This window comes from Amblyraja radiata, chromosome 27 (assembly GCF_010909765.2).
Source record: "Amblyraja radiata isolate CabotCenter1 chromosome 27, sAmbRad1.1.pri, whole genome shotgun sequence".
In the NCBI taxonomy this organism is placed as follows: Eukaryota; Metazoa; Chordata; class Chondrichthyes; order Rajiformes; family Rajidae; genus Amblyraja; species Amblyraja radiata.
Window position 1 is genome coordinate 23,347,211 of NC_045982.1, and position 72,089 is coordinate 23,419,299.

Here is a 72,089-nt window from a genome sequence, read left to right on the forward strand (position 1 = left end):
GTTCAAACGAAATTTGGTTTCTGCAGTCATACAATAAAAGAACCAAGACACACACCAACACAATTTACACAAACATCCATCACTGTGATGGAAGGCAAAGTATTGTCTCTCCCCTGCTCTCCATTCTTCTCCCGATGTCAAAGCCCCCGGCGGGCGATGGTAAGTCCCGCGGCGGTTTAAAGCCACGCCGGGCGATGTAAGGCCCCTCTCTTGGAGCCTCCGAAGCTCCGGAGTCGGGTCGCAGGTGCGCGCCACCAAAGTTCTCCACGCTCCGAAGCCGGCCAGCTCCATGGTGGTAAGTCCGCAGGTTGGAGGCCGCTCCACGGTGCTAGGCCTCAACGACAACGGAGACACGACAGAGAAAAGGTTGGTCCCCCGTACAGGGAGGAGATTCAAAAGCCCCCCCCTCCCCGCCCCACATATACACAGTTAAAAACAATATATAAGCCACTGTAAACTATACACTCAATGGGCCAAAAATTAAAAAAAGACAGACGGACTGCAGAGGCCGCTGCAAACGGCGGTCGCACCGCCTCACACAATTCCCATGTAAGCCCTCCCTACATCATTTCTGGCCTTTCCTTTCCCAGAGTTGGCTTGTTTTTTTCACATTAGCAGATACCAAAATTAATTTATGAATTAGCCTTATCATTTCTTCATTTCTGATAAGTTTTTCGGCTCCTCCAACATCTGGTCAGCTGAATTTTCTCTTACTGATGAACTTCAAAGACTTCAGGATAATTAAATACTTAATAATAAATGATCTGTTATATTCTTTAATTTGGATTGGAATAGAGGAACAAATTAATTATCCATCAGACATGAGGTTTCATCCAAGCTGGATAAAAGAGTAGTCATATTCACATAATGTTTATAAAGAGTCTGAATGGCATTTACGCATTTTCTTTCCAAATTATCAACCTGCTAATAATTTCATATTTGTTCTTGAGTCCTCCAAAGAGGTCGATCATACTGCATTTTGTAACTGGATACCCATCAAAGGAAAAAAAACAAAAAACAAGTCACAATATTATTAATGTCCTGGTCAGTCAAAGTAAAGATCTTCCTGATGATAACCAGACTGCAAACTTAGTCTCATCAATATCCCTCGATCGTCTAATAACGATGACGTTACTGCAGTGAATTTTACATCTCTTTCCAGATTCTCCAACTAGAGCTTACATTTGGAAAGAAAATCCTAATTCATTTTTTATTGATTTTGGTCCAAATGAAAAAAGAACTATTGGTTTTCATTCAAGTAAATAAAATATGACATTTTGGAGATTTCTTCACCTCACCTGCCATCACCATGATTGTCATGTCTTTGGAGAGTAAAGATTTGTTGTGTGCAATATAGAAGCAAGTCATACATCCCTACACATTACCATCACAGACATAGATTTAGTGTCAGTATGAATGGCTTTCGCTTTTTCTCTCACTGAACTTTATTTTAAAAGGGCATGAAGCAGAAGAAGCAGCAGAAGGAAATTAACTTTCTTTTCATTCGAACCTGGAATGAGGATGTTGTTGAAATTGCTGGCATTAACTGTCCTTCTATCCCTGCACTGAATCAGGGAATAATCACTGAAATCTCCTGGTATATATGTGACAATAGAGTAGATAGTCAGAACCTTTATTCCAAGGTGGAAATGTCAAAAGATGTGAGGGCACAGCTTTAAGGCGTGAGTGCCAATGTTTGTAGTCATATATAGTCCAAGTGACTTATTTTATTAAATGCATCATAGAACAGTTCAGCACAGGAATAGGCCCTTTGTCCCACATGTCGGTGGAATATATGATAATAAATTAAACTAATTTCCTCTGTCTGCATATCATTCATATCCCTCTATTCCCTGCATATCCACGTGCCTACCGAAAAGCCTCTAAATGTGGTTGCCATGTGTGTAAAAACAATGCCTCACATATCTCCTTTAAAATTTGTACCTCTCACCTTAAACCTAGGCCGTCTCGTCTTTGACATTTCCACCATGAGAAAGAGCCTCTGACTATCCTATCCATGCCTCTCATAATTTTATAATTAAAGCATGTCATCTTTTAGGACATTTTGGTATTCTGTGCTTACTGTATTACTATGAACATATGCTGTTTATTCTTACTTCATTATTTGAATTTAAGTTTTTCAGCTGCTAATGATGGGATTTGGACTCATATCTCTGGTACAAGGCCTGGGATTCTCCCCCATGTTCCGGGAACGTAACCACTCCACTATCACACCATCTCTGACAATGAATAACAAATTATGTTCTGCAGCACAGAGCAAAGTGATCGAATTTTAATTAGAAATGTTGGCAAAAGACATTTTAAGAATTACATTCTAGTTTGGGGACTGAGAGTGTTCCTTGGTAATTGATTGCAAACATTCTGCCCAGAATTAATTTGTCATATTGGCTGCTTCATGCAACAAATCTGATAAAATCAATACTCAAAACATGTGTTCAATGGTGTAGAGGTGATATGCCTGAACTCAAGTTCCATGTACCTATTCACCTAAAGATGCTGATTTATGATCATGCCTGAACTCAAGTTCCATGTACCTATTCACCTAAAGATGCTGATTTATGATCATTCCATAGGAGATTGAAATTCAACCTCAGTTTCTAAACATATCTGGAATTAAAAGCTATGAAATTCTCACGGAAAACTAGCTGATTCCCAAGCTTGAGGAGAACAAATTTGTTTTCATCACTTGATCTGGTTTATAAATTATTCTACTTCTACACCAGTATGGTTAACCGTGAACTGTTTCGGTCCATATTATAAACATATTTTCCCAATTTGCATCTTTTAAAATTGTGAGTGAAAGATGAAAGATCTACACAATGATGATTCAAGTCACTAAACATTTTATTATTTAACAGTTTGGTAAAATGTCTTTTACTACAAATACAAATTCTCTTTTGAAGCTTTCATGTAAACTTTTATGCAATGCTATAATGTTTGCAAAATCTAATCTATACCTTTTATGCTCAAACTTTCTTTTGATAAACTGACAAGCATTCTGAAACTATTATAAAATAATAACACACATAACCTACCCGTGAAATGAATAAAAGTAATTTAGCAGAACATTTTTATTTCACCATTCTCACCCATCTCTAGTATGTCATTAATACGTCTTTCTTAAAATAATCTATTCTGAATTCTGACTAAAGGTGGAAATTACAGTTACTTTGCATTTTTAATATACACATCTGACTGATAATTCCTCATTATAGTTTCACCATGGTATCAGAGTCATAGAGTCATAGAGTTGCACAGTATAGAAATTGTCCCTTTGGCCCATCTTATATATGTAAACCATTTTGCTGATCAACACTCAATCCAGTCCCTGACTTTCCAAACAAACATAAATCCTACCTCTTTAAATATTCTCCAGTGGTTTCCCTATGTTACGCTCATGAGCCAGTAGTTAACTTGTCTTCTCGCCTTTGCCTTTCATAAATAAAGGAACAACATAAGCTATTTTACAGCAGGTACCTCACCTGTGGGAAAACAAATATATTAACATCTCTATTCGTGCCCCAGCAATCTCCCTCCTTGTTCCTCATACCATTCTGATATAGATCTCATCCAGCCTTGCGGATTTATCCAATCTTATGCATTTCAAGATATTGAATACATTCACCTTTTAGCACTGACATCCTCCAGAATATAAATGAATCCCTTTCTGAACACACTATCTTTCACGTTCTTCTCCTTGATGAATACGGATCTGTCTCCACACATACTGTGGATTATGCCATTGGTCTTAGTGTCATGGAGTCACAGAGTGACACAGTGTGGAAACAGGCCCTTCAGCCCAACTTGCCCACACCAGCCAACATGTCCCAGCTACACTAGTCACACCTGCCTGCTCTTCATCCTTATCCCTCCAAACCTGTCCTATCCATGTACCTGCCAAACTGTTTCTTAAACGTTGCGATAGTCCCAGCCTCAACTACCTCATTTGGCAGTTTGTTCCATACACCCACCAACCTTTGTGTGAAAAAATTACCCCTCAGATTCCTATTAAATCTTTTCCTCTTCACCTTGAGCCTTTGTCCTCTGCTGCTCGATTCCTCTACAATGGGCAAGAGACTGTGCATCTACCCGATCTATTCCTCTCATGATTTTATACACCTCTACAAGATCTCCCCTCACCCGCCTGTGCTCCAAGGAATAGAGACCCAGCCTACTCAACCTCTCCCTATAGCTCACACACTCTGGTCCTGGCAACATCCTCGTAAATCTTTTCTGAACCCTTTCAAGTTTGACAATATCTTTCCTACAACATGGTGCCCAAAACTGAACACAATATTCTAAATGCGGTCTCCCCAAAGTCTTATACAACTGCAACATGACCTCCCAACTTCTATACTCAATACTGTGACTGATGAAGTCCAATGTGCCAAAAGCCTTTTTGACCACGTTATCTACCTGTGACTCGTCCATCAAGGAACCATGCACCTGCACTACTCGATCCCTCTGCTCTACAACACCCCCCCCCCCCCCCCAGAGGCCTACCATTCACTGTATTGGTCCTGCCCTTGTTAACCGTCCCAAAATGCAACATCTCACACTTCTCTGTATTAAATTCCATCAACCATTCCTCAGCCCACTGGCCAATCAATCCAGATCCTGCTGTAATCTTTCACAACTATCTTCACTATCAGCAACACCACCCACATTTGTATCATCGTCATGTATGTGTCTCTAAGGAGACCCACACTTTCATCAGCTTCCCTCTCACATCTGATGTACATATAGAATGCTGTGGGATTATCCGTAATCTAACCTGATTAGGATATTTTGTGGCCTCTTTTGCCCTCCACATACTCTCCTGCTTCCTCTATATTCCTCATAAAACATACTGTAGAACAGTACAGCACAAGAACAGGCCCTTTAATCCACAATATCTGTGCCACACATGTTGCCAAGATCATCTCCTATCTACCTCATATCCCTCCATTCCCTATACTGGGACTCTTCTTTGTGACATTTATAAATGACCTAGACATAAATGCAGATGGGTTGGTGAGTAAGTTTGTTGAGTACACCAAAATTGGACGTGTTGCAGGCAGTGAGCAATGCTGTCAGAAGATACAACAGGATTTGACTAGGTGCAGAAATGGGCAGATAAATGGTAGATGGAGTTTAACCAAAGCAAGGTTGAGGTGTTGCACTTTTGCAGGTGGAATGTAAGGAGAGAACATACAGTTAATGGCAAGTCCCTTCACAGCATTGATGTGCAGAGGGATCTTAGAGTCCAAGCTCATAGCTCACTGAAGGTGGCATAGCAAGTAATTACGGTAGTTAAGGAGGTGTATGGTATGCTTGCTTTCATTGCTAGGGGCTATATAAGTCGGGAAGTCACAATGTAGGACTTTGGTTAGGCTGCATTTGGAGTATTACGTGCAATTCTGGTCGCCCCATTGCAGGAAAAATGTGCAGGCTTTGGAATGGGTGCAAGGCGGTTTACCAGACTGCTGGATTAGAGGGTTTCATCTATAAGGAAAGGTTGAAGAGACTTGGATTGTTTTCTCTGGAACTTCGGAGGTTGAGGGGAGAGTTGATAGCAGTATGTAAAATTATAAAAAGCATACATACGGTAGACAGTCAGAACCTTTTTTCCAGATTGGAAATGTGCAACACTGGAGGGCATAGCTACAAGGTGAGGGGGCAAGGTTGAATGGAGATGTGCAGGGCAAGTTTAGTTTAGTTTTTAGTTCAGAGAGACCGTGTGGAAACAAGACCTTTAGCCCACTGTGTCCGTGCGTGCCGACCATCGTTCACCCATACACTAGTTCTAAGTTATCCCAGTTTTGCATCCGACACTCTAGGGGCAATTTACAGAAGTCAATTAACCTACAAACCATCATATTCTTTGGGATGTGGGAGGTAATCAGAGCACCACAAACAGAGCTACAGAGATCATACAAACTCCTTGCATATTTCACCCGTAATCCGGATCGAACTCAGGTCACTGGCGCAGTAAGGCAGCAACTCTATCGTTGTGTCACTGTGCCGCCCCAAGTGTTTGCACAGAGAGTGCTGGGGTTCTCAAAGTCACTGCCATCAGTGTTGGTGGAGGCATATACGATCATAGCGTTTAAGAGGTTTTAGGATTGGCATATGGAACTGCAGGGAATAGAGGGATATGAATCATGTACTGGCAGATAAGATAAGTTTAACTTGGCATCAAGTTCGACACATATTGTGGTCCTGATCCTGTGCAGTACTGTTATATGTATATCCATATGCCTATCCAAAAGTCTATTGTATCTGCCTCTGGCAATGTGTTCCAGGCACTCAATCCACCCCATGTTTAAAAAGGTTACTCCACATATCCCCTCAAAACTTTGTCCCTCTCACCTTAAACCTATGCCCTCCAGGATATTTTTCCAACCTGTGAAAAAGGTTCTGACTGTCTACCCGATCTAAGCTTCGCAGAATTTTATATAGTTCTATGTTTCCCCGCAACGTCCGGCATTCTAGAGCAAACAATCCCAGTCTGACCAATCCTCTAGCTAATCCCCCTAACCCAGGCATAATTCTGGCAAACCTCCTCTGCATCCTTTCCAAAGCTTCTGAGTGCTTCCAGTAATGGGACTGACCAGAACTGTAAGCAATACTCCAAATGTCACCAAACGAAAGTCCTATAAGGCTGCTTGTGATGAGTCTCATACTCAATACCATGACCTATCAAAGCAAACATACTATATGCCTTCATAACAATTCTAATTGTGTTGCCACATAGGGAGTAGTGGATGGATCCCAATGCCATTATTTGCATATTTTCCCCTTACATTTGACCTCCCAAAGTGAGACACCTCACATTTGCTCGAATTCAACTCAATCTGACGTATCTCTGCCCATTTCTGTAGCTGATCTATATCCCACTTTAGAACGTGACACCCTTTCTTATAGTCTGTGACCCCAATAATATTAATGTTATCTACACAATAACAAACCAAACTTACCAATCCATGTTTATGTCAAAGTCATTAATTTATTTTCACAGACCTTTTTACAATGGACACAAAATGCTACCTTTGGTGTAAATCAGCATCTGCAGTTCCTTCCTGTGCCCTTTATAATGGATTTCGATTATTTCGCATAGACCTGCCGACGTCGCCAGGTACATCAGCCAGCCCTTCTTCACCAAGCACACAGACTGGTTGATGCTGTTGTTGTTGCGGCTCATGTTGTAACCCCTGTGGCCACAGCTTTCTTTGCGCCTCTGTCACCGACACAATGCCCTCCGTCACCTTCATGCTCCCTCCCCTCCCATTAGCTACTCCTTCTTCCTCCTTGTTGTTGCTTTTACCGTTCCCTGTTCCACTGCCACCTCCTCCTACATCACCTGCCACTCTGCCTCTACCCCCCCCCCCCCCCACCCCTCCACCTCCACCGCCTTCTCCTTCTCCTGTCACTGTGCACTCGACTGCCACATCCCCATCACCGTCTCCTCCTCCTCCTATTGCTCTGACCACTCGGCCTCCCCCCCCTCCCACAACCACAGGATGCCAACAAACTCCAATTTGGAAGTGTTTAAGAAAGAACTGCAGATGCTGGAAAAATCGAAGGTAGACAAAAAATGCTGGCGAAACTCAACGGGTGAGGCAGCGTCTATGGAGAGAAGGAATAGAGGACGTATTGGGTCGAGACCCTTCTTCAGACTCGACCTGAAACATCGCCTATTACTTCCCACCATAGATGCTGCCTCACCCGCTGAGTTTCTCCAGCATTTTTTGTCCAATTTGGAAGTGGCAGCAGGTGAGAGAAGAGAGATCCCCACAGTGACCAACAGTGTCTTGTCATTGGCTATAGTCTGATGAAAGTGCTATACCCAGGGATTACAATGAGAGCCACAAGAACAGCCCTCTCACCCAACCCTGCTGCAGCTCATCAAGAACGGCTCACTGGCACAGAACAGTGGCAACGGCACCTAGTTTTAAGGTGAAACAAAACAAACTGTTGAGGTAACTCAGAAGACTGAATCAGTCTGAAGAATTGTCCATGCTCTCCAGCGATGCTGTCTGACCACTGTTACTCCAGCATTTAGTGTCCTTTTCTGTTTTAACCAATATCTGCAGTTCTTTGTTTCAACTACATACAATGATAATACCTTACTACACAGTTATAATGGACAATCGGTAATAACGGACACCATTCTCCCGCCCTCCCACAGTTCATTATAACGAGGGTTACTGTATATCGCAAACAAGAGAGGTCCCAGCACCGATCTCTGAGGAACTCCACCGGTCACAGACCACTAGCCTGAACATTGTACTTCCATAACAACCATTGTACTTCCATGAACATTGTACTTCCATAACAAACCATAACATATCAGTAAGCCAGTTCCAAATCCATATGATTGTCACTATTAATCCTGTGCATTTTAATCTTCTTGATCAGTCCACCATGGGGCATTTTATCAAATGCCTTACTATTTGTTTGATTTTATTTGCCTTTTCCTATCTTATGCTTCCTTTTATTTATTGATCAAACATTCAATGTCATTCAAGGGTTCCTAATCTTGCCACCTTTGCCTTTTACCCTTATTGGAACATGCTGATTCTGTACTCTTTCTAACTCTCTTAAATTTCCTCCCACTTGTCAGATGTGTTTTGACCCGCAAGTGTCTGCTCCCGGTCTACATCTGGCTCAGAAACATATGCAGAGTAAACTACAATAGTTCAGCCTAGAGAAGACCATTTGCAACAAAACCCAGTTCCCAGTTTTTGTCAATGGCATTGTGGGTTACAGAACTTTGTCTCATCCGTATCCTTTTTAAAAGTAATCAGTTTCTGTATTCAGATTCTTCTTAGGAAATGTATTCCAGATTCTCACCAATCTTTGTGTGAAATTAGCAATGTGTTGGTGAAATGGGCGGAACAACGGCAGATGGAGTTTTATCTGGAGTGAGAAAATCTTTGTAAATCTTTCCCATTTTCCTAATCACATCTTTCCTTTGGCTTGGAGAGCTTTACTGTCTATGATTCTCATTAAATGCAAAGGGTATGGTCACAGATCTCCCGCTATTAGCAAAAAAAGCAGATGCCATGGTCAAATACCAAAAATGAAATAATATTGGCTAAAAAAGCAACTTCCACTGAAACTTGCGTGTAGTGATCAGTTTTGAAGTTGAAGATGAGCTGTGTAAACAAAGATTGCTCTCCAGTAGAACAATGCACAGCAGGGATCCACTTGCCGTAAGTGTCTGAAACCTAATCACTATATTTAAACAGGCAGTTTAATGTGTACATACAGATACACAATTTGAGATGGGACCTGAATCCAATCTTGTGAGTTCACGGATTTGTGAAAAGCAAATCAGTAGATAACAAGGATTCAGTGTTGAGAAACTGATTTGCTTTTCACAAATCCGTGAATTGTGAGTTATGAGTAAATTGTGAGTGAATTGTGAACACTGAGTGCATGGAGTTCTCTTTGTTGCTTAACTAATGTTTTCTACAATTTGAGCATGATTTTTTTACTTTCATGTCTATACTTAAACCAACAAGGAAAGGTTTCCAATGCATCTGCTTACACTTTATCGATCTACTATTGCAAATTAAAATCAGTAATGTGTGGATGCAAACTGCAAATTTTCTTCTGTTTCTCAACACCGTCTATACTACCATTTACTCTGCATCATTATATCTTACCTACTCTACTCAAATGTATTAACTCAAACTTCTTCAGTTTAAATCTCATCTCCACTGTCTGTCCTGATACAGTATCTTTCTGCAGTCTACAATTTACCTCCTCACTCTCCAACGCAGAGCCCGATCTCAAGGAGAGTGCACTTACATTTGCAAAATAACAGCACAGGTACTGAAGATAGAATAAAAATTCACGATATACTTATTAAAAGTTTACCGGACAAACTACAAAATGAGAAATGTCACCATATTAAGTGGTTTGTAAGAGGAATTTCCCTATACCTCAGAGTGCCTTCCGGAGTACTGAGTGAACTGATTTAATATGTTTTATCGAGGGATCATATGTTTCAGGGGTGTGATTTCTACATTGCATTATATTTGTGATGTAATTGGAGTTGAAACAAGGCAATCCGATACAACATAACTTTGGCAATGCAAACAAGAATAATTCCATGCAATGATCTCAATCAGATATTTCTGTCCATGGTACTTAGAACCTTTTGGACTTGTTGACATCTGTTAAACCAATTAGGTCTCAATTTAAATATTCTAAATCATATCTCTTTCACTTCCTTTGAATATTTAAATTTCTAACCACTGTATCAAAGATACACAAAGCTTTTGCTTGGTCAGGTGATTAGAATTTCACTCAGGCAGTGGTAAATCAATCTAATCAAGTTCCAGTTGTCTAAAACGCAATGTAGTACCAGGATTGTCAGATTGATATGTACAGAGAAATCTTCAAAAGATCTGCCTGGCCCTACAGCCAACAATACATTAAAATACAGAATCTTGTCCAACATCACAGACTGTGGTATTCATCTTCAACTGGTCCCTCATTATCCAAGTGATTTATTTTTAATTCCAAAGTATTCTCGAAGCAAGTTCAGCAGTTATGGTCAGCATTTCTCTTTTTTTACATTTGTCCCATTTTTACTACATTGTTGTTCAAGTTGCAAATAAATGTTGAGAAGAATATATTAACTCTCGAAATGGATATATCAGGAAATATTTTTTGAGAACGAAAACTGGCTTACCCCTTATTCTTAAACTGAGTCCTGGTTCTGGACTCCCCCAACATTGGGAACATATTTCCTGCCTCTAGCGTGTCCAAACCCTTAATAATCTTTTATGTTTCAACAAGATCCCCTCTCATCATTCTAAATTCCAGAGTATATAAACCCAGCTGCTCCATTCTATCAACATATGACAATCCCGCCATCCCGGGAATTAACCTCGTGAACCTACGCTGCATTCCCTCAATAGCAAGAATATCCTTCTTCAAATTTGGGGACCAAAACTCCACACAATACTCCAGGTGTGGTCTCACTAGGGCCCTGTACAACCCTCTTTGCTCCTATACTCAACTCCTATTTTTATGAAGGCCAACATAACATTTGCTTTCTTCACTGCCTGTTGTACCTGCATGCTTACTTTCAGTGACTGATGCACAAGGACCCCCAGATCTTGTTGTACTTCCCCTTTTCCCAATTTGGCACCAGTCAGATAATAATCTGCCTTCCTGTTTTTGCCAACAAAGTGGATAACCTCACATTAATCCACATTAAACTGCATCTGCCATGTATCTGCCCACTCACCCAGCCAGTCGAAGTCACCCTGCATCCCCATAGCATAATCCTCACAGTTCACACTGCCACCCAGCTTTGTGACATCTGCAAATTTGGTAATGTTACTTTTAATCTTTCGTGTTCTTGTTCTATGTCTGTATAAAACATAAGAGTCCTCAAGGTACAACAGAAGTCTTTATTACATTAACTCAATGCTGGCAGCAAGACAACTAAAAATGGCTGCAACCACACGATCTGATTGCACACTCACACACTGTGCACAAACAGAGATAACTATGTACAAAAACATCGCCATCTGCTGCATGGGAGGAGCAACGGATCCTCCCAACGCTCAAGATCCACCAAACATCACACTCCCCCTTTCCAGTTTGAACGTCTCTATTCCTGAATGAGTCGCCTTGGGGGAATACCACGATTGCAACGTGTCGATCGACAAAGGACCACAGGCAGATCGGCAGGGAGTTCCTCTGGCGGAACTTCGTCAAGCCAGCGGAGGGGCAAGTCAGGCACTCCAGCATCCATACGATTCAGCACCAAGGTGCCAGACTGCATGCATTGTATTTCTTGTCCTTGGACAGTGTACATTTAGGTTCCAATGCGAGCCATGATCCTGCCAGAGCACCGTTTGCTTTGCTTGGCCATATAATTGCGGTAATATATGTGGTCGCCAATGTCAAATTTGGACTTTTTCGACTTCGTTGGCTGAGTGAGCGCCGTATAAGAGTTACGGGTTGGGTTAAAAAATGATAGGGGAGAGCGCACTTGACGTCCGAGCACCGTCTCCATTGGTGTTCGACCGGTAGTGCAGTTTGGAACGGTTCGATATTGCTGTAAGAAATCGCGCAATGCCAATTGTTTCGATTTATTTTCAATTCCTACAGCACGTTTCATGGCCTGCTAGAATATGCCGACGAGCCGCTCTGCCTCACCATTTGAGGGTGGATGAAAAGGTGCTGATGTCGGATGCATGACTGAGTGATGTTTGCACCAGTCACCGAACATTTGCGAGGCAAATTGGTCCATTGTCACTTACGATTGTTAAGGGCAATCTCCAAATGGCGAACAAATCGTCGAGCACTGAAGTGGTTGTTTCGGTGGTCGGATATTTACTCATTTGGATAACATGTGGCCATTTCAAATGGGCATCCATGACGACCAGCACATGTCCATCAGGAATGGTCCGGCAAAATCTATGTGGATTTGCTGCCATGGTTGGTCGAGGACGGGCCATGCGGAGTCTTTTCCGGCATATTCGGCGCTGTTTCAGCACATGGTGTGCAGTCCATGGTGTGCAGGTCTCGATATTCGGCAACCACACATGCATGCAGGCGAGCGCCTTCATTCGCACAATTCCAATGTGTGTCTTGTGCAACATTTTCAAAATTTACGATCGCCGTTCCGTTGGAATGATCACTCGACAATCGCGGAGCAGAATGCCATCCTTTGAGGAGATTTCCGTTTGTGCATTTGGGAATGAGCGGAATTCCTTGTCCAGTTTGGGACTTCGGCCACCCCTGAGTGACAAAATGTTGTACCTTCGACAAAATGGGGTCTGTGCTCGTGTAGTTTGTGACCGTTCTTGTGGAGATGGGGAAATCGGCGATGACCCACATGTTGAGCAAGTTCACGTCCGTCACAATTTCCATAATTGCTTCCTCTTTATCGAACATCAGGTCGGGTCCAATCGGTAGACGAGACGGTGCAACGGCATTGGCATGCTCGGCAGACTGTTGGTAAATGATGTGGTAATCATATCCCATCATGATCAGGGCCCAACATTATAGATGCTGCAACGTCATGACAGGAAAACCTTTCTCCGAAAATAGTCAGCAACGGCTTGTGGTCGGCTATGAGCAGGAGATGTCGCCTACTCAAATATTGGTGGAACATTCGGACAACAAACACAATCGTCAGGGTTTTGGATGCAAACACAATTTGTTCTTCCTTGCCGTTTGGTGCCATTTGTGAGATTACAGCTCCAAGACCATACGGCAATACATCGGCGGCCAGCGAGATCGGCTTCGATGGGTCATAGTGGACCAAACGCGTCTTCTGGGCGAACATCTCCTTCAACCTGGTGAATGCATGGTCACACTCTTTGGATGAGTGCCATTCGACGTCCTGTTTTCGCAGGTTGTTCAATGGCGCAAAGTCGAAAGTGCCGGTTTGAACTTGCCATAGTAGTTCACCTTGCCAATGAAGCATTCAAGCTGCTTCACAATTTCGGACGTCGGCAATTTCTCAATGGCGTCCACTCTTTCTTCCGATGGCTTTAGACCACTTGCTGAGATCACATGTCCGAGATAAGTGACCTGTTGTTGGAAGAATGCGCACTTGTCCATGCGCAACTTCATGCCGTAGTTGTTCAGTGCCTGGTCCTGCTTTAGGTTCTGCAGGTATTCTTCCTCTGTCTGGCCGGTGACAATTATGTCATCAAGGTTGACGGCTACATACGGAATCCCGGCAACCAGATTGTCGACCAGTTTCTGAATGATGGCCGGCGCCGGTACCCGGTCCAAACGACAATCGGTTGTATCTGAACAAACCCTTGCGCGTGTTGATCATGAGCAGGTTTTTTGTCTCGTCATCCAGTTCCACTTGGCGATACGCATCGGACATGTCCAATTTCGAGAAGTATTGTCCTCCTTGCAGCTTGACGAACAGCTCGTCCACTCTTGGTATGGGGTGATGATCAATGTGCAATTGAGGGTTTACAGTAACGTTGTAGTCACCACAGATGCGCACCTTGCAGCAAGGCTTTTGAACGACAACTATGGGTGTGGCCCATTCTGAAATGGTCCACATGGGTGATAATTCCCATTTCTTCAAGACGGCGTCGATTCGACTGAACGGAACTGGTCTTGGTTTGAAGAACTTAGGGACGGCATCGTCATTGAGTATGAGCCATGCCTTCATCTTTGTGCAATGTCCAGGTGTGAATATGGCCGGAAACTGGTCAAGAACTTTCTGCAGGTTTTTCTCGCACTTGTGACCATGTTGCAATCCGTAGTAGATGGCAATGCCATAGTTGATCCATCGTAGAATAAGGCGTTCATGTCAAGCTTAAAAGCATGGATCCAGTCGATGGCGCACAGGGATGTACCTTCTTTGCCAACGACGATCAGCGGCAACATCTGTGTCATACCAGTACAGGAAACGGCGACAGTGCATTTGCCTTTCGTGGGAATGGACTGTGGTCTGTATCCGAAAAGGCGGATGTTGTCCGGTTTCAGTTTCGGCGATCCGATCCCAGATGTCCTAACCCACCAGCGACACAGCCGCAACAGTGTCCACCTGGAATTGTAGATCGACGTTCGAGGCCCGCAGCGAAATCCTCGGCTTGTCGGTGATCATGGACACACCAAGCACTTCAATAAAAATGTTCTCCGCAATTTGGTCGACTGTGTTTTGCGCTTTCTTGCCCTTTCTCAACTTTCCTACGGGGGTAGCAGGGTTTCAATCCTCCCCCCACAGGAGACTGTCCCTCCTTCCCCGGATTTGCTCTGGGTCGATCAAGTGGTTTCTGGACGATTCCGACGAACTGTATTCACCTCCTGAGGGAGCTTTGACGCTGTTTCGCCAGCTATTTTGTGCAGTTCTTTACTTAGCAGCTCGGCCATCTTAACACACTGCAGCACATTCTTCAATGAGGCGTCCGATTCTTTGAGAATCGCCTGCTGGATGAATGCGTGCCTGCAGCCCATGACCAGTCTATCCTGCAACGCATTGTCTTGGCATTTTTTGCAGCATTGAACTTTAAAATCACATGCCTTTGACTTGGTGCGAAGTTCTGCAAGAAATTCGGTGATCAATTGCCCTTCCTGTTCCACCGTCCGGTAGAAATCGAGGCGAGCCGCGAGGAAATTTTGATTTTCTTTGAAATGCAGGTGCAAAGCCATTGTGATTTCAGCATATGAAACTTCAGTTACTTCTTCTGTAAGTAAATTTTGAAGTAGTGCAAAAATTTCTGGAGACATTGAACACAAGAAAGCCTTCTTCCTCAGTCGTAATTGCCATACTTTCAGAATAAAACTCAGCGAGCATTAGATACGATGACCACCTTTCTCGCTCGGGATCGAAATGATTGAATTGCTGAAACATGTTAGTTCGAGTACACTACACAACTCAAAAAAAACCATCAAAAAATAGGCTTTTATCTAGGTCTTTGGATGCAATCCGAAATCTCAGTATTCCACTTCTTACACCACTTTCGTGTTCTTGTTTCTATGTCTGTATAAAACTTGAGAGTCTTCAAGGTACAACAGAAGTCTTTATTACATTAACTCAATGCTGGCAGGAAGACAACTAAAAATGGCTGCAACCACATGATCTGACTGCACACTCACACACTGTGTACCAAAGATCTTAGAGCGGAGCAAGATGGTCCACTCCTGCAAAATCCAATGGACTGAAAGTGTAGTACGCAATGGAGCGTAACTTCCGCCATTTCAGTAATCCCCACCCGACTTCAGTTATTCCACTCACAGTGTAATCAATGTTGGATGGGAACAGTTTGTGTCCCTCCACCTGTGCCTCCGCCAGCTCCCCGATCGGCTGACTTCCGCACACGGGCCGGCCAGGTTGTGCGCCCGCCGGTGCGTTTCGTACCTCGGGTTCTGGGGGGGGGTCCTGTGGCAGCTCCCAAGGGTCGGGCCATCTGAACTGTCAAACCCCTCGGCACGGGAATGATTCAGTCCAGAGGCGGCCCTTAACCTGAGGGTTTAAAGGCAAGGGTTTGGGTGCCATCTTTCTCTCGTGGACTTCCTCTCTTTCGTTTCGAGACCTACGCACCACAACACACACATATATATTTTTTCTAGTTTCTTATATATATAAACACATATATATTCATTATATATATATGATGCATATATATATGTGTGACATATACTTACATAAATATATAACACACATATATACATTCTCTTGTTTCTTTCTTGTGATCTCTAATTATTTGTTGAGCAACCTTTTTCTTTCTTTCTTTCATACCTTCATTCAACCTATCTCTCTCTCTCCCTCTACGAAATCCTAATATTGTGAATAAAATATCAATGAACACTAAGGATGGCGGGACAGGCTCAAGGGTTTGGGGACCAGGGGTCGGCAACCTTTTTTACATATCGTAACTTTTAAGAAACATTAGACAGGTACATGGATCAGACAGGTATAGACAATAGACAATAGGTGCAGGTGTAGGCCATTCAGCCCTTCGAGCCAGCACCGCCATTCAATGTGGTCATGGCTGATCATCCTCAATCAGTACCCCGTTCCTGCCTTCTCCTCATATCTCCTGACTCCGCTATTTTTAAGATCCCTATCTAGCTCTCTCTTGAAAGCATCCAGAGAACCCGCCTCCACTGCCCTCTGAGGCAGAGAATTCCACTATATAGAGTATAGAGCAATGGTGGGATATGGATTATGTGCAGATAGATCAGAGATGGTCTTGACATTATGGCCTGAAAGGCCTGACCTTGTGCTGCGCTGGCCTATGTGGCCTGAGGCCCCTGATTTTAGCAGCTATCCGAGTCATTTCATACAGCACAGAAGCAGGCTCTGGCCCACCTTGCCCATGACCACTCTACACGAGTACCATTTACCAGTGCTTGCCCCGTAACCTTCTATGCCATGGCAATTCAAGTGTTCATCCCTAATTTCTTCAGTGAAGTGAGAATACTCACTTCCACCACCCTCTCAGGCAACACATTCCAGAACATTCCGGGTGAAAAGAAAATCTCCCTCAGATCCCCTGTCAGCCTCTTCCCCACTTACCGTGAAATTTTTCACATGATTTGGAGAAAGCCTCTTGGAACTATCTGTCTATTCTCCTTGTACTTTTGGTATACCTCTAAATGTTTCCGCTCAGCCTCCTCTGCTTCAAGGAAACATACCCAGCCTCTGCAGTCTCTGGAAAGTGAACTTCAGAAAGGGGAAGTTGGAGACCACACATGGGTTTCATGGGTGAGTCGACCGTGGAGAGAGTTAGCAGCTTTAAATTCCTGGCTGTTAACATCTCAGATGACCTGTCCGGGGCCTAGCACATAGATGTAATCACAAAGAAGGTGCCCCATGTTTCTATTTTCTTATGTTTAACGAGGCTCAGCATGTTTCTGAACACTCTAACAAACCTTTACAGATGCATTGCAGAAAGTGTCCCGACTGGTTGTATGAAGACCTGATACAATACTAAAGCTCAGCTGTGCAAGGACTGCAGAAAGTGGTGGATTATGCCCAGTCAATTATGAGCCCTCCCCACTATCGAAATAATTTACATGAAATACAGCCGGTCCTTCCATAAGCCAGAGTATTGTTTGTTCCACCTCAACCTCATTGAGGACATTGGACTTTGTTTAAGAAACTGATGCGCTACATTGCTGAGAACTATATTCTGCACTCTCTATCTTCCCCTTTGCTCCATCTATTGTACAGATATAGTTTATATCTGATCTGTTTGGACAGCATGCAAAACAAAGCTTTTCAGTAACTGACAATAATAAACTTAAACAAGGGAGCATCTATCATCATATATCCCTACTATCCTTTAGTCTCAGGTCAGGAATGATTACACAAATATGAAAACATTTACTTCTGGGGGAAGACCAAGTGGCAAACTCTGTTAATGAACTGGTTAATATTCAATGAGCCGAAGAGTTTTCCTTTACACTTAATAATTCTATATTTCAATGCTACCATTATATTGTGAAGAGCCTATACTGTATCTGTTGCACAGTCAATGTTACTGATGTGCTGGAAGGGATTAGATCTGCAGCTGAAACATTGCTGATGCTTTCTGACCTAGTGACGTTGGTGACAATCAATCCCAAATACCCATTATGGCATTGCCAACAAAGACTTGATCTCATTTGCAAGGATCACTTATTTTATATAGTAAGTATGTGGAATGATAATATGATAATAATGGCAAGGTATCTCTGTATGCTCCAGTAACTTTTAGATGCAGAAAATTAGATTATAGAAGGCATGCAATTATTCTGCATTCAGTTAAACAAGTTTAGCAAGCAGTTGCTTTTAAACTACAATGTCTATCAAAGGAATTACTGGATTGTATGCATCCAAATATATCTGGCTGACATCCATGATTTTCAACAATAAACTTTACAATATTAGAACATTCGAAGACAGAGTCATTGTTTGTTTAAGAAATAATGTTTAAGATATAAATTTTCATTTATAACGCCATACTTCAGCGAAAGAAAAAGTTGAAATAACTTAACAAAGGGCATTTATTTCTCCAACTGAAATATAAACTATATCGGAAAGCATTGGAGATATTCAATAATTGATCTTTCTAAAGTGATGTCCTTGTAATCCAATCCAATCCATGCAATAACACAATTAATTATTATTTAGGAAGCACTGTAATTTTCTCAAATGGTCACAGCTGATTCGTGTAGAGGGCTGATTATTGCAGACTATTATATCAGTGGATACATTATGTGCACAATCACACTGTAATTTTACTAAGAGGCACAAACAATGAAACAAAGATTATCCGTTCACACCAATCAACATAAAGGTAATTTAATCTAAAATGTTACTACACCTAAACAGAATCTCCAATAACAATTACAGTTTGGAGACTCAGTGTTCTGTACGGAGGGGTGAGAATAGGTGGCATTGAGAGTGAGCTGTGAAACGGATTCTATTATAGTCTAAAGATAAGAGCTAAGCCATTTAAGACGGAGATGAGGAGATTTTATTTCTCCCAGAGTGGTGAACATGTGGAATTTTCGAACGAAAAGCAATTGAGGACAAATCATTAAAGGTACTCAAAAGGAATCGAGTCCCTTTTCTTGGGCTGGAAGAATCAAGGAAGAGAGCTAGTTACTGACTGTGTAATGATTATTTGTGATAAAACTGGATAGTGCAGCAAGCCTGAGGTTGGCGTAGTGACCCCCTTCTGCTTTTACCTTTCTACATTTCCATGTTTATATAGTGATGTCAATGAAGAAAGAGGCTGACATTTACCGTTATATCATGCTTTTCATGACCCTGGCCTTTTCACATCCAAAGAAACATTTTTAAGGCTGTGCCACTGTTGCAATGTAAGAAATCCTGCAACACGTGAATGCAACAACTTAACAACTGCAGAGATGTGATTAGACAGACCTGCTTTAATAATATCAATTTACCAGATACAAAGCATGATTTCCCTGATTTTCTTTCACAGTGGTGGCCAAAACCTTATATACTAGGCATTGATTCCATGCTTAAATTATGTAGACGTAATTGCAGATACCCTGGCTGAGATTTGCACGTCATCATTAAATACAGGTGAGGTGCCAGAAGACAAATTCAGCACGTCCATGTAAGAAGGGCTGCAGGTGAAAGGCTGGGAACTACACACCAGTGAGCCCAACATCTGTGGTCAAAAGTTACTAGAAAGTATTCCAAGGAGTAAGATGTACATGCATTTTGATGGACAGGGGCTGATTAGGGATAGTCTGCATGTTTTGTATATGGAAGGTAATTTCATACAAAACTGTTTTTTTTGAAGATGTGACCAAAAAGGTTGGAGGGCAGAGCTATAGACGTTGTATATGTGGATTTTAGTAAAGGGCCTGTCCCACGAGCATGCGACTCCATGCGGCAAGCGCGACCTAAAGGGCCTGTCCGACGAGCATGCGACTGCATGCGGCAAGCGCGACCAAACCAGAAGCGGGGGCCACGCAGAGGTCGAGTGAGTGACATGAAGTTCGAGCGAAGTCCGCGTGTGACGTACGGCGTTGAGGCGGTGCGTACGGTATTGAGGTGTCTGCGGGCCGGCAGGCCATTGCCACGCGGAATTTTTGAATACGGTCAGTTTTTCGGAGCCCCGCGCAATGTCGAGACCAGCTCCGCACAACTCCATACGGCTCCGGCGATCGAAGTGGGACCGGCTCCGCGAGGCCGTATGGCTCAAGCGACCACGTTAGGTTGCGCTTGCCGCATGGAGTCGCATGCTGGTGGGACAGGCCCTTTAGGTCGCGTTTGCCGCATGGAGTCGCATGCTCGTGGGACAGCCCCTTAAGGCATTCAACAAGGTTCCACATGGTAGGTTGCTCTGGAAGGTGAAATTGCACGGGATCCTAGGAGAGATATCTGAATGGATAGAAAATTGACTTCATGGAAGGAACCAGAGGGCGATAGCCGAAGATTGTTTTTTTGACTGGAAGCTTGTAATTAGGGGTTGGTGCTTGACCCATTGTTGTTTGACATCTATATCAATGATTTGGATGACAATGTACATGGCATGATTAGCAAGTTTGCAAATGATAAGGCAGAGATAGATAGATTCATTATTAATACTGGTGTCAGAGGTTATGGGGAGAAGGCAGGAGAATAGGGTTAAGAGGGAGATATAGATCAGCCATGGTTGAATTGTGTAATAGACTTGATGGGCCGAATGGCCTCATTCTGCTCCTATCACTTATGATTTTATGATGACACAAAAGTGGGTGGCAATGTAGATAGTGAAGATGGTTGTAAAAAAATTGCAGCAGGTGGGCTGAGGAATGTTTGATGGAATTTAATACAGAGAAATGCCAGATGTTGCATTTTGGGAAGTATAACATGGGCTACACAGTGCTCAAGAGAGAGTTGGATATAGCTCTAAGGGCTAACGGAATCAATGGCTATGGGGAGAAAGCAGGAACGGGGTGCTGATTTTGAATGATCAGCCATGATCATATTGAATGGCGGTGCTGGCTCAAAGGGCCGAATGGCCTACTCCTGCACCTAATTTTTATGTTTCTATGCAAATGACTTTAGCAGTTCAACCATTAAATGATTTAAAATGCTCAAATGTGTTAAGTTAGGCACACATTACGTTGAAATGCAAAATATTAATAAACTATCTGCTTTATCCTGCCCAGTAATCAAACAAAACACCAACTTACTGGTCTGCAGAAATCTACAGCAAAATTATAAATTCAGTCATTAATTTAATAACAATAGAGACACAAGAAATTACCAATGCTAGAATCTTGAGCAATTAACAGTGCTGGAGGATCTCAGTAGATCTGGCAACATCTGGCGAAGGAATAGGCAGGAGATGTTTAGGATTGGGACCCTTTTTCAGACTGATAATACCAATATCTCTGATCCCCTATTATCACAACTCTCTATCTTCCTCAATTTCATAATTTTACCTAGTTCCTCCTCCAACCACCCTTAATCTACTCGTATCTCAATGAAGCTCATAAAATTGTATTGAAACTGAAAATCTCAACGCTATGGGGCCCAGATACAAATCTTATCAACAGCTTGACTTCTCAGTGCAAATCTATTTGATTATTTTTATTTCTTATCTTGTGATTTTTTTTTCTCTTTTTGGACATCACCAAAGAACTGCTTGTCCCTTGCATTTATTCTTGTGCATGCTGGTTATTGTGGCTCAATGATGTTGAGATGGGTTATCAATTTGATTAATGCTTTGGAAGGCACATCATTCTGTTTGCTGAAGATTGTACCTACAAGATCCTTTGGCAATACTATCAGAAAATGGGAACAGGATGTGTAAAATATGATAAAAATAATTTCCCAAGTGGATGATAAAGAGAAATATAATCTGCTTGCATCAACTTTCTTGTCTGTGAGCAGTGAATTCTGTTTAGTTATTATTATTGAACTACCATAGTTTTACTTGTGTTACCACTAACGTTTGGTCAATACGTGGACAGTTGGACATGGGTTTCCTCAGACACAGAGATAACCACACAGATGACATAAGGGAAATGAGTTTCACATGAAAATACATTCCATAAGCATTTAATGCCACAATCCTTAAAATAGAGCACTTTTGCCGACACAAGAGACTACGGATGCTGGAATCTTGAAGAAAACACAAAGTGCCGGAGGAACTCAGTGGGTCATGCAGCATCTGGGGAGGGAATGGACATGCAACATTTTATGTTTGGACACTTCTTCAAACTGATGTACTTTTGCCTTGTTTAGTGTTATAAGAGCAAATTGAAGTAGTTTAGGATAAAAGGATATATTGACAATTCATCTAACTGAATTATAATGTGGTAGGAACCAAATGTTTGTTTTGTCTTTGTCATTGTAGATACCAAGAAAACAGAAATCATTTCTGTAAAGGTTTTTAGACGTGGTCCTTAGTCCTTCACTAAGTCTTTATTAAGACACTACATCCACACGTCCCAGCACTGACCACAACTGGTCTACACACGTACTGGAACCAAGAGGGGGAGGGTGCATGCAGATACTACAGTTATACTACCTAAGGTGGGAGTGTCAAATGGTAATGAGGTAGCTACATATTTGGTTGCATGCATTTTCTGACCAGTGACTAATCATCTCATTAAAAGCAATTTGCTTCTCCACTGAGTTGTCACTCTCACACATCAAAAAGGATGTTGCTGTTCTGTGCAATGTTGGGAATAAGGGTAGTTCAGTGAAGTTGACTTTTCGAATTATAATGCATCATGCCATTGATTGGTAGGATGCAACTATAATTCCACTCGTATTTGGTTCATGTTCTCAGCTGCTGCATGCCAGACACCCCCCTGCAGGGAACCGCTGCAGAGAGAAATTGCAGAGTTTTGGACGTAGCCCCAGACCATCACACAAACCAGCTTCCCTTCCATTGACTCCATCTACACTTCACGCTGCCTCAGCATGGCCACCAACATAATCAAGAACCAGTTATACCCTCTTCTCCCCTCATCCATCAGGCAAAAGGTACAGAAGATTGATGTGCATACCTCCAGATTCAGGGATAGTTTCTTCCCAGCTGTTATTAGGCAGCTGAACTGTCCTCTCACCAGCAAAGGTGCAGTCCTGACTTCATCACTCATTGGAAACCTGTGAATTACCTGTATCTTTAATTGGACTTCATCTGACTTAATCTTACACTAAATGTTGTATCCTTAATCATTTACCTGTGTTCTGTGGACAGTTTGATTGTAATCACGTAGTCTTTTCTTTGACTGGAATCATGCAACAACAATCTTTTCATGGTACCTCAGTACACGTAAAAATAATACGCAAAACTAATTACTGTTGAAGGAGGCTATCAGTGCAGAAATGAGGAGGATTGTCTTAGATGACATTTCAAATGAGGCTCTATGGAAATTAGGTACAGAGAAATGGTGATCACTTTTCTGGAATTATACTACAAGATTGTACAAAGCAAAGTGCTGAAAGAACTCAGCAGGTCAGGCAGCACTTGAGGAGGGAATGGATAGACAATGTTTCTTGTGGAACCCTTCTTCAGACTGATTGGGTGGGAGGGGGGGGTGGGGCAGGGAAAAGAGAGGTGTGTTGTTTTTGTTTAGTTTCGTAGAGCAATCTAGTTATTGGCATGATTTTTCTCTCTTTGACAGGTCCCAACTATCTTTGATCATTTTCAAATGTCAAAAACAGGAATAAGGTGACAACTTTCACAACTGGTGAGCTGAAGTGGGGAATACTGGGTGTTACCAGTGGCCAAAATAACTTTTGAAGTAGCTGCATGATGACAAACGATTGATCATTTCAGACTGAGATCAGAGGAAATTTTCCAGGTAGAGTAAATACAAACTGTCATTAAGTATATTCAAAGCTGAGTGATATATTATTGAATATTAAGGGAATTTAGGGAAACAATGAATGAGCATGAAATGAATGAAGCTCCGCTAATCCATAAATCTTTTAATTGTCCAAAAAAACAAATGTGTGCTTGAAGGGGCAATTTTCTTGATATATCAATCCCTGACTCTACCACATGTTTTCCTATTTTACTTCGGAGTCACGTGAGTGACTACGTGAAGAACCCCGCCAGGACGCATGTGTGTCATATCGCTACACGCATTGCAACGAGTCACAGCAGGGGGAACGACGTTCCCCTTAGCGGCAGAATTTGAAAGCCGGGAACAGCAGGTAAGGAGACTCTGCATTCTTTCCACTTACTTCACAGGTGGAGGCATGGACAGATCCACGAGAAACAAGAAGGCTGCGAAAAAGCTGGCGGGGGAGAACCGCGGAGTTGCGGGCAGCCAGCAGCGGCCAACGGCACACCAATCTCCCGTAATGGGAACAGCTGTGCCCGACTTCGCTCCCGCACCGGCCACAGCCGGGCGGTAAAGCGAAGCAAAAAACTAACAGTCGTTGACTCCGATGAGTCCGACTTTGAACAGCCGCGAGCGGCCAGTGCCCGTGAGCATTGGGGCCGGTTGGAGCGGCTTCAGGAGCAGCCGCGAGCGGCCAGTGCCCGTGAGCATTGGAGCCGGTTGGAGCGGCTTGAGGAACAAGAGCAGCCGCGAGCGGCCAGTGCCCGAGAGCATTGGAGCCGATTGGAGCGGCTTGAGGAACAGGAGCAGCCGCGAGTGGCCAATGCCCGAGAGCATTGGAGCCAGTTGGAGCGGCTGTTGTAGCAAATACTCCAAACTGGCAGGCTCCAGGAGATGGAGACTAGTCACAGTGGGCAGCTAGTAAGTCCTACAGCAGTACCTCTTGTAGGGCTGCACAGTGTTTCTTCCTCATCAGAGGGGAGTACGGGGGGTCAATTCTGGGCTGACCCTGAAGAGGGGTGTGCAGAACATACCCCTAGTGTGCATGGGGTGCAAGAAAACCTATTGATATGGTGTCCCAGTTCATTCAACCCGACCAAACTGGCCAAAACCTGGAGCCTAAAATAGCTGCAAGTATCGACTACATGTCATTCAACCAGCTATAAGGACAGGCATTATTGGACACCATAGCAAGACACTTACCACCAGGGAACTGCAAATCACTGAATGTTCCCAGTGTCAACCAGTGTATTTGGAAACATGTCGGAGCCTCAATCAGAGCCAGGGACTTGAAACTACAGAAAGTTCTGAAAGTCCTAACAGCGGGAATTACGGCTTTCGCCCGCACAATAAACGAAAAAGACATGACACAAGATCACCAGGATGCACCGGCTTTATTTTGCAACTACCAATACGAGTTAAATAGTATTAGGAAGAGTGCCATCCAACCGGCTTTAGACCCCAAATTTGCAGGCCTGTGCAAACCTGGAACCTCCAAACCACCAATATTACTATTTGGAGGTGACTTATCCAAACAGGTAAAAGAACTTGACGAAGAGGCTAAAACCCTGGGGCTCATTAAAGCAACGTCCAAAAACTACTTCGGCCAGAAACAGCACCCCTACGCACCCACCAGTCGGCCAAGACAAACTGGTGAAAGCTCGAAGGCCAGGAACACTCAACATCGGTCTTTTTTAGGCCAAGGCCCAGACCGGCCTTCCTGGAAAATGCACAAACCCTCAACCCAACTACAGATCCAGACACCGGCGCCTCAACGTCCACGGAGGATGCCGAAAAAGTAACAAACCTACCACTAGTAACCATGGAGGTAGGTGGGTCTGGTTCTTTACGAATTGAAGGGAGCATGGAGGTTGGTGGGAGATTACAATTCTATCTGGATGCATGGAATAAGTTAACTACTGACACTTATATTTTAAGCAGTATAGGGTTATACCATAGAATTTATACAAAAACATAACCCTCCAGTTCAGCATGTACTGAACCGAATGTTCGTGCTTACAGGCAAAGGAAAATCAAAAGCACATGCTGAACTACAGCGGCTTTATAAAAAAGGAGTAATTGAGAAAACCCAACACGAATCACAGGAACTCGTGTCCAAAATCTTTATCATAAACAAGAAAGATGGTGGTTGCCGCATCATCATAGATTTGACTAATTTGAATACTTTCGTACAATATATTCATTTCAAGATGGAAACCTTTGTTACTGCTAAGCAATTGATTTCCAAAGGTTACTACATGGCAAGCATCGATTTAAAAGATGCTTACTATACAGTACCCATAAGAGGTGACCACAGATGTTATTTAACACAATGGATTATCTGGGGTTCACCATTAACTCAGTTCACATGTCAGTGACTTTGCCGATAGAAAAGGTTACAGCCTTAATAGAGGCTTGCAGCAAAATCATTGACATCACTAAACCATCCATCAGACTGGTAGCAAGAATAATTGACAAAATAGTGGCTGCGTTTCCAGCCACACAATTCGGACCTTTACATTATCAAAATTTACAGAGGGCTAAAATACGAGCACTCAAAATTAATGGTGGTCATTTTGACAGACCAATGAAGCTACCAACAGAGGCCATAATGGGACTAAAATGGTGGAAAGATAACATTAGGCATTGTTCCAATCCAATCATTATCAGCAACCCGTCTATGGTACTACAAACTGATGCCAGTGCACTTGGTTGGGGTGCTACCAATTCCATCTCCAGCTGTGGAGGGAGATGCAATGCACCAGAGGCATCATTATTACAAACACTGGGCATAAACTACCTGGAAATGTTAAGTGCATTCCATGGCCTTAAGTCATATTGTTCTGGGTTATATCACCAGCATGTTAGACTACAAATTGACAACACCACCATGGTAGCATATATCAACCATATGGGTGGAAACAAATCGACATCATGTGACAATCTGGCCAACACAATTTGGCAATGGTGTATCCAGAGAGATATTTGGATATCAGCTACCTACTTACCAGGTAAACTAAATTTAGTGGCAGACACCAGGTCACGCAAATTCAATGAAAACACTGAATGGATGTTGGATAAAAATGTATTTGCTGAAATTACAGCACGGTATGGAACACCAGATATCGATCTATTCGCATCCAGGCTCAATCACCAGTTATCGAATTATGTTTCATGGGAATCAGACCCTGGGGCAGCGGCAACAGATGCATTTTCGCTGCATTGGGGGAAATTGTTTATTTATGCATTCCCTCCTTTCTGCCTCATCAGTCGGGTATTAAGGAAAATACAGCAAGACTCTGCGTCTGGTATTTTGATAGTACCCGATTGGCCTACTCAACCATGGTTCCCGGTGATACTCGACATGGTATTAGAACCATGCATCACCATCCATCATAGACCTAATTTACTGGTTCATCCCGTAACAAGGGAAAGTCACCCATGTCATAATTATATAAACCTATTAATTTGTAGAGTTTGACAGCACCTCTACTACACCTGGGACTGACGGACCGAACAGTGGATATTATTTCAGCGGCCCACAGACAGTCCACCAAAAAACAGTACTTGGTGTACATCAAGAAATGGGAAATGTACTGTCACAACAATAACATCACCCACAGATCTATGAACATCCCGTCAGTTCTGGAATTCCTGGCAAGCCTCCATTACGATGAGGGGCTCAGATATAGTGCCATCAACTGCGCCAGAAGTGCTCTGTCAACAAACCTGTGGCAAGAAACAGAGCGGCATTCTGTTGGGACACACCCCCTAGTAACCAAACTCATGAGGGGCATTTTTAATGTTAATCCCCCAAGAACCAGGTACTCCCAAATATGGGATGTGAGCATTGTACTGACCATGTTAAGAAACTGGTCTCCAGCTACAGCTCTGTCCCTACAGAAACTGACTATGAAAACAGTCAAGCTGATGGCCTTGGTCACGGCACAAAGGTTCCAGTCGCTACAGAAACTAAGGCTGGACAACATGACTATTTCATCTGGAAATTTAACTTTTCACATCAATGAATTAGTCAAACAGAACAGACAGGGGTCAGCAGGCCTAAAAACTGAATTCAGGGCCTACCCAACAGATGATCGTCTCTGTATTGTAACACACTTACTATTATATACGGAGTATACTAAGATCATCAGAGGCAAAGAAATGGCACTTAGCGTTGAGTAACGTTGAGGGAATACGTGTCATATACAAATAGTCATGTGCCCTCCGCTCCCACCCTTGATCATATACTCAACTGGTATCTCTTCTTTAATCTTACTATGTTTAGTCATTACAGTTATCTGTGAATTCCCACCGCTGCTTTGAAGAATGACACGCATGCGTCCTGGCTGGGTTCTTCACGTATTCTCTCAACGTTACTCCTCATAAAATAACGATCAAACTTCAAACTGGTAAGTTCTCGTTTAATCTTACTATTTCTACTAACAAAATCCACCTCACAATTATTTTGAAATGTTACCTATCTAAATGCTAGAACATGGATTGAGCCTTCTTCAGCAGTCTGCAAATTATTACCTCCAAGTTAGACACAAAAAGCTGGAGTAACTCAGCGGGACAGGCAGCATCTCTGGAGAGAAGGAATAGGTGACGTTTCGGGTCGAGACCTTTCTTCAGACTAGTTAGGGATAAGGGAAACGAGAGATATAGACGTTGATGTGGAGAGATAAAGAACAATGAATGAAAGATATGCAAAAAAGTAACGACGATAAAGGAAACAGGCCTTTGTAAGCTGTTTGTAAGGTGAAAATGTGAAGCTAGTGCTACTTGGGTGGGGGGAGGGATAGGGAGAGAGGGAACGCCAGGGTGACCTGAAGTGAGAGAAATTAATGTTCATACCACTGGGCTGCAAGCTGCCCAAGCGAAATATGAGATGCTGTTCCTCCAATTTGCGTTTAGCCTCACACTGACAATGGAGGACACCAAGGCCAGAAGGGTCTGCGTCAGAATGGGAAGGAGAATTAAAGTGTCCAGCAACCGGGACATCAGGTTGGTTCACACGAGCTGAGCGAAGGTATTCCGTGAAACAATCGGCCAGCCTGCGTTTGGCCTCGCCAATGTATCAGAGTCCACATCTTGAACATCGGATACAGTAGATGAGGTTGGAAGAGGTGCAAGTGAACCTCTGCCAAACCTGAACGGACTGTCGGGGTCCCTGTATGGAGGCGACGGAGGAGGGTTAGTGACAGTTGTTGCATTAGCTGCAGTTGCAGGGGAAGGTACCTGGCAGGGGGTGGTTTGGTTGAGAAGGGATGAGTTAACCAGGGCGTTGTGGATGGAACAGTTTCTGTGGAAGGCGGAAAGGGGTGGAGATGAGAAAATGTGGCTAGTGGTGGGATCCCGTTGGAGGACATTTCAGAGGATTATGTGTTATAAGTGATGGCTGATGAGGTGGAAGATAAGGACTAGGGGAACTCTGTCTCCGTTGTGACCAGGGGGAGGGGGAGCAAGGGCGGAGCTACAGGGTACTGAGGAGACACGAGTGGGGGCCTCATCTATGATGGGCGAGGGGAATCCCATTCCCTAAAGAATGAGGACATCTAGGATGTTCTAGTACGGAACACCTCATCTTGGGCGCAGATGCGGCGTTGACGGAGGGATTGGGAGTCTTTGCAGGAAGCTGGGTGGGAAGAAGTGTAGTCGAGATAGTCGTGGGAGTCAGTGGGTTTGTAATAGACGTCAGTCAATGGTCTATTTCCTGTGATGGAGACTGTGAAATCAAGAAAGGGGAGGGAGGTGTTGGAGATGGTCCAAGTAAATTTGAGTGCAGGATTGAAATTGGTGGTGAAGTTGATGAAGTCCATGAGTTCTGCATGGGTGCAGGAGGTAGCACCAATGCAGTCGTCAATGTAATGGAGATAGAGTTCGTGGATAAGGCCAGTGTACGCCTGGAACAGGGATTGTTTGATGTACCCTACAAAGAGGCAGGCATAGCTGGGGCCCATGCAGGTGCCCAAAGCTATGCCTTGGACTTGGAGGAAGTGTGAGGAGTCAAAGGAGAAGTTGTTGCGGGTGAGGACCAGCTCCGCTAGGTGGAATAGAGTGTTAGTAGAGGGAAATCAATCAATCAATCAATCAATCAGTTTTATTCATCACATACACATATAAGTGCAGTGAAATGAATTTGCCAGCAGTGGTACAATCAAAAAAGAACACACAATACACAATAAAATTAAACACAAACATCTTCCACAGCATTCTTCACTGTGATGGAAGGCACAAAGTACAGTCAGTCCTCCTCCATTGTTCACCCATGCTCGGGGCCATAAACCTCCGTAGTTGCTGCTACGGCCGGCCAGATGTACAGGCCCTCTTGTTGGGATGGTTGAAACTCTGACGTCAGGACAGTCGAACACACTCGGAGTTTGGAGGTCACGAATCCGCGCTTTCCTACCGGAGGCCGTGGCTTCAGGATGTTGTAGGCCGCAGGCCGGCGGTCGGAGCACTTCTCTGGCTGTCACCGGTGAGGGAACCCAGGCTCCAGATAGTAAATTCACGCCGCCCCCGTGGCTAGAAGCTCCGCAGACCGCAGCTTCAGGATGTTATCGGCCGCGGGCTGGCGGTCGGAGCTCTTCTCTGGCGATCCTTAGCGAGGGGTCCCAGGCTCTGCGATGAAAAGTCCACGATGCGCCGCCTGCTGAAACTCTGGGCCCGACTCCGGAAAAGGCCGTACCAATCCATGGTGTTAGGCCGCGAGGGAGGCGACATGGAAAAAGTTGCTTCTCCGTGGAGGAGGCGACCAAAAGCGGTTCCCCCTTACCCCTACTCACCACCAAGTCACACCAAGACATTAAAACACACATTTGGGCACTAAAAAAAACAAAAAAAGTAGAAATGACGAACATGCTGCTGGCAGGGCAGCCGACTCGCAGCGCCCCCACGAAATTGAATGGTTCTGCGGTCGAGGAAGAAACAGAAGGCTTTAAGGCCTTCCTGGTGGGGGATGGAGGTGTAGAGTGACTGAACGTTCATAGTAAAGATGAGGGAGTGGGGGCTCGGAAAGCGGAAGTCATTAAAGAGACAAATGGCATGTGAGGTATCTTTGACATAGTTCGGGAGTTCCCTTAGTCCTTTCCTACCACCCCATCAGCCATCGCATACAACACATAACCCTCCGATATTTCCGCCACCTCCAACGGGATCCCACCACTAGCCACAAAGACTCCCAATTCATTTGTCAATCAATCAATCAATCAATCAATCAATCAATCAATCAATCAATCAATCAATCAATCAATCAATCAATCAATCAATCAAGTACTTTATTCATCCCCGAGGGGCAATTTAAAGGGCGCATTACAGTAGCTTTTAAAAAAAGAAAGGAACACAATCAACGAAGAGACAAACATTCAAAGCTACTCTCTGCACCGACCGCACGAGCAGTGACCCGGCAAGGATTGGGTTGTCAGCAGCGATACAATAATAAAGAACACACAAAATGTAACACAAACATCCACCACAGCATTCATCACTGTGGTGGAAGGCACAAACATTTGGCCAGTCCTCCTCCATTTCCCCCCCGTGGACAGGACCAGAGTCCAGAGTCATTCCAGGATCGGCTCTTCCTCACCGGAGACCGCGGCTTTAAGTTGTTGTAGGCCGCAGGCCAGCGATCAAGATTTAAAGTCCCCGCCGCAGCCAGAAGCACCGTAGACTGCAGGGCCGGCGGTCGAAGCTCCCCTCCAGGGGTGATGGTAAGTCCATGCCGGCCCCGCGGTAGAAGTTGGCCGCGGGCCGGCATTGATGGCTTCTTCTTCCCCCGGGTCCCCCACGAGGGATCCCGGGCTGTAGACGCCGCACCAGCTGGAGCTCTGCAGACGGCGGCTTCAGGCTGCGACTTCAGGCTGCCGGCTGCCCCGGACCAGCGAAACGGAGCGCTCCCCTCCAGCGAGCCCCAGTGAGGGTTCACCCGCTCCACGCCGAGAGTCCACGCTGCGCCCACCGCTGAAGCCCCGGGCGCGTCTCCGGGAAAGGCCGCGCCGATCCTTGATGTTAGGCCACGGGGGAGGCGACCTGGAAAAAGTCGCCTCTCCATGGAGGAGGCGACCAAAGCGGTTTCCCCCTTACCCCCCCACACCACCCCCCACACAAACACACGAAGGAACATTAAATACATACTTTAAAACAAACTAAAAAATAAAAAAGGTTGAAAAAACTGACGCGCTGCTGACATGGCTGCTGCCAGAACAGCGCCCCCGGAGTACATCAATGCCGCATCTGCGCCCAAGATGTCCTAGTTCTTTAGGGAACAGGGTTCCCCTCTCCCATCATAGATGATGCCCCCACTTGTGTCTCCTCGGTACCCCGTAGCTCTGCCCTTGCTCCCCCTTCCCCTGGTCGCAACAGAGACAGAGTCCCCCTCGTCCTTACCTTCCACCCCATCAGCCGTCGCTTACAACACATAATCCTCTGAAATTTCCTCCAACGGGATCCTACCACTTGCCACATTTCTCATCTCCACCCCTTTCCACCGTTCGGAGAGACTGTTCCCTCTACAACTCCTTGGTTAATTCATCCCTTCCCACCCAAATACCTCCACCCCAGGTATCTTCCCCAGCAACTGCAGAAGGTGCAACACCTGTGGCTATATGTCCTCCCATTGACTCCGACAGTCCTTTCAGGTTAGGCAGAGGTTCACTTGCACCTCCTCCAACCGCATCTACTGTATCCGTTGTTCAAGATGTGAACTCTTATACATAGGCGAGACCAAATGCAGACTGGGCGATTGTTTTGCGGAACACCTTCACTCGGCCCGCATCAACCAACCTGATCACCCGGTTGCTGGACACTATAATTCTCCTTCCCGTTCCTACACCGACCTTTCTGTCCTTGGTCTCCTCCATTGTCAGAGTGAGGTTAAATGCAAATTAGAAGCATTCCCTCCCTCTCTATCCCTCCCCCACCCAAGTCGCAGGAGCTTCTCATTTTCACCCCTACAAACAGCTTTCAATTACTTTTTTTGCATATCTTTCATTCAATGTTCTGTATCTCTCAATATCACCGTTTACATCTTATTTCCCTTATCCCTAACCAGTTTGAAGAAGGGTCTCGACCCGAAATGTCATCCATTCCTTCTCTCCAGAGATGCTGCCAGTCCCGCTGAGTTACTCCAGCTTTTTGTGTCTATCTTCGGTTTAAACCAGCATCTGCAGTTCCTTCTCACACATTACCTCCAAGATCCTTGTTTTGCCACTGATACTGCGTTGTAACACTTACTTTTATTCATTATACCATTCATTGAAATTTTAACCATCACTTTATGGTTATCTTCTTTGTATGTTTCTTGGCAACTTACCTATAATCCTTACTTTGATTTGACCTTTATTCTAAACTATGATTTATTTTATCTTTAGCTAATGTTATTTCCATCAAATCTGTCCCCTCTGACTTACCAGTCACAATGTATTATTCAAAGCTCTGCATGTGATTTCTCCCTAGACACTCGTCCCAATCGTACATCTTCTTTACATCCTTTGTTATGATGTCTATATTCCATGGCATTAATCCCTCTTTTCCACGCATATCTATGAGCCACACATTCATGTTCCTGATCTGCCCCTTCATCAAATAGTATACTTCTTTTTTGGGTCCTTCTCAGACAGTCTTTTTGTAATCGAGGATGACTCGTTTCTACTCTAGTTCTGTTGATTCTGAGGTGGCTGATGAACTGACTGTGGGAACCACAGACTTTTCAAAAGATGAGACAGAAGATGTCTGATGAGGTGGGCAGATGGCAATTTGGGTAGTGGTGTGTCTTCTGGTGTCCTTGCACGGCCTCTAGGTGCAATGAGTCGAAGTTCACAATGGAAAGTGGACCACATTTTCCAGAGTCTGACCATGAAGTTTATTAGTGTAGAGAAGGGAAGTGCAGTGGGGGCAGATTGGTGGAGAACTTTTGTCTTATGATGTTAAATGTATGATCCATCCTCTCAGCTGTGTCAGCCAACAGGTCGATGATGGTTTGGAGCTCAGCCTCCTGGTGTGTTTCAATACAAGCTTACTGCAGCTCAACAACTGAGGTTCAGGTGACCTTCAATTTAGAATATCATGGCCATTGGCTGAATCAGTTCCCAAATGGTTCCAAAGATTAGGTCCTCGGGATGAGGCGCACCTTTGAGGTGAGAATGATTGGGAAGTTCGTTACAGCAATGACACAACAAATCTCTTAATTACTGAGATTAGCTCATTTGTACAGTAAGTCCATTGTTTTGTATCATGGACAGTATGGTGTTATGGAACATAAGATGGAGATGGACCTCTATTGACAATGTCCCTCCAGATTAACCGAATCAATGATTTTTCAGCCATGTCTTGTCAGTGGTGATGCTCCCTACATTTCTCCAGATTATTGGATGGTGAAGATTTCTCCACTCTGAGTTAGGGGCTCTAAGAAGAGGCAGTTCAGAAAGACCTTTACGATGACTTTCCCTATGACAGTCAGTATATTAAGCACAGTTGGAAGTCTCCTTTCTTAACATGCAATGGCATAACCATGGCCGGGTCACTCAGAAAAGCGTTACTTAGAGTCTGGATATCCTGTAGTTGGCGAGATAGTTAGAGCTTTTTTCCCTATGGTAGAACAATCAAGAACCAGAGGACATAGGTTTAAGGTGAGAGGGACAAGCTATATTAAAATATTTGAATTAGTTGTTCCTTCGGTTCAAACTGGGACAGTCTAAATAGACTTTAATGTCTGATGGAAACGCTTGAGAGTGCCCTGGCTCTCAGGATGATAAGCGCTTGAATGACAATGTTTGATGCCTAGTTGTTTCAACACTTGAGCAAATACTTTAGACATAAAGTTTGATCCCTGGTCACTTTGTATCACCTTAGGTAGACCAAACAAGGAAAAAAACTTAGTAAGAGCTTTCACTATAGTGGGAGCAGTTATCTTCCGTAATGGAATCACCTCTGGAAAACGGGTAGATGCACACATTATGGTTAACAAAAACTTGTTGCCAGCTTTCGTTCGAGGCAGTGGACCCACACAGTCTATCATAATGCGTTCAAAAGGTTTACCAACTACAGGTATCGGATACAAGGGTGCAGGAACGATAGTCTGATTTGATTTACCTGCTACTTGGCATGCATGACAACACTTGCAATGCTGCACTACATCCCTCTTTAACCCAGGCCAAAAGAAATGTCGTAATATACGGTCGTATGTTTTATTAACTCCTAAATGGCCAGCAAGAGGATTATCATGAGCCAAAGTAAGTATTTCATTCCGATACCTATGTGGCACTACAATCTGCTTAACAACGCTCCAGTCATCCTGACCAGATGCATTCAAAGGAGACCATTTACGCATTAGCAAGTTATCCCTCAGAAAATATCCCTTTAACAAGGAATCCACTTCCACCTCTGACACTGCGCTGTCAATCAAAGCAGACAAATCGGCATCACATTTCTGCTCAGCAACCAACTGGTCACGTGACAACGACACCGGTTTAGCCTCAGACATTTCACCAACTTGTGATGCAGACACACTCTGCGCAACACAGGATCCACCATCCTGCTCCACAAGGAGACACTCACTCAAGTCAATTTCATCATCAAACGTAGCTTGGTTTCTAGCGCGAGTGACAGCACATGATGCAAAAACCTTTGGATGCTGCTCAGCAAGTTTATCTGGACACTGCAACATAGGAACCGGTGTCACTTCAGGAGTGACCAAATCTTTCCCCCCAGCCAAATCGTTACCCAGAATCAACGACACTCCCTTTATGGGAAAACGTGGCTGTATCCCCACAGCTACTCGACCCGAAACAAGCTCAGACTCAAGGTTAACAGTATGCAATGGCACTCCCATGCGCTCCATACCAAACCCTACAACTGGGACACTAGAACCAACAGATGATTCAGCTGAAAATGGTAGCACATCTTCCAAAATGAAGGACTGAGAGGCAGCAGTATCACGCAAGATTGTCACAGGTACTTTCCTGTCCCCATCCTCCATAGACACAAAACCCCTCATGACAAAAGGAGAAAAATCCACCAAATCATCACTCAGGCACCACAGGGATTGCATGTGCCTTCTGTGTGTTGAACAAAGCCACCGGCTTCGCTTTTTTCTTTTTAAGAATGGGACACGTTTTACAAATGTGCCCTCTCTCCTTACAGTAGAAACACATTGGACTGTCCTTAGCCCCCAAATCACTGTTAGTTTTATCAGGTTTGACTTCCCACTGCTTTGAAGTGCTGCTGTCATTTGGCACAGAAAAAGTTTTCATACTGTTACCAGCAACACCACCACGATCAACTGGTCTCCCACTAAAACCAGAGGATCGCTCCCCAAAAACTGCCTTATGAGTGAGCACATATTCATCCGCCAATACAGCGGCCTTAGACACGTCTGAGACTTTCTGCTCATTAAGATATGTTGTCACTCTTTCAGGAAGACAGTTTTTAAAATCCTCCATTATCATCAAGGACTTTAACTGGGCAAAATCTTTTACCCCCTGAGAAGCACACCAGCGTTCAAACAGAGCCTCCTTTTCACGAGCAAATTCAACATATGTTTGGTTATCATATTTTCTGAAACGCTGGAGTTTTTGGTGGTACGCTTCGGGAACCAACTCATACGCTCTGAGGACGGCAGATTTTACAATTTCATAGTCAAGGCAATGACGAATATACCTCACGCGCTTTACCAACAAGGACGCATTGCAACAGCAATGTCCACACACCCTTAGGCCATTTCAGTGATATAGCCACACGGTCAAACAAAGTGAAATATTTATCAACATCTTTTTCACTGAACGGTGGAACCAAACGAATATTTCTGCTCACATCAACCTCATGCTCTTTAGAAGAGAAGCGGGAAATATCTAATTGTTTCTCCTGCAGCTGAACTTCAGCCCTTTTGGTATCCTCCTCAAGCTCAAGCCGTTTCATTTCAAGAACATGCATGAGCTCTTTCTCTTTTAAGGCCATTCTCTGTGACTCAAGCTCCATCTCCTTCAGTTTAATGACGGCCTCCATGTTCTGAACTGGCTGTATAGATTTATGACTGTCAGGACTACTGGGCAACACCTCTTTGTCAACCAAAGCAGTCCATAACAACGTCTTAATTGACTGTTTGTTTGCTTGTTTATTAATAGAAACGCCATATTTATCTGCAAGCAACACTAAATTTTCCTTAGTACATCGATGAAACATCTCTAGGCTAGGAGCCTCAACAAACTCTTCCACCTTAAATTCCATTTTTAAGGAAAATCACTTATACCATATGACAAACAGGAGTAAACATTAAACACATGGAGTACCAAACCAAAACCATTTTCCTGCTCACAAATCCTACCAAAATAGCCAAAACAACAGGTTACTAGAACCACAAAGCAGAAAAAATGATTACACAAACAGACTACCCCTGCCACAAGAAGCCTATCAAAGTACACAAAACGTCTAGGGTTTACTCAAAAGTTTGAACGAGCCCCCATAATTATGTTACGGCCACCAAAATCAAATACCTCAAAGGCCAATAACATGATACAAAACCAGATTCAAATGCAAAAATTATTTATTTTTCACTAACAAAAAAAGAACTAAACCTGAATCAAACAAACAAAGAGGGGTCGGATGGGCTGGCAAACAAAAGATAAAGGGTGCTCTGGCCAACCACTCAATGGGCCGTCAGACCAGAGACTCTAAACCTGCCTCAGTGTGAAAATAAACCTGAAACAAAACCACGAAAACAATAATGCCAGTCCCATCCTTCCCAAGCAAAATAAGTTAATACAGAATGAAGAATTACATGAAGAAAACTATGCAATGAATTAAACAACCCAAAACAACACCAGACTACTGCCACCAGTCTGAGGGGGACGAGAGAGAGGCCTCGACTGCCAGTGCACAGCTGTCTTAAAGCTGAGGCTCGTCATCAGGCTCACGTGATGCAGCTTGGGCCAGGAGCCTCCAATCAGGTACAGGAGCAACCAGGCAGCAAGAGGTACTAGTGGAAATCAGAGAAACAGGTTAGTACAAAATTAACACCAGCAGAGGGAGCGCATAACAGGGGTGAAAACCCACTGTTACTGTTTACATTGAATAGTTTGAGTCTAACATTTCTCTGGGGAGTTTCCAACAATTTACAAGTAAATGCTGTTTGAGAAAACTAACCCATATTTAATGATTTCACCTTTATTATTCTACTTCTCCTCATGAGTCTGAGATTTACTTGATAATTTGCCTTTGAGTTTCAGAACCCAGGTAGGAGTAGATTTCACCAGTCCCATTTCACCAGCAGACGAGACACATGTATCTAAACATTGTGTACATAGTGCATATAGATTTCTGTTTCCACCTTCTCTTGAATTTTTGATGTGTAATATTAAAGGGGTTCGGGATAATGCAGGGAATGTACAAAAGTAAAAAAAGTCATGATCTTATTGAATGATGAAACATCGAAGGATTGATTGGCCTCCTCTTGATGTAAATCAGATTCAATGTTTTAGGTCCATGAATTTCCAAATCTGAAAGATTAAATTAGAAGTCAGAACATTGGAACAGTTTCCAATGTTTGGCCATGTGCCATGTGTTCACATCCTGGAAACTCAGCATCCATTAGTATATCCAGGCAGAACCTGCTTTTAGTTACCCCTACTGCAACGGAATAAACATTTCTTACATACATATATCAATTGCATCCATCTAAAGTCTGCTCTTTCTACTTCCCGACATTATGCTGCACCATCTCTGTGGATTAAACTCATCAGTGGTAGAAATTCCATGCCCATAATTCACCTCAAGCATCAGCTGCTGACAAAAATATTAAACACTGAAACGGCATCTTTAATTTACTCTGGGCCAATAGAATAAGTGGTAAGAATTTGACATGTAAATGCAGTAAAGCCTATCATGTAATGATTAAAAAAATCATCAAAATTAAAGTTTATGGAATCTATCTCTCTTAAGCTTTTAGTTCACTGATATAAAATATTGCTGCAAGAAAGAAAACTCACTGAAGTTCTTGGGATCCATTGCAAATGCAGTGAATGTAAAAGAGTGATACATAATTTAGAACACGTTGTGGACATTTTAGGAGAGTTTAAAGAATTTGGTAAAAAAAAAGTTTCATGGTGCACAATATTTTGGAGCCAAATTCAATTTAAAGTGACTTCCAATAACCACACACTGCAGGTCATGCTTGATGCCATATTGATGAAAGCATTCATGTGTGTATACCTGTTACTCTCCAGAGGAAGGCAGTGGCAGATCGTGATGTCAATCAGCTTATAACACTGCCATTGTGAAGCTTTAGGCTCCAGGCAATACTCTCAGTATGCCATTACTGAAATGCAGTACAGAAAAACTCAGCCACCAGTATAAAAGGATCATCAATTACTTAGGATTAGTTGCTCATTTCTATTGACTCTTGTTATATATCTACAAGTATTTAGTACTTTGTAGAATTTTTAAAATTTGCTTGTCTGTAGGGTGGTGTATAAGGTGCCAAATCTCTTTGTCCTGATGTCAAAGTTTCTGCACAAAACAATTGCTCCCAGTCATGGGTGCACTAGTGGACACTTTGCATCAAGTAGAACACAACTGCAAGAATGAGAACAACAGGAAAAATTGCTAAAAGCAAGAAGTGACTGAGCAAGAGGCAATAACAATCTGGTTCTCCTTTGTGAGCCTCAATAAATAACTGTGTGGGACATTTGTGTTTCAGAAAGAAGGCCTCCGTTTTACTTTGCTTCAGCCACACCTCAGCATGAGAACAGGTAAAGGGTCCATTGTCCTTTATTACTGTGGTTATGGGTTCTTTGTGTCAAGGCTCTTCGAGGCTGGAACAGATGATATTTTCAACATCTCAGTTTTAAATCACTGATCAGAGACCTGACTTTATTTTCGTCTCCCTTGTCATAAAATAGTAGGTAAAGCTTGAAAAATCATGATTACAGGTTTCCTCATGGTGCAGGTGTTGTAAGTTATTGGGGCAAATCCTCCAAAATTATGGAAGTACTCGGATAAGGACATGGACATTTTAAAAAGACAGATTTGCTGGCTGCAACGGAAAAAACCCCAATCCACAAAGAAATAATTAGTTTCAAGTTTCAAACCTGTCTGGCCTGTGGACTTGGGCATCACACAACTATGCGAATGGTGTGGGCAGGAAAGGCTGAGACGGAGATAACGAGATTATCTTGGAAACACAAAGGAAGGTACCAAGCCTCAGCAGACGATGGTAAACAGGCCAGCAGCAAGCACAATCACCATCGTGGATGACCCATCCATCGAACAATGGGAGCCCATCCAGGCGATGGGATAACGATCAGGCTGAGGGATCATGACATCAGCAAACCCCTTATCATCAGAAGCCTATTGTTCATGCCAGATCGAAACTGGGAATCATCAAAAGAACCCTTTTATCCAGAGGATCACCTGGAGGTTTCAAAGGAAACTCAGGTATAAAAGCCGGAGTCAAGCCAGAACTCGTTCTCTTTCTGCTCTGCTGGACGGCTCGTGAGCCTGCATCGACCTAGCTGTGAGTATCCCGGTGACCTGGTGAAGTTTCCGAAATAGGAGGTTGAGAGAAAAGAAAGGGAAAGGGGGAGTATACTTGCAAGTAAAATTGTGTAAAGTAAGTTTTACGACGTGCCCGATAGTTTTCGGTCCATAGTCTTAGTTCAAAGCATAAGTTTAGCCACGTATTATGTAGTGTTGGTGAGATTCGATTTCTCATTGTTTAATAAAGCCTGTAAATTTTAGACTTGCTTTGAGTCCATCTTGGTTTCTGTTTTCTCTCATCAGCACACTCTGGTCAATTCAACCTTTTATCATATCCCACCATAATTCCGAGGTCTAGAACCTAGGGGAATCCCTTTTGTTGTATTCTCTCTCTTGGAAACCGCTCGAGTGGAGTGGTGGCCGTTTGACCCTCCGACAAGGGAGAGAATAACTCGGGCAGTTGGGCCCGAAGTGGAGTAAAGGGAAACGAAAACCCCTACAGAATGGCGACCGCGGCAGGACCTCAGTGGTTTGGGATATGTGATTTGCCAGAGGGGGTGAGAGACCGTAGCAAGATGGAGGGGAGAATCTCCTCTTATCTATTTAAAAAGATCAATCTCACCAAACAATGGGTGATAGCATTGTTGACAGCACAGCAGCCTGCAGCAGCTGCTGCTCAATGGACGGAAAGCAAAGTGTATAATAAAGGGCAGGAAAAGGCAGTTTGGCTAGCGTGCCTATCACAGCAGGTAGCAAAAATGCAGAGACAGGTAGATAGTCTGGAAGAGCAACTGAGAGAAGCTAGGGCCAACGCTGAAGAAAGCGCTAGAGAAGGGGAAGGGCTATATGAGGAACGCAGTGGAGCCAGGCAGTGTATCTTGCAGGCGAGGGAGTCCCACAGAAATGCCCAGGAATTCCTCCAATGCCAGGTGGTAGAGGCAAAGGAGAGGGAACGGAATGCCCAGGAACTCCTGGCTCAGAGTACACAGAAGTGCAGGGAGCTGGAGGGAAAGTTCCAAGATATCTAAGCAGCATACAGGGTGGCCCGTAGCGAGCTAGGGGATAGTGATCACGGGCCTTGCCAGGCAAGGTTAGCGCAGCTGGAGGAGACTCTGTCCAAGACTAGGGGATGGGTTCACCTGGTAGGACCAGGGGAGTCCCCTGGGGGCAGAGGGGTTCCCTCAGCAGATGATTCCCCAGGGGCAAAGGGGAATAGACCGCCGGAGATAGGTCCGGGTCGGCAGGTGGGGTTCGGGTTGTCCGGGGAGGGACAGGCCCAAGGAGGGGCGGGAGAGCACCCTCAGTTAGTGGCGTCCGCGCCATGTGTAGCACACCACGAGGTGGTGGGGTTACCGATCATGGTGGGAGAGCCGGGGGTAAAGGGGCAACAGCCCCGAGTAGGGCAGATGTGCCCGGTACGGCAAAGGAAATATGGTCCCCCGGTAGGGCAGGCAGATAGGGGGCCCATAGAGAGTGATATCATCATTCCCCATGGGGCACATGTGCTGAGGGGGATGGCTCACGTTCCCAAGTTAACCAGGGCGGGAGACCCGTCATTGCATTTTATGGAGGTGCAGCAGGCAGCCGACATAAACGATTGCGATGAGGTAGAACCAGTAAAGCTGCTACGGATGACCCTAGATTCATACCTATGCAAGGCGATGATCTCCAGGGAAGACCTGAAACATGGGTAGCGGCACAGACAGCGGTTCTGGAGGCCATGGGGTTGAATCAGGGTAGTCCTTTCACCAGGGTGGGGGAGGCGAAGCAGCAGGTAGCTGAGTCCCCGGACATGTTCACAGACAGGCTGTGGGCAGTGTATGAGGGAGCGTGTGGGATGCCTTTAGATAGGCAGAATTTAGATGAGAGAACTGCTCACTGGCTGAAGACTCTGGTGGCGAATTGCCTCCCGCGAGTTAGGGCAAAGGCCGAGCACTGGTTCGACCCAGCGGACCCAAACCTTAACGAGGCGGAGGTGATCAGGAAGCTCACCCTTGCGTATCACAATGGGGAGAGAAGTGAGGAGGAGCCCTTTAAGGGCAAGGTGCACGAAATAGTACCGGCACCCCCCAAAAGGAGGCAGTGGAAACAGGAAGGCAGCCGGACCTCTTCCGAGATGAGGCCGGTGTGCTACGGGTGTGGGAAGCCCGGGCACTACAAGAGGGAGTGCAGAAACCTAAGTAGAGCAGTGGGGGATAGGACCCCGGTAACAATAGATATAAGAGATCTATTGACCTATTTGCAGTCCAAGGCAGGAGGGTCCGGACAGGTAGCCATGGCAACAGGCCAGGGCGCGCCAGTATCCGCACCCCCGGCACCTTTATGACTGCCAGCGAAACAGCCCACATTCCTATGCCCGTTAGAGTATGGCCCATGTGGGAGACCCTGGGTCAAGATGGAGGTCCAGGATGTGGTCGGGAGTTACCTGCTGGACACAGGTGCCTCCAGTACCATTGTCTACACGGACAATCCCCGTACATCCCCTCTCTCTAGTGGGGTGCCCTATAGTCCAAGGGCCGAGGGAAATCAGAGGGCCAGAGAAGGAGCCAGGAGTGGGAAAGCATGGGACCTCTATGAGGAAGGACAGGTAGCTGCAGCCAGGAAGCAGCCTCGAGAAAAGGAGAGTGCGGGAGAGGTTTTGGCCCCAGACCTGACCACGGTCCAGGCACAAGACCCCATTTTAAAGGCTGCCTCAGCAGCGATTTGCAGGCAGGAGAAGATAGAGGGACCGTATGGGGGTAAAGATCAAGAACAGACCCGGGTTGATGTGGAAACCGTAGGGGAGCCAGGCGAGTCCACAGGTAGTCAGCCTGAAGTAGCCGGCTGTGTTCCAGGGCGAGGACTGGAAGCAGCGGAGAAGGAAGCTGACTCCAGCCCTCCGCAGGCAGGTACCGTAGACTGCCTAAGAGAGGCAGAACTAGCAGAAGCAGAGGAGATGGAGGTATCACCTCTGGTGTGGGAACCCCCGGTCAGACGTAGGAGTGACAGGGTCACTAAACCCCCAGTAAGGTGGTCCACATCCCTAATTAAACCTAGGGCTAGGGCCGGCCACAGGAGGGCCGGGAAGGAGAGTGGCCGAAACAGGGCACTACGGAGTGCGGCTGGAGGGAGCCCAGTCTCCACAGGGAACGGAGGGGTATCTCAAAACCCCGTAGTGCAAAGGGAGGTGAGGGGCAGTCAGGCCCCTCAACAGGAGGAGTTCTGGCCTGCACGGGTTGGCCCACCAGAGGGGTGGCCCCAGCGTGACGGGGACCAGTTATGAGTTGGCCACCCGGAGACGGGTGGCGTTGTATATAGCATTGGTTTGTGTGTAAGTAGATGTAGTTAGCGTAATTAGATATAGGATTTTGTATAGATACTGGGGAGTACAGGGACAGACAGTACGGGATCGAAGGGATGTGCTGTGGAAAAGTAGACCATAACAGACAAAATCAAGCCCCGAATGCCATTTTAGGCGGATAGCTTTGTGGAAGCAAGGAGGTGTTTTGCTTTGTTTTCCAGATGGGTAGCCCCGCCGTATGGATGATGGCAATGATGTGTCTCCGGATGTGCATGGCGCGTCGCGGGGACACGGAGGAGTCCATCGTATATGGGTGTTCAGGGGACAGAGCACCCCTCGTGTCTACTGGGCAAGGAAACCTGGTAGCGGATAGCCAGGCTGGATACTCCCATGAGGGGAGATAGCCTGGGTGGCTGGGGTCGAACTCGACCAGGTTCTCCAGCCACAGGAGCTTCACCTACGGGTAAGCATCCATACCCTGTGCCGAGTTACAGATGGCTACCGACCGGGTTAGGGTGACTGAGGGCAGGCGGGTGTGTTTAACCTGTAAGGGGGACGTTCCTTTGGGGAGATGGTGGTGGCTCAGGAAGCTGAGCTCGGACATGAGGGATAGATCCTCGGACTGGGAAAGACTGGACAATGATACCTACCGGACCATCACGGGGTCACCGGGAGGGATCACTGTATGTTGGGACAAATGGTGGGCCTATGACCAGGGGCTTTATTTATGTCTATGGGGGTCTGCTAAGGTGTGTCCGGTAGGGGCATCAATCACTTTTGTCAAGTGGTGGCAGGACCCCGGGAACAGGATAGATTGGGACCGCAGTGGGCAGGCATGTGTGGCCCCCAGGACTGGGATGACAGTAAAAGCCACAGAATTGCTGGTTCAGGTGAAGAAGCCCCTACCCACAGCCCAACCGATCGACCCTCACAACTGTCCAACCACCACCAAAGGGCCGGAGAATGGGTTAGCATTTGTCCCAACCAAAAAGGTGCTGTACCAGGGTGTGCATTACGCTGTGGCCTCAGTAGTATTAAATTTGACTGAAGTGCGGTTACCCGCATGGTGCCCCCGCGATACGGAATTATTATATCAGGCCCTGCTAAAAGACATGTTCCAGAAATTCCACAACCTGGATTTTGGGGACATAGACATAGAAGAGATGTACCGCGGGGGAGGGGATTTCACTTTGGGGTCCGGTAGGCAAAGACGAAGGGTGGTTAACGACGGGTTTACAGCATTTAACACGGGAAGTCTATTATTAATAGCATGGACAACGTAGAACTGGCCCTGCAGATCAATCAGTTGAAGGGCCAGTTACGAAAGGTTCTGGAGGAGGAAAATGCGGTGGTAGGATCGGGACTGCACGAAGAGGTGGCAATGACTCTACATCTAAAAGAAATCATAGCACAATTGGAGACACATGCAAAAACGATAAACGCTTTGATTAAAGAGGACCGGAATGCGTCCGATCAGGCTGCACAGAATGAGGTGTGTGGGCTGTATGGTGCGTGGTTGTTGGGGGAGGGGAGGAGCAACCTGGAAGACCTGAGGCAAGGTCGGGTCCCCTCCTGGATAAGCAACCAGCACGTAGCAGCGCTACACCCTTATAACAGCACTTTGAGTCCTTGTCAGCTTCGTGTGGCCTCCGAGGCCTGCCCGGTACCGGTGGATTGCGGAAAATCCAATCACACCATAATGGTAGTGGTCGTAAGAATCCCGGTGATGGGAACCTCGGCACTACCAGCTCCTCTGTACCGAGTGGAGAACGTGGGAGTTGTTCGTGGGGGGGTGCATATTCGCTACGGGAAGGTCCCGCCCTATGTAATAGTGAGGGAGCAAGCTGTGACAGGCATTGACCTTTTGGGTTGTCGGAGCTGGGGAGCACAGGTAATCCTGTGTCCCCAGCACATGGGCGCTGAGGCTAGGCATCAGTGTGGGTTCAGGGCTGTTGGGGCACAGCCTATAAACTGCACCATGGAGGCGATGGCGGCAGACCATGTCCCTCCACAGGTGGCGTATATAGGCAGTGGGACGTACTGTGTCACCACAAATGCCCAGCGGTATCAGCACGGATCACAGCTGTGGTGCCCGATACCGCACAGCAGCTTCTGCTTTAAACCCAGGGCAGAAGTCCATGTGGCACAGCAGCGAATATTACCCATCCCGGAACCTTCTTCGGTTCACCTCTCGGTACGAGGAAATGTAACTGACTTATTTAACTATGTTGCCCATTTTGGGTATGATATTCCCCCAGTGAATGAAAAATTAAAAGAGTTGCTGGTGGCGGTCGAGTTGGCGCACAAACACTTCTTCTCCCTGGAACAAAATACTCTGGATATCGCCAGGGAGATCGAAGAGATCAAGTCTCCAAGTTGGTGGGACCTGGAGTCCTGGATCATAGTTCCAGCATGGGTCCGCATCGTGTCCCATGTTCTGATCAGCTGCCAGATGATAATTGTGGTGTATTTGCTATGCATTAATTGCAAATTTAAAAGGCGGAGGAGGATGGCCAAATTACAACAGCTGGTGAATCGAGCCGCCCGACGTCACCGTAACGACACCCCGTCACTGTAAAATGTCTGTACTCTATTGCAATAGTTTTTGTACATATGTTGTAATCCCTGCATTTTCAGGGAATGGTCGTGAGGGTACTGTATGGTTTGTGGGATTGATGTAAAGTAAAAGGTGTATAGTGTAAGTTAATGTGCTTCGAGGGCCTAGTTTAGCAATTAAGGGGGCTTTCGGGGTACATAATTTCACCTTCTCACCAGGAGTGTTTACAGCTCTTGAGGCTGGAGGATTGCCCACTACCTTTGTCAATCGATACGGTCCGTGCAAGCCTGGACGTATCGTAGGGGCATGTAAGTTATTGGGGCAAATCCTCCAAAATAATGGAAGAACTCGGATAAGGACATGGACATTTTAAAAAGACAGATTTGCTGGCTGCAACGGAAAAACCCGCAATCCACAAAGAAAGAATCAGTTTCAAGTTTCAAACCAGTCTGGCCTGTGGACTTGGGCATCACACAACTAAGTGTGGGCAGGAAAGGCTGAGACGGAGATAACGAGATTATCTTTGAAACACAAAGGAAGGTACCAAGCCTCAGCAGACGGTGGTAAACAGGCCAGCAGCAAGCACAATCACCATCGTGGATGACCCATCCATCGGGACAATGGGAGCCCATCCAGGCGATGGGATAACGATCAGGCTGAGGGATCATGACATCAGCAAACCCCTTATCATCGGAAGCCTATTGTTCATGCCAGATCGAAACTGGGAATCATCAAAAGAACCCTTTTATCCAGAGGATCACCTGGGGGGTTTCAAAGGAAACTCAGGTATAAAAGCCGGAGTCAAGCCAGAACTCGCTCTCTTTCTGCTCTGCTGGACGGCTCGTGAGCCTGCATCGACCCAGCTGTGAGTATCCCGGTGACCTGGTGAAGTTCCCGAAATAGGAGGTTGAGAGAAAAGAAAGGGAAAGGGGGAGTATACTTGCAAGTAAAATTGTGTAAAGTAAGTTTTACGACGTGCCCGATAGTTTTCGGTCCATAGTCTTAGTTTAAAGCATAAGTTCAGCCACGTATTATGTAGTGTTGGTGAGATTCGATTTCTCATTGTTTAATAAAGCCTGTAAATTTTAGACTTGCTTTGAGTCCATCTTGGTTTCTGTTTTCTCTCATCAGCACACTCTGGTCAATTCAACCTTTTATCATTTCCCACCATAATTCCAAGGTCTAGAACCTAGGGGAATCCCTTTTGTTGTATTCTCTCTCTTGGAAACCGCTCGAGTGGAGTGGTGGCCGTTTGACCCTCCGACAAGGGAGAGAATAACTCGGGCAGTTGGGCCCGAAGTGGAATAAAGGGAAACGAAAACCCCTACAGTGTCACTCACTCCATTTTATGATACTCTCCATTCAGTAGTGATTTCTCTTCCTCAGTAGTGAGATGTATGAATGCACGATCAAATACAGTTCATTGCAGATGTCTATACTCCATATCCCAGCTGCAATCAAGAATGTAGCAATCTTAAAGCATTTGAGCCACCACAATAAAGAGAATGGTAGCTATTGGGTGACATGGCCTAACCACTGATGACATTGTGGATGAAATTTGCATATTGTCTGCATCAGAAGCAGTAGCATTCAAAGAACAATTAGCAGAATCAAGGGTGATACCATCCAGGCTGCTAGACAGCAGTGTAGTGGTGGATGGTCTTTACCAAAAATTTACTGTCTGCTCTGTTAATGCTCTCTCAACATTTTGTAACGCCAAGACTAAAATGGAATTCAAGCTCCTAGCGCGTCCAAGCTCTAGTAAGTCATTATTTTGACTATATCATTTGTGTAAATATTTCTTCCTATTAATCTAGGCTTTCTCAAGCTAAATAGGTACCTTTTGTCTTACGTCACCTACATTTCAGAGAACACTCTTGCATTTCCCAGTAATTGCTGGCATGCCCTGCAGATGTTGTAGCAAAGGGTAACAATAATATTGTGTTGAGCATTTTAGGAGTCATTAGCATGACCCTGATCTTGATTAATCTGCAGAGCACTTGTTACATTTGACCTGAAATAGAAACAGAGATTGTTACAAACATTCAGCAGGTTGGTCAAAAATTCGGATTCGTTTTTCCAGATACAGACTGACCCAGCGGAGTGTTTCCAGTATGTTTTGTTTATATTTCAGATTTACAGCCTGTGGCTCTTTAAACTTTTATTTTCATGTTTTATGGATTGTCCACCTGAATCATCCAGACCCAATGAAGATCAAGTTGGATAATAAACAAGTGGCCATGTGCGACTTACCTTCTAAGACCAATCAGGTGTAGATCAACTTGGTCCTTCAGAGATGATCTGGATCTCAAATTGCATGAATGTCCATTAGTCCTACTTTAATACAGGACCTAAGCTTCACTTGGGTTTAACAGCAAGTTTAGAGGGTTCTGACGCAAGGTCACCAACATGTAACATGTTTTCTTCTCCACTGGTGCAACCTGCCCTGCATTTTCTGTTTTTATTTCAGGAAAATATGAGGAGAAAATCAGTTTTTATTTTAGGAAATGGAGTGGCCCCGCCTTTCCTGGCGACCGAGCTGGCGCTTCAAACGTGGGCGTGGTGCGGATTTACCATCGTGTCGCTTGCGATCCCTTTGCCGGGGATCGACTGTGGAGAGCTCTGACCGCGGGCCTGTGGACTTTAACATCGTGGAGCCCACGTTCCCTGGTTAGAGACCAAAATCGGGAGCTCCAAGCCGCGGAGAGTTTCAACCATCCTGACGATGGAGTTTCGATCACCCCGACGTGAGGGCTTCTGATCTCCGGCTGCGGGAGCTTTGATGGCCCTGACTACGGATGGTTCAACAGCCCCGACCGCGGGAGAATAAAGAGGAAGAAGATTGAACTTCATTACCTTCCAGCACAGTGAGGAATGTGGGGAACCGCTGTGGTGGATGTTTATGTTATCTTTTCTTTTATGTGGCTGTGTGTCTTGTTGCTTTTCACTTAGTATGGCCGTATGGTAACTCAAATTTCTCTGTACCTTAATTGGTACATGTGACAATAAACTGACCTTGAAATTTTCCACCACCCTGACAAGCAGCGAGTTCCAGATCATTACTACTCTTTGAGTAAAACAGTTTCTCAGATCTGCCTAGTAGTTTTTTCCCAAAATGTCAAATCTGCAGCTCCTGGTCCTTGAACTAAACTCATTGTGATTTTGTAAATCTCTAGGAACTCATAGAATAATGTATTGGATACAGCACCGAAGGAAGCCATTCGCCGGCCGGAGAAATTCATTAGTTCCACTCTTGTGCTTCTTACTGCAGAGATACAGCACAAATACGGGCCCCTTGGCCCAATGAGTCCATGCTGACCATCACTAATCCTTTACTAATCTAATACAACATTATTTTTTCCATATTATTATCATTTCTACCACATTTCTACCACTCACAGAAAGGGAACTTTACAAAGGCCATCTTTGGGATGTGGTGGGAAACTAGAGCACCCGGACTGCACACTGCACACAGAAGGCATCCGAGGTCAGGGTCGAACATGGGTGTCTGGCATTATGAGACAGCAGCTCTACAAGCTGCGCTATTGTGCCACCTATAAATTTGACATTCGTTATTGAGTCATGCAGCAAACACTTCATATCCATGGAGACCATCGCATTCGTATGGACTAATTTCACAAGCCCCATTTTATTCACCCATCAACTACCTCAGATTCTCCCACTCACCTGTGCGCTTGTGACAATTTACTGTGACCAATTACCTGAACATGTTGACCAGCTGTACAGAGTGGGAAGAAACCTGCGTACCCCAGAAAGCCCATGCAACCAAAGGGAAAACAAATATTTGCCCAGCTTGTTTGGCTTCTGCACTCCTTTTAGACTAGTGTCCTTTAATCAATTCTGCCTCTCCTCATTCTTACGACCAAAATAAATCACATGACTTGTCTCCATATTAAACTGCATCTGCCTTGCATTTCCCCCCTCCACCTGTATGTTTAAACTCTGCCATAATTTATCCCTATCCTCTTCACATTACTGCCAAGTTCTGTGTTATTGATAAATTTATTAACGATGGCTTGCAACCCATATATCTTGGTCACTAATATTGACCCAAAAAGACTACTTTTCAAAGGAAACCAATATTTACTATTTTCCCATTCTATTCTTTCCAAGCAACTATTCATTATGATATTTGCCATCTGTTCCCTGTCCGACTTCATGCCCATGCTTTCAATGTCTCTTGCCTATTTGTGATTAGTGCTGCAATTTAGGTGATAAGCCACCATTGGAGATGACATTTCCAATGTATGTACCTCAACACTAATTCCAAATCCCTTAATATAAGCAGATAATTAAATGATTAAATTACATTCTATCAAGTATAATATTATCAATGTCAATGAAGCATTTAAAAAGAAGAGGATACTACAGGGTCTGGATTAATGTACAGGCGGCTTTCTCCGTGATAAATACTCAAATCTACTAATGGATGAAATGGCAGCAGAGAAGTGGGGTACTTTACAATCTAGTTTACTCTCAAGGAGAATGAGTTTTTCCACATAAAGAAGATGCACAGTGTGCTAAAGAGACAAAGGATAATAATATTCTAAACAAACAAGACAAAAGTTAGTGCAGTCCCTTGGGAGGGATATATTGGTTTGGGTGGGGGAAGATTAATTCAGAGCAGTCAAGCAGAGATTACACAAATTATGTATCTATTATTTGAAATAATAGTTAATAATAGAATAGTTGAAAAATTAGTTCATAAATAATTTGCATGAAGAAACAGAAACAGGAGTTAATATACAGTGATGGAAATGGGGGGATACGCAGGGGTACGGCGTTCCCCTAGTTTTCAATTTCCAGCTTGGGTTTAATGAGTATTACAGAAAGATTCCAGCCGTTTCTCACTTTATTCAACTTAAACAAAAACGATTTGTTAACTGCCACTGTTAGCACTTGTTAACAGCCAGTAGTTAACAGTAGTTATACAATATGTCATCAATACATCGATCCACAATCCTCAGTAAATGTAATTGTGTTTTAACACCGCGTTCCTTTGAATAAAATTCAAGGGGGAATTTCTTAAACTCACTGTCAGGGCTAGCAGGCCGCGAGCACGGGCTCAGGTAAAGTCACGTTATTTTATTATTCCACATTATTTTATTATTACACGTTATTTTATTATTACACGTTATTTTATTTGCCTCCCTACCTCCGTGCCCCCATGCCTCTGTGTCGCTCTGCCTCCGTGCCTCACTGCCTCCGTGCCTCTGTGCCTCTCTGTCTCCGTGCCTCTCTGTCTCCGTGCCTCTCTCCCCTCTCTGCTGCTCTCCCCGCTCTCCCCACTGCCCGTTCTGCCCGCTCTCCTCGGTCTCGACAACTCGATGTTGTATTTTGGGAGGTATTTTGGAGAAAGGAGATGCATAAAATGTGCACATTTAAAAAATCAGGGTTGAGATATACAAACCTTCAAAATCAAATGATATGCTACATTTTCAAATGGGAAATAATGCTTAAGAAGTTAATAGAAAACTTGTATAAATCATTGGTTGTGCCATAGTTAGAATATTGTGTTTAATTTTTGTGGAACGATATGTTCTTCAGCTAACAAAAATAATGAATAATTAGTCTGAGAGTCAATTAGTTAATGCTGCAGTAACGCTTGGCTAGCAGTCATCGTTGAATGGTATTCAATATACTAGTTAAGAGGGAGAAGGATGTCAGAAAACTAGGCTCTAAATTTATGTAAACTTTGGGAAAGTGAGGCAGAAGAGTAGACTATGCAGAGCATTGACAAACAGTATGAAATGTTCCAAGATCTTCTTGGTAATAGACCTGTACATTTTGAATTGAATTGAAATTATTTGTCATTCAAAAATGAATGAAAAGAAATGAATGTTATCCCTAACAACTAAGTTCAGGTAGACAGCAACATGGATAAGGGAGAGCCGGTGGATTTAGTGTACCTGGACTTTCAGAAAGCCTTTGATAAGGTCCCACACGGGTGATTAGTGGGCAAAATCAGACCACATGGTATTGGGGGTAGGATATTGATATGGATAGAAAATTGTTTGGCAGACAGGAAACAAAGAGTAGGAATTAACGGTTCCCTTTCAGAATGGCAGGTAGTGACTAGGAGGGCGCCTCAAGGCTTGGTGCTGGGACCGCAGCTATTCACAATATATATTATGATTTAGGTGAAGGAATTAAAAGTAACATTAGCAAATTTGCAGATGACACAAAGGTGGATGGCAGTGTGAACTGTGAAGAGGATGCTATGAGGATGCAGGGTGACTTATTGGTTGGGTGAGTGGGAAGATGCATGGCAGATGCAGTATAATGTGGATAAATGTGAGGTTATCCTCTTTAGTGGCAAGAACAAGAGGCAGATTATCATCTGAATGGCAGGTAGACACAAAATGCTGGAGTAACTCACCGGGTCAGGCAGCATCTCTGGGGCAAAGGAATGGGCGACATTTTGGGTCGAGACCCTTCTTCTGTATGGTGTCAGATTAGGAAAAGGGGAAGTGCAACGAGACCTGGGTGTACTTGTACATCAGTTACTAAAAGTAAGCATGCAAGAAACAGCAGGCAGTGAAGAAAACTAATCGTATGTTGGCCTTCATAATGATAGGATTTGAGTATAGGAGCAAATAGGTCCTTCTGCAGTTGTACAGGGCCCTGGTGAGACCACACATGGAGTATTGTGTGCCGTTTTGGTCTCCTAATTTGAGGAAGGACATTCTTGCTATTGAGGGAGTGCAACGTAGGTTCACGAGGTTAATTCCTGGGATGGCAGAAATGTCATATGATGAAAGAATGGAACGACTGGGCTTGTATGCACTGGAATTTAGAAGGATGAGAAAGGATCTTATAGAAACATAAAATTATTAAGGGATTGGACACGCTAGATGCAGGAAACATGTTCCCGATGTTGGAGGAGTCCAGAACCAAGGGCCACAGTTTAAGAATACGGGGTAGGCCATTTAGAACTGAGATGAGGAAAAACCTTTTCACCCATAGTGTTGTGAATTTGTGGAATTATCTGCCTCAGAAGGCAGTAGAGGCCGACTCAATGGATGCATTCAAAAGAAAGTTAGATAGAGCTCTTAGGGCTAGTGAAATCAAGGAATATGGGGAGAAGGCAGGAATGGGGTACTGATTGTGGATGATCAGCCATGATCACATTGAATGGCTCGAAGGGCCGAATGGCCTACTCCTGCACCTATGTTCTATGTATCTATGTAAAATGCTGGAATAACTCAACGGAACAGGCAGCATCTCTGGAGAGAAGGAATAGGTGACGTTTCGGGTCAAGACCTTTTTTCATACTGATGTCAGTGATGAGTGGGACAGAGATAGAATGCAGTCTGAGACAGTAAGACTGGTGGGAGAACTGGGAAGGGGGAGGTGATGGAGAGAGAGGGAAAGCAAAGGCTATTTGAAGTTAGAGAAGTCAATGTTCATACCGCTGAGGTGTAAGCTACCCAAGCAAAATATGAGTTCCTCCAATTTGCGCTGGGCCTCACTCTGACAATGGAGGAGGCCCAGGACAGAAAGGTCAGATTGGGAATGGGAGGGGAATGGCGTGAATTCACAGCTTTATGCTGCGCTATTTAATCCAAGGGCTATATATGCCATAGTTGCTTTCTTGCATCTCTCTCTCTCTCAGACGGACGAAAGCAATGATCATAGAGTGGAATAGATGACATTTCGGGTCGAGACCCTTCTTCAGACTGAGTCAGGGGAAAGAGGAACAAGAGATATAGACGGTACTAAGGACAAATGAATGGAAGATATGCCTATATCACCCGTTTCCCTTGACTGTCAGGTTGGCTAGGACGTGGTGAGACAAACGACCTGACTCTGTGTTGTATGATTATGAGATGTTTATAAACCAAAATTAGGAATTTCAGAAGTAAAGTTAGGAAGTATTTAGACGATAGTAGAAAAAAATGAACTTCTGTTAGAAAATGGTAACAAATGTACGGTTGATTGATAAATTTAAATACTCAGTTGATAGGGTTGTGATCATAAATGGAACCGAGGATTTCAGCAACAGGCAACTTCCAGGAGTTCTATGCACTCTGATCTTTTGTATAAATAGCTTAATCCTTATATTCTATTGCACAGATATTTTAATTCTTTGAAGGTGGTAAGATACGTGTGCAGAAGTTTAGTTTAGAGATACAGCGCGGAAACTGGCCCTTCGGCCCACCGACCAGCGATCCCTGCATATTAACATTATCCTACACACACTTGGGACAATTTTTACATTTACAAAGCCAATTTACCTACATCCCTGTACATCTTTGGAGGTTCTGATGGAATTCGATTCTGTGATAACTTCAAAAGGGTAACTTCTCCCAAAAGATATTTGAGAGAAAAGCTTTGGATTATGAAAAGTGGAGTAAAATATAGTTCCACAAAAGAGTTATGTTGCTAGATGTTTTCCTTAGAAAAATGATACAGCTGTCAATAGTTACTAAGTCCCAAAACTACCGCAACTACATTTGAATTTAATTAGCTCCTTTTCACATTCTGACAATTCCTCAAGTGACACACTCTTAGCTTCAAAGGATGCCCCTTTTCACTGCTCTTCCTCTGAAAATTGAATTGCCTTAAAGTAATTAATCAAAAGCTTACTGAACACAAAACGCAGCAGTTCACCTCTGGAGGAGGTTCGGTTGGAAAAATAGTGGAGCTTGGCAGATGGACAGGCCAAGGTCCAATGGATGTGATTAGGTATGCAAATGGAAGCCTCAATGATATAGTGAGTGAGAGTGGCATGAGTGAACATGAAGAAAAATATTTAATGGGTGACCTACTTGCAAGATGACTCATGCTTCACTCTTCTCCACAGGGATCAAAGTAAGGTTGACTTTAACTAACACCGAAGCAAGCCTCAACTTCTATTTAAAACTTGTCTAGGTTATTCCTGTGTTTATGTGCTTTAATGTGAAGAAGAAGTTTGCACAAGTATGGCATTAAGACATTATTTTCTTGTCATTTGACACCACTGCATATATAGCCGACTCCACATGCATGTCGCTCACACAGAGCATCCACATCATTTACCGATAAAATTAAATTGAATTTTACATAAAAACCTCATGCAATACCAAAGAATTGCCTGATTTGATAATTCACAAAGGGGCAGCATGAAGTTCCATGGTATATGTAATGCTGCGCAAAAACTGTGAAAACTGTATAAATATTTAATTTAAAATATAATTATAGGACTGAAATTTCTTGTAACATTATAGACATACAGAAGCAAGGACTCCGTTTACAATTCAATGTGAAAGCAGGGATATTGGAATAATCTTGAATCAAATGTATTAGAACAGGAATATGAAAGCATTGGAATGCTTTCAGTATGAGGTCCTTCCACGATTAAACTGACAAGCAAAAACTTATTTTAAATCTTGTAGGAGGTATTTTAAATGTGCTTTCCTCCAACCTATGAAGACCATTCAGAGTAAACACTAGCTAAAACCCTGACTTGCACAAGGTTAAGTGACACTTAAAAGAATAAAAATATGTAATTCCTATATTCATTTATTAATAGCTGATGTCAATGGACCTCATAGCTGATACCAATTGCATTTCCTCCTATGATTTTGAACATCCAAACTAGGTGGTATTTTCTAAAATGATTTTGTTTTTTGATATGATTTATTCGTTACATCAAAATTATTCCTCTAATTTTGTTTATATATTATGTTAACTTTAAGAAAAATAATAATCTGACAATTGCATGATTAAGTTATTGATAGGGAAATTCCAATAGAGAAAATGAAAAAAACAATATTTTTTTCTTTTTCAACAATATATTTTGCATGCTAAAGCGGCCTTTTCACGGGGCGAGTTGACGCAAGAGTTAACCGGAGTTTAACATCGTGGGAACCTCGTGCGATAACAGTACGGCATTCGTGGACCACCGTGGACCACCGTAGCGCTAACGGCAGGTAGTCGTGTAACTTGGTCACTCGGGAGAAAATTCAAGAAAGTTTGAATTTCTCCAAGATTGACTTGTACACTTGTGGTTGAGTATTGCAACATTATATGAACGTAGTGGCCAGTGCGATATCCGTAATAACTCTTGCGGGTACCGTGGGAACTCCTGCGAACGGTGAACCCGGAAGCTGGACAGAGGGGACAGAAGGTGAGTAAAAATTATCTTCTGTGGGATTGAATTTAAAAAATAAATAAAAATAAAGATTTGCATCCGCATATGGACATCAACTTATTCATGAGTTATGTTAATGAGATTCAAGAAAATAACTATAATCTTTAAAAGGGACTTTAAAAGGGACTTTACTGAAAGGTTACGCATTTTTATGGTCCGTGAGAAATTTTTCACATGTACTTCTTTGAGAGATACAGGTCGGAGTCCTCGGGTCCAGGGGTCCGGAACGGTACCAATCAATGTTGTACAGAGACCCGTGTAAGGAATGAACTGCACATGCTGGTTTAAACCGAAGACAGACACAAAAAGCTGGAGTAACTCAGCGAGTCAAGCAGCATCTCTGGAGAAAAAAAGCTGATGTTTCGGGACGAGACACATCTTCAGACTCAATTCCGATTAGGCTGTCTGAAGAAGGGCTCCGATTCGAATCGTCACCTATTCTTTTTTTCCAGAGATGCTGCCTGACCCGCTGACTTACTCCAGCTTTTTATGTTTTTCTTCCCAGATCTGACTTACCTGCTGAGTTACACCAACATTTTGTGTCCTTCTGTGCGTATTAACCAGCATTAACCAGCGTCTGCAGTTCCTTTAGACATTACCTAACTTCAGATTTTAGAGATATAGCGCGTGGGAACTCCTGCGAACGGTAAACCCGGAAGCTGGACAGAGGGGACAGAAGGTGAGTAAAAATATCGACAAGGGAACATGTGTCCTTCGAGGACGTCCCACCTAATTGTCATTGTTGGATAATCTTTTTAACAGGAACACTTGCAGAGATGGCTCCCAGAAAATCTCAAAGAAAGGGGGTAAAGCGTGTCAGATATGTTTTTGCCATGTTGCGCTATTCAGTTTCTATATTGTTTCAGTTTCTATATCTATATTGTTGCTCTATTCAGTTTCCCAGGGGGTCGGGACGGGACTGGAGTTGGGAGGGAAAGGTGGGGGAGTCGAGGGAGAGGAGGGGGAGACAGATGGGGGTGTCTTCATTTACTGGCGGCGGGTGTCTGTCACTGAAACAGGCAGGTGAGATGTCACATCCACCTTGTGTGTGCCTCTCTCTCTCTCTCCCTCCCTCTTACACAGGCTGAGAGACTCTGCCTCTGTGAGTGTACATCTCTTTCTCCCCCTCTCCCACACACAGTAAGACCGAGGTACTGTGCTCAGTCCATCTGTGTCTCCCACATACACAGTAAAATATGTCTCCAAATGAGCCAACTCAACCAAGGGAGGATATATATAGTGTGTGAAAAAAAAAGTTACATCATTTGTGTCACGTGTAGTTCACGATGTTCATTCAAGATTTAACGCGAAAGCTCGGGAAACGGACAAGTCACTCGCACGAATAACAGAAATGCCGAGTACCGTGGGAACTCTTTATCTACCCCCGTTATATCGTGCGAGACTCGTGCTGGACCACGACCTCTTCACTCTGGTGACATCTTGCATCAACTCGCCCCATGAAAAGGCCCCATTAGCAGTCTGAATTTAAAGTTTAACCGTGATTATTCATCTCTTATGGGTTATTTTAACATCGTATATTTAACTTATAAAACCATACCAATGGCAATTTATGGTAATCAAAATAAAATTTAGCTCAGATGGCATAAAGCTGCATTGTAACTTAATGGTATCAGGTTAGGAAAAGGGAAGGTACAACGAGGCATCAGCCACTGTCATTGTACATCAGTCACTGAAAGTAAGCATGCTGGTACAACAGGCAGTGAAGAAACGTAATGGCATGTGGCCATAATGAGAGGATTTAAGTATAGGAGCAAGGAGGTCATACTGCAGCTGTACAGGACGCTCGTGAGACCACAGTTGGAGTATTGTGTGCAGTTTTGGTCTCCTAATTTAAGGAAGGACATTCTTGCTATTGAGGGAGTGCAGGATAGGTTCACCAGGTTAATTCCTGGGATGGCGGGATTGACATATGATGAAAGAATGGATCGACTGGGCTTATATTCATTGGAATTTAGGAGGATGAGAGGGATTCTTGTAGAAACACTAGACTAAGCGGGGACCCGTTGGGTCCCCGTCACACGGGAGGCCTGGTCCCCCAAAGCAACCCTTTCCTCCAACACAATATTCGACCACTCACCCATAGCCCCCATGGATGGGCTGGTCCCCCAACGCCGTTCCCCAACTGTGCAGGTCGGCTCATTTTTGTTTTCACTTAAATTTTTATTGATTATTCACAGAGATATATACAAAACAGTGCAACACCATCACCATAAATAAAACAAAATAAGACAAACAACAATCAAAATTAAAAAATAAATAGATAGGGGGAAAAAAAGAAGTAAATAAATAAATAAGTGGAATAAGACCGTGTGGTTCACTTACCAAATTAAAAAAAACGTTACATTGATTAGTTATCTGGAGATATTTCAATATTCACACAAACATACCATCTAGTTCTATATAACACAATCTTCCCACATCTAGCTCGGCATTTATCTAGTTGGTGTCATGGCTCAAATAAACAGTCCATTTTTCCCAGATCTTCTCAAATGAATTCTCCCCGACTCTCAAGGAATATGACAGTTTCTCCATATTAAAGATGTCTCGCACAATTTCTAACCACTGTTCCTGTTTTGGACTTTTTTCATTAAGCCACTGCCTGGTAATGGCCTTCTTACTTGCTGCAAGCAAAACTTTAATCAAATATGTATCTTCTATCTTTGATATATCTTTAATGTGCCCCAGATACATCACAAGGCAGGTATTTGGGATTTTATAACCCAAGATATTTTTAACAACTGCGTTAACATTTTCCCAGTATGGCCTTATCCTTACACAGTTCCAGAAAATATGCGAGTGGTCTGCCTCCATACTCCCGCACAGTCTCCAACAGTGATGTTAGACAGCAAGTTGTCTGCTTTTTATTTTGGGTGTTATAAACAAGCGAGTTAGATTCTTCCAGCAAAATTCTCCCCATACTAGTGAGCTTGTGGGTGTACATTGTGTTTCACACATTTGATACCATTCTTCTTCTGTTATTTGAATTTTTAATTCTGCTTCCATTTTGTTTTTATGTAGAGCGTTGATTCTCCCCCGCTTCCCACCAGAGCTTGGTGGAAAGCAGAGATGACACTAGACCACTTCTGTTTGTATGTATCCAAAATCACCTTGATCACATTATTTGAAATTTAATCTAGTTCTGGCCTTATCTCTTTTGTAAAGTAGTCTCTTAATTGCAAGTATCTAAAAAACATCTTTGTTTTCGAGACCATACTTTGACTTTAAATCTTGGAAGCTCATAAACTCGCCATTTTCTGAAACGGTATACATTGCCGTTATGCCTTTTTGTGCCCATTCTTTGAATCTTGAATCATACACCCCTGGCTTAAACTTTGAGTCATATGCGAACCACTTCAATGCATGAACCCCTCTTTCCAATTTGTATTTTTCCACTATAACATTCCATATTTCTAACGTAAATGGTACTATTCGATCCATAGCATGTCTCAAAGCCCCTCTCAGATATTTGTCTCCCACCAAAATCTGGGTCTGGTATCTCCCTTTCCATTTCTTTCCATCGAGATTCATAATCAGGTCTTCACCAACAAGCCAGAGGTCTGAGTTGAGCTGCATAAAAGTATTTCCTCAGATTTGGTAAAGCCATTCCACCCTTGCTTTTCGGCAGTTGTTAGTTTTATTCTTGGTTTTTTGCTATTACAAATGAATCTAGAGATCATCTTATCCCAGGCTATGAATTTGTCTCGGGGTATATTAATTGGGAGAGATTGGAATAAATATAGTAGTTTAGGTAGGGTATTCATTTTTACCATTTGCATTCTGGCACTGAAGTCTAGAGGAAGGGTAGACCACCTTTCAACATCCTTTTTGATGTATTCTTCAATTTTCTTATAATTAGTTTCAAACATGTTGGAAAGTGATTTGGTTATAGTTACACCAAGATACTACATCATTTTAGAATTCCATTTCAGATTATATGCGTCTCAGATTTGTTGGGATGGAGAATAATTGAATGAAAGAATTTGTGTTTTTGTTATATTCAGTTTATACCCTGAGTAATATCCATATGTTTCAAATAGGTTCATTAGATTTGGGAGACATATATCTGGTCGTTCAAGAAAAATAATGACATCATCAGCGAAAAGACCAATGATATATTCTTTCCCCCCTATTTTGACCCCCTGCAGGTCTTCTCTCTGCCTTATTGCTTGTGCTAAGGTTTCAATATACAAAACGAAGAGAGTAGGAGAAAGACAGCATCCTTGTCTTGTGCCCCTCTCTAACTGGATCCTTTTTGATAGATTTCCATTTACCTTAATCCTAGCTGTAAGCTCCTGATATATTGTTTTAATACACCGAATTGCATCTTCATTGAGACCAAATCTCCTCAGTACTTCATATAAAAATACCCAACTAACACTATCAAAGGCTTTTTCTGCAACTTAAACTGACCAGGACCATATTTGTATCCTTTTTTTTTAGCATTATCCACAATGTGGAGGGTTCTTCTCATATTGTCCTGTGTTTGACGCCCCCTAATAATCATTAATCAGATCAGGTACAAAGGTCTCGAGTATTTTTTAACGCAAAATTCGACCACTCACTCATAGCCCCCACGGGAGGCCTGGTCCCACAACACAACCCGTTCCCCAACGTAAGATTGCACTATTCACCCGTTCCTCCAACGCAACCCGTTACCCCAACGCAAGTCGTTCCCCCAATGCAATATTCCACCACTCACCCACAGCCCCCAACCGTGCTGGTCGGTTCAGTTTTTCACCCTCCCTCATTTAACCTTAAAAAAAATGCAATTAATGTGATGTAGGTGCCACCGACAAGGCCATTAAACTTTGCTGTTCAAGAAGGAACTGCAGATGCTGGAAAATCGAAGGTACACAAAAATGCTGGAGAAAGCGGGTGCAGCAGCATCTATGGAGCGAAGGAAACAGGCGACGTTTCGGGCCGAAACCCTTCTTCAGACTGATCATTAAAGGCCATTCAGACAAGGCCATTAAACTTTGCTGTAGCTTTGCAATCACAATATGCTGGGTTAGGCTGGCAGATTCTTCCTCTGAAGGACTCAGTGTCCTGGGATAGCAACATTGTAGCTTTGATTGGCAGCTTATGTAAATGCGATCCCATTGTGACGTCATACCTGCTGGCTGCCAGCAACTGCCACCATCTGCCACTGCAGTGTTTCTTACTCAAACAGGATTTTGTACAGTTTTAAACATGAAATAACCTGTAAAATATAACATCAATGTGAACGAAACTTGACACAAACTGCCACAGGACAATTGTGAGTAAGGTGGTGCAAACATTTTAGCACTATCCTGTACCGTGTTGGTGTAGTTCCAGGATAACATACGCGCAATAGATAGATAAATAGAAATAAACAAGATGAGAGTTTTAGAAATATACTAGACTAAGTGGGACCCGTTGGGTCCCAGCATCACACGGGAGGGCTGGTCACCCAACGCAATATTCCACCAATCTCCACCAATTCCAATATTGCTGGCCAATGGGGGGGGGGCTTTCTGTTGAGCTAGTTCGTACTATTTGTTATTTGTTGATCACACACACCCTCCACGACAGACAGACAGACAGACAGACAGACAGACAGACAGACAGACAGACAGACAGACAGACAGACAGACAGACAGACAGACAGACAGACAGACAGACAGACCCACACACACACACGCACACATCTCTTGTGTATTTAAGGACGACTCATAAATTTCAACCAGGGCTCTCGCAATTTCCTCTCTGGTTTTCCGCAATGTCCCCGGATATATCTGATCAGGCCCCGGAGATTTGTCTACCTTCAAACACGATAGTACCTTCAGTACTTCCTTGACGGTAACCCTGACTGCTCTCATGACACTTTCAGTGACTGCTCCAATTTCCTCCGTCCTACTGTCTTTCTCCTCGGTAAATACAGAGGAGAAATACTCATTGATGACCTTGCCCATCTCCTGTGGCTTCACACAGAGGTGACTGCTTTTATTTCTGAGAGGTCCCACTCACTCTCTCTCTTTTTCCCTCTTAAGTATTTATAAAATCTTTTGGGATTGTCAAATGCTACCCGCCAGAGCTTTCTCCTGGTTCATATTTGCCCTTCTGATCTTTTTTAGTTTGTTCCTTAGTTCACGAAACTCCAGAGATGCACTTGATCCCAGCTGCCTATATCTGTCCCATGCATCCTTCTTGTTTTTGACTAATGTGTCAATTTCCCTCGTCAACCAAGCTTCCTTATGTTTGCCTGCTTTGTCTTTCTCATCCTGAGCTCTCTTCAGTACACTTTTAAAGACATCCCACCTGGCCGATGTTCCTTTCCCCTCAAATAACTGCTCCAGTCAACTTGAGCGAGACCTTCTCTCACACCCTCAAAGTTGACCTTACCCCAGTTGAGCATTTTAACACATGGACACTCTCCGTCCCGATCCATAACTATCTTAAACCTAATCGAACTGTGGTCACTTGTCCCAAAAAGCTCCTCCACACACACTTCATTAACTTGCCATTCCCAATTTCCCAATACTAGATCCAGCGTTGCCCTCTAACGTGTGGGGGCCTCCACATACTGTTTAAGAAAATTCTCCTGAACACTTTTGAGGAATTGCACCCCATCCGGTAGGCGGCGCGACTCTCGTCTGCAGCGGCCTCTGCAGTCCGTCTGCGTTTTTATTATTTTATGTCTATGTTTTAATGTAGTTTTTGTTATTTTTGTTGGGGTATGTGTGTGGGGGGGTGGGGGAGGTGTGGGGGGGTTGGGGGTAACTTTTAAATCTCTCCCTGCACGGGAGACCCGACCTTTTCTTTGTCGGGTCTCCGTTGTCGTTGGGGCTGCAACGAGGAGCGGCCTCCAACAGGAAGCCCGGGGACTCTGGTGCCAACTACTCACCTCACCGTCGCGGAGCTGGCCGAGTCCAGAGCGGGTGGAGCTGTGGTGGACGCTGCTGCGGCCCGACCCCCGGAGATTCGGTGGCTGCAACTGCGGTTTTGGCGGACGGCACCGGGAGCCCGCGGGTACCTGGAGGGAGACCGCTTTTCAGGGCTCCCGCAACGGCGACTTCTCCCGCCCGAGTTGCGGGGTTGAAGAGCTCCTGGAGCGGGGCCTACATCACCGCCCCGCGCGGCTTGGAATGGCCGCGGGAGTTTGCGAGCGCACGCCGGGGGCTCTAACACCAAGACCCGGTGTGCGGCCTTGCGTCACCCGGCGTGGCTTAAATGGCCACGGGACAATCGCCATCGCCCGCCAGGGGCTTTGACTTTGACTCTGACATCGGGGGGGGGAGTGCAGTGGAGAGAAAAGTTTTTTTGGCCTTCCATCACAGCGATGTGATGGATGTTTATGTAAAATATGTTGTGTCTTGGGTCTATTTGTTTGTAATGTATGGCTGCAGAAACGGCATTTCGTTTGGACCTCAAGGGGTCCAAATGACAATAAATTGAATTGTATTGTATTGTATTGTATTGTATTGTATCTAAACCCTTCACGCTAAGATTTTCCCAGTCTATATTGGGAAATTCCCGACTACAGCAACCTTATTTGACCTGCAATCTCCCGGCATATTTGCACTTCTAATTACAGTTGGCTATTTGGGTGTCAGTAGTACATCCCCAACAATGTGATCATCCCTTTCTTGTTCCTCAGCTCCACCCATATAGCCTCACTAGATGAACCGTCAGTACTGTCACCTCTGTGACATCCTCCTTAACCAACAATGCAACTCCCCCTCTTTTTTCCTCACTCCTGTCTCTCCTGAAGCTCTTCTACCCCGGAACATTGATCTGCCAGTCTACCCCTCCTTTAGCCAGGTTTCAGTTATGGCTACAACGTCCCCGTCGCTCGAACCTATCCATGCCCTAAGCTCATCTGCCTTACCCATCAAGCCTTTTGCATTAAAATACATGCAGTTTAAACCAACCCTCCTTCCTCACTGTCCTGCTTTTTGCCTATTCTGTCCATTAACCTTTCGCACACCACCCTCCATGCCAACTTCTAGCCTCTCCTGTGCCTCTGTCCTGCACAAGATTTCACCCCCTGCCAATCTAGTTCAAACCCTCCCGTGTAGCATTAAGGGGCTGTCCCACTTAGGAGACTGGAACGGAAACCTCTGGAGACTTTGGGCCCCACCCAAGGTTTCCGTGCGGTTCCTGGAGGTTTTTGTCAGTCTCCCTAATAGTCGAAAGTGGTTTCCGCTTCTTCTATATTCCGGCGATTATTTCAAAAACTACAAAACCGACCGCGACTAAAAATAGGTTGCCGTTTTAAAAATCGGTAATTTTTTAGTTGAAGCCGGTTGCGATGCTAGTTGCCGGAGGTTGCCGGTGGTTGTCGGAGGTTGCCGGAGGTTGCCGGAGGTTCAACCGGGAACCACTGGGAACCTCCGGGAACCGCACGGAAACCTTGGTAAGACCTCCCTGGTGAGAAAAGGGTTAAATATTAACATAAGCATGTGAAATTGGTCACACCTGGCCATGCTCAATCATAATTGCAGAGTTTGGAAAAGCCTCCCAGGTTTGTGTTTAAATCATTTAGAACCATGAGAGCAGGGAATCAAATAGTTAGGTGGATTTTACTAAAAGTCCATCTACTGATGTTAGCAGTAGCCCTTGTGCTTCATCAGCCTTTCAAGAAAGGCAGAAGGGAAAGCACAAGGGTGAAGAGGAAGCAGAAGAAGAGGTGTCAGTGGGTGAAGCCCTTCTTGCAAAGAAGGTTAAGGCTTGGCCAATACGATAACTTAATGAAAGTGCTGCAAGAGGAGGATTTGGCAGCATTTAAAAACTTTCTCCGAATCACACCTGAGCTATTTAATGAGCTGAAGGAAACTGTGGGTCCCCTGCTGAAAATAAAGGTGACCTATATGAGGAAGCCACTGGAACCAGGACTGCGCCTAGCCATCACACTCCGCTATTTGGCATCAGGGGACTCTAGCAAACCTTCCCACTAGGATGTTGTCCCCCTCCAGTTTAGATGCAACCCGTCCCTTTTATACAAAGGTAGACAACAGTGCTGGAGAAACTCAGCGGATGAGGCAGCATCTATGGAGCGAAGGAATAGTTGACGTTTCGGGCCGAGACCTTTCTTCAAACTAATGTGGGGGTGGGGAGGGGGCGGGGGGGTGGGGAGGTTGTGTTGCGGCTGTCCAGATAACTGAAGCCTTACACCATGATATAGGTCCAAAGACTTTATTAACGACATAGCATAGGTAACTTCATGCTAGCATATTTTTCTAATAATGTGGGAACCAGGCAGGGAGGGTTATTGTAAAGCTAGTGGGCATAACTACAAAAGCATGACTCATAACATGAGTGACACTTATCTACATCCTCCCTCTTAAAGAATCAACAACAGTACAAACCCATTTACTAAGTAAGGCATGCATAGCAATTGATAATAAACTGGAGGAAAGTCAAACATAGTCGCGGTACTTCACAACCGGCTTACAAACACGACCAGCACGTGTACGATAGAGACCATCTCCGTTCTTTCTCCCCAGTGACAGAGCAGGTGGCTGCACAGGTGAAGGAGACTGAACTAGCATTCCTGGAGACGAAGCAGGAGACTGTGGCACAGGCGAAGTCGTCACTGGCAGAGGAGCCGTTGCAGACGCGGGTTGTTGTGCTGGTAGAGTGCCGCTAGACACTGACGGAAGAGCACTAGTACGGTCTGGATAAGACGGAGGAGGAACTGGCTTGTTCACAGGCAGGATATGTTGACTGTTACGCCTGTAGATGCCGCCATCGGCACTGACAATATACGAGCGTGGTTCAGAAGCAATTCCTGAAATCACACCAATACGGTCATGGCTTTTGTCAGTCTGTAAACAGACCACCTGCCCCTTGGTCAATGGTGGCAGTGGCCTACTTGTTTTGTCAAACCATTGTTTTTGAACGTCACGCTTCTGTTGTAACCTGGATTGAACCTCCTCAGGTGGAATCACCTGTGGGGTCAATGCCTGATCCGCCACAGGCACCGTAGCACGGGTCTTGCCTCGACAATAAACGTTGAGCGGGTGAACCCAAAATGGGGTCACGGGAGATGTTGCGTAAGTTGAGCAGATCCAGAAATACATCAGATTTAGCTCTTTATGAACGTTCCATGAACTGTTTGGCACTTTTGACAACTCGTTCAGCCAGCCCATTAGACTGTGGATATTCAGGGCTGCTGGTAATGTGGCGAAAATTCCAGTGTTGGTTGGTGAATTGACTGCCGTTGTCAGTTAGCAGTCTATCCGGTGATCCGTGGACTGAAAAATGGCGAGATAACTTCGACATCACTCCGCTGGAAGTGGAGCTGCTAAGAAAATCAATGTCAAACCATCCTGAATACGAATCGATGAGTACCAGGTACTGCTTGCCATGCCAATCAAATAGGTCAGCTGCCGCTGTAGACCATGGGAGTGCAGGTACTGGATGTGAGAGAAGTGGTTACTTTTGTTGGTGAGGTGCCAAGCTGTTGCACACTGCACTGGATGACACATTCTTGGTAATGTAGTCGGCCATGCCAGGCCAGTAAAATATGCTTTTTGCCCGTAGTACAATAGGATCAGCCCCTGAGTGCCCTGCATGGACAGCGTTAAAATACTGGTTGTGTAGCAAAGCAGGAACCACAGCCTTGTGACCTTTTAAAACAATGCCATCCTGCAGCATTAGCTCATCACGGACGGCAACGAAAAGCCGGACTGACAGCGGAGCATTGTAGTGTTTGTCTGGCCAGCCACGCCTAATGATTGAGGTAAGCGATTGTAGGGTACTGTCGGCAGATGTGTGGGCAACTAAATCCTCCATACAGGACGAGGGGATAAAAGACACGGCCATTACAATAAAGTCATCAGCTGGCGAGGGCGGATTCTCGCAGGTCTTCCGGGATGCGCGAGAGAGAGTGTCAGCCAGGTACATATCCATACCGCGTTTGTGGATCAGAACAATGTCATATTTTTGAAGTTGTAGCAACATCCGCTGTAGGCGCACCGGAGAGGTGTGGATCGGTTTGTTCAAAATGCTGATCAGATGTTGGTGGTCAGTTTCAATCGTGACCGTGTGACCAAAGATGAAATAGTTGAATATCTAGCAGGCAAAAACAACCACTTTCTCAATTTGGGCATATCGTTGTTCTGTGTCAGTCATGGTGCGTGAGGCATAGGCAACAGGAGACATGCTGCGATTAGTCCGTGTTGTGAGGCATCACAAGTCAGTATAACCGGTAGTTTAGGATCAAATTATGCCAGAGTAGGAGTAGGTAGTCCGTTTAATTGCTGTGTTTAAGTCCTTGGGGTTGATACAAATCTGCATCTCGTCTCTGTTCTTCTTGGTAGCCACGATCATGGTGGAGACCCAGTCCGAGGGGTCAGTTACGGGAGTAATCACACCTAGAGACACCATTCTGTTTAGTTCACTTTGAGCATGGTCCAGCTTGGGGAATCTTATGAGCTGGACGAACAACTGGAATTGCCTCAGGGTCAATGGTAATCGTGTACCTGACAGGCAACCTGCCCAGCTTATCGTCAAACCTTGTATTGTGTTAGGATTTGATGGTTAAAGTCATAGTCTGCAGTCAGAGGACAGACAGAAGGGCTGAAAGTGATCAGACCCATGTCTAGACTTGCGTTGGCACCCAGCAGAGACGGTACATTTTCACGTACCACATAGATATCCAGGTTGTGGACACGTGAGTTAAGACAGCAGTGTAACTCAACTTGACTGATAGGGTGCACTCGACTTCCAGCGAATTAAACAAAGGATGCTGCCATTGGAGAAACAGTCTCTGTTTTTCTTAGCTTTTGGAACACAGCCAGGCAAATTACATTGCAACGAGCACCCGAATCCACTTTCAGATGAAAAGTTTTGCCATTAATGAGCAAAGCAACCTTGGGGTCCAGTTGTTCATGCACTAAATCAGGCAAAGCATGTACATCGACATCAACACCTTCGCCAACGACCTGTAAATTCATTGGAGCTGGTTGTGAGAATTCTGAGATAGAGTTTTCATAGCCAAGCGAATTAACAGATTGTTTCGTTTGACGTTGTTACGTGAACGACAGCACTTAAGAAAATGGTTTCTTTTGTTGCAGAATCTACATAATTTTCCATCACGAACAGCGGCATGTGAACCCCCACAGTTAAAGCAATTGTCAGTTAGTCTCAACTTGGTATCAGGCACTTGAGAAAAACGAGGAGAGATTTGATAAGACATACGGCAACATTAACTTCACGAGCAGTAGAGTGCTCCAGAACTTTGATACGAGCATCAGTCATTTCAGCAATGCGACAGCGGTTTTCAGCAGTCTCTAGAGTAAGGTCAGCATCCCGCAATAGCTTGTCGCGTAATTTCTCATTGCGGATGCCATGGATCAAACGATCACAAATAAGGCTGTCACATATATCTCTGAAATCACACCGACTTGCAATGTGCTTCAGTGCACTAACGTATAACTCCACAGGTTCTCCCTGTCTCTGGCACCGTGAAAAAAACAGATGCCGCACAATACTTAAATTAGTCCGTAACTCACATAATTGTCGGAATTTGCACAGTAGGCAGTCAGTGTCTCGAATGGATTCAGCAGGAACAATCTGGACACTAGCCTCGTCAAGTCTAGCTGGTTCATTGTGAAATCTTCTGGCACGACGAGCAGCTTCTGTGCCTGCCAAATTAAGAAGTATTGACACTTGAACACCAAGGTCAGCAGTAGGGTGATCCGCTCAATGTAGTTGGAGAAATCTTCTTCAAATACACGCCATCGTTCTGCAAGATCCTCATCAAATACCAAGACCTCTGCTTTTCTGAGAGCAGAAGCCATTGCAAAACCGTTGAAAAACAATAAACTCAAATAAAAGCAATAGAATTAAGGAAGGAGTTTGTTTACTCTGACACCATGTTGTGTTGTGGCTGTCCAAATAACTGAAGCCTTACACCATGATAAAGGTCCAAAGACTTTATTAACGACATAGCATAGGTAACTTCAAGCTAGCACATTTTTCTAATAATGCGGGTACCAGGCAGGGAGGGTTAAGGGCCTGTCCCACGAGCATGCGACCTGCATGCGGCATTCACGACCTAAAGGGCCTGTCCCACGAGCATGCGACTGCATGCGGCAAGCGCGATCAAACCAGAAGCAGGGGCCGCGCGGAGGTCGAGTGAGTGACATGAAGTTCGAGCGAAGTCCGCGGGAAGTTCACGCGTGACGTACGGCGTCGAGGCGGCTGCGAGCCAGCAGGCCGTTGCCGCGTGGAATTTTTGAACACGGTCAGTTTTTCGGAGCCCAGCGCGATGTCGGGACCAGCTCCGCACAACTCCATACGGCTTAGGCGATCGAAGTGGGACCAGCCCCGCGAGGCCGTACAGCTCAAGCGACCACGTTAGGTCGCGCTTGCCGCATGGAGTCGCATGCTCGTGGGACAGGCCCTTTAGGTCGCGCTTGCCGCATGGAGTCGCATGCTCGTGGGACAGGCCCTTGACTGTAAAGCTAGTGGGCACAGCTACAAAAGCATGACTCATAACATGAGTTACACTGATCTACAGTGAGGCGGGAAGAAGAAAGGAAGAGGCATAGACAGTAGGCTGTGGGAGAGCTGGGAAAGGGAGGGGAAGGAGGGAGAGAGCAAGGACGACCTGAAATTGGAGGTCAATGTTCATAGCGTTGGAGTGTAAACTACCCAAGCGAAATATGAGGTGCAGCTCCTCCAATTTGCGGTGGGACCCACTCTGGCCATGGAGGAGGCCCAGGACAGAAAGGTCGGATTCAGAATGGGAGGGGGAGTTGAAGTGCTGAGCCACCGGGAGATCAGGTTGGTTAATGCGAACTGAGGTGTTGGGCGGAGCGATCGCCAAGCCTGCGCTTGTTCTCACCGATGTAGAACAGTTGACACCTAGAACAGCGGATGCAATAGATGAGGTTGGAGGAGGTGCAGGTGAACCTCTGCCTCACCGAGAAAGACTGCTTGAGTCCTTGGATGGAGTCGAAGGGGGAGGTAAAGCGACAAATGTAGCATTTCCTGCAGTTGCAAGGGAAAGTACCAGGGGAGGGGGTGGGTTGTGTGGAAGGGACGAATTGACCAAGGAGTTACAGAGGGAGCGGTCTCTGCGTAAAGCCGAAAGGGGAGGAGATGGGAAGATGTGGCCAGTGGTGGGATCCTGTTGGAGGTGGTGAAAGTTTTGGAGGATTATCTGTTGGATGTGATGGCTGGTAGGGTGGAAGGTGAGGACAAGGGGGACTCTGTCCTTGTTACGAGTGGGGTGGATGGGGAGTGAGAGCGGAGCTACAGGATATAGAGGAGACCATGGTGAGAGCCTCATCTATAGTCGAAGAGGGGAACCCCCGTTCCCTAAAGAATGAGGACATTTCCGATGCCCTGGTTTGGAACATCTCATCCTGGGTGCAGCTGCGGCGTAGACGGAGGAATTGGGAGTAGGGGATAGAGTCCTTACAGGAAGCAGGGTGTGAAGAAGTGTAGTCCAGATAGCCATGGGAGTCAGTGGGTTTGTAGTAGATGTCGGGCAGTAGTCTGTTACCTGCGATGGAGATAGTGAGGTCTAGAAACGGTAGGGAGATGTTGGAAATGGTCCAGGTGAATTTGAGTGCCGGGTGGAAGTTAATGGTGAAATGGATGAAGTCAGTGAGTTATGCATGGGTGCAGGAGGTAGCACCAATGCAGTCGTCAATGTAGCGGAGGTAGAGTTCGGGGATAGGGCCACAGTAGGCCTCGAACAAGGATTGTTCGACGTACCCTACAAAGAGGCAGACATAGCTGGGGCTCATGCGCATGCCCATAGCTATGCCTTGGATTTGGAGGAAATGGGAGGAGTGAAAGGAAAAGTTGTTGAGGGTAAGGACCAGCCTAGGTGGAGGAGAGTATTAGTAGATGGGGATTGGTTGGTTCTGTGCTCGAGGAAGAAACGGAGGGCTTTAAGACCCTCCTGGTGGGGGATGGAGGTGCAGAGTGACTGGACATCCATGACGAAGTTGAGGGAGTGGGGGCCTGGAGAATGGTAGTCATGGTGGAGACGACGAGCTTGTGAGGTGTCTTGGACATAGGTAGGGAGGGATTTGACCTGGGTGGATAGGATGGAGTTGAGGCATGTGGAAATAAGATTGGTGGGACAAGAACAAGCAGAAACAATGGGTCTGCCAGGGCAGTCAGGTTTGTGGATTTTGGGGAGAAGGTAAAATCGGGCCGTGCGGGGCTGGGGAACAATGAGGTTGGAGGCTTTGTAGGGCAGGGAGCCGGAAGCGATGAAGCCAGTGATGGTGTTTGAGATAATGGCCTTGTGCTCGTCTATTGGGTCATGGTCCAAGGATAAGTAGGAGGAGGTGTCTGAGAGTTGGCACCTGGCCTCAGACCGGTAGAGGTCAGCGCGTCCAAGGATAGGTATCAGGGGGTGTCTGGGAGTTGGCGCCTGGCCTCAGACAAGTAGAGGTCAGCGCGTTCCAAGGATAAGTAGGAGTAGGTGTCTGAGAGTTGGCGCCTGGCCTCAGACCGGTAGAGGTCAGCGCGTCCAAGGATAAGTATCAGGGGGTGTCTGAGAGTTGGCACCTGGCCTCAGACCTTTTATACAGGTCACCCCTGCCCCAAAAGATATCCCAATGATCTAGAAATCCGAATCCATGCCCTGTGCACCAACTCCTCAGCCATACATTCATATGCTCTATATTCCTATTCTTACCTTCACTAGCACGAGGTACTGGAAGCAATCCTGAGATCACTACCCTGCAGGTCCTGCTTTTCACTCTTCTGCCCAATTCCATAAAATCTTGTTGCAGAACCTCCTTACTCTTCCGACCTATATCATTCGTGCCAAAATGCACAACAACCTCTGGCTGCTCCTCCTCACTCTTGAGGACGTTGTGCAGCCGCTCTGAGACGTCCTG

General features: G+C 44.8%; 1 long non-coding RNA gene and 1 pseudogene across 2 annotated transcripts; both read right to left on the minus strand.

The window, feature by feature from the left end:
• Positions 1-13,398: 13,398 nt before the first annotated feature.
• On the minus strand, positions 13,399-14,614 carry LOC116988225 (annotated as a pseudogene).
• An 865-nt stretch (positions 14,615-15,479) lies between these two features.
• On the minus strand, positions 15,480-36,409 carry LOC116988563. 2 transcript variants are annotated; one of them, XR_004415989.1, is made up of 3 exons: positions 36,062-36,409; positions 16,022-16,024; positions 15,480-15,490 (listed from the first exon to the last, which is right to left on the minus strand). It is a non-coding gene; the product is annotated as an uncharacterized LOC116988563 (long non-coding RNA). The 2 variants fall into 2 exon arrangements; XR_004415990.1 differs by lacking the exons at positions 15,480-15,490; positions 16,022-16,024 and adding exons at positions 17,327-17,339; positions 34,964-34,965.
• Between the last annotated feature and the right edge of the window lie 35,680 nt (positions 36,410-72,089).